Source organism: Polyodon spathula, chromosome 4, assembly GCF_017654505.1.
Source record: "Polyodon spathula isolate WHYD16114869_AA chromosome 4, ASM1765450v1, whole genome shotgun sequence".
NCBI lineage: Eukaryota > Metazoa > Chordata > Actinopteri > Acipenseriformes > Polyodontidae > Polyodon > Polyodon spathula.
In genome coordinates, this window is record NC_054537.1 from 1,608,111 (window position 1) to 1,680,199 (window position 72,089).

The following is a 72,089-nucleotide window of genomic DNA, read 5'->3' on the forward strand; positions in this document are numbered from 1 at the left end:
CAAAACGCTTTACAAGACACAAGACTAGGGTGCGTGAACTGTGCATCAGCTGCAGAGTCACTTACAACAACGTCTCACCCGAAGACTGAGCACAAGGAGGTTCAGTGACTTGCTTGGGGTCACACACAGTGAGTCCGCGGACCTCCTGGTTACAAACCCATTTCTTAACCACTGGACCACACAGAACAAGAGTTACAAGTCTGAAATCTTTAAGAAACCTAACATCATAATTATATTGTTTTAAATTTAAATGTTTTGAACTTAAGAAAGTTATGTATTGAAATGTACTTACGCACGAAAACAAATACTAAAGCTGAAATGTATCAGAAAATGTTCCCATTGTCTTAAATCAAATTCACATTTATAATCTAATTTCCCTAACAGAAATTCGATCATACCACCTAAATGAGTGAAGCTGCGTTGAGGATAAACAAAACTTACTAGTCCTCATTATTTAATTCTCACACATGACAAATGCATGAGTTTACAGGACCAAAGGTGTATCTGACTGGAAAAGGTGTACATCGAATCAGAAATGCTAATTACATAGTTTAAGAATAGCCTATAAATGCTTAATTTCTCAGTACATCTATATAAAGGCAATCATGGGCAGTAACGTGTAAAAAATTATACAATGGAGCAACATCTTTACGTCATAGAGTGTATAAAAGCTTGTATTGAAACTGTGGAGGATGCCCGAAAGGATTTCATAAGAATTCTGCAGCGCACACTGCATGGAATACAGGTGTAAGCAGAGTGAATACTGCCTTCCCTCTGGGCTGGACTCGTACAGCAGCACATTAAAAAATAAAGAAATACACAACCTGTGGAAGAGGCTAACAGCAGAGGCACCTGAATTATTTATTATTATAAATACAGGCCAACATTTAGCTGAATAAATTGAATAAAGATTAAACTGATTATGTTGCAATGTTTTTGATACCCCCCCCCCCCCCCCCCCCCCCCCCCGATTTCAAATAATTTGACCATTTTTAGATATGATAGTTCAGTTTCATATTTTTCTAGTCTTTACAGACATTGCTGGACTAATTTAGTAATCTGCTTTAGTACCCTCTAGAGGGCAACAGCAGTTACTTTAATATTTTAATTAAGTAAGCAGCTGGGGACTATCTGAAGCTGCTTAGTTGCAATTGACCCCTGGAGTTCATTCACGGACCACAAGTGGTGTGTGGACCACAGGCTGGGAACCACTGAATTAGACTCTCACTAAATTTGCCTGTTCTGACCATTTCCAAATATTTTCATTTACAGAGGATTGATTTAACATGCACAACAAATCAAAACAGAAGCAATGGGGTATTTCAATACATTTGCACACTAATCTTACAACATTGCTTTTTGAAACAGGTAAAAAGGCGGTGACTTGCGGGCTAGCAGCAGAGCAGGGTGTCCAGAGGCACCTGGCTCTGTCTCGACACCTAGGGATAATGGGTGTGCAATGCTTCGGTAGAACATTTCATTGCATTAACAGAGACTCTTTTGAATACATTATCAGTATTTTATTGTTTATTTTCAGATACAAAAAAGATCATGTTGAAATAATCCGTTCTAGTATTTTTTGTCTCCTAACCATGGGGTGTAGTTGCCTCACACAGAGTAAATACTACATTCAGACATTTATTTGATTTCTTCCGGCACTCAGTGCACAGGGTTGAAACAGCAACACCCCAAAAACAGACAACTCCAGCTCAAACTGATACTCTGGTCTAAAATTACCACAGTAAAAATGAACAATAATCCACTGCAAATTCATGAACTATGTTACAATGATTGCTCCAAAAAAAAAAATCCTCATTTCATAATGGTGATACAATATAAGTGTTTCCAGGGCATTTAATATATATATATATATATATATATATATATATATATATATATATATATATATATATATATATATATATATATACACACTCCAGTCCAAAAGGGGTTACCGTGACAAGATTCACAGTCTAGGGTTTTTTGTCTTTTTTTGTTTTTTTTTCAGGATTTGTTTAAGAAAATCTATGTTGATTCGGTAGCACAAGCTATCTCTAGTCTATATTTTTAGCTACAACAGTGAAATCTTAAAAACATTTCAAATTTCCCACGTCCTGGTGTAGAAACTGCACTTGATTATGATCTAGCCCTCCCCACTCCTGGCCACCACAAACCTCGCTTTTTTGACCCCCCCCCCAAACAAAAAAAAAGTAGGTTTTATTGGAACTAAAATCACATGTGAGTTTTCCCCTATTACTGTGGAAGCTCATATTAAAATTTTAAAATGCATCTACTTATTAATAAGAATCTGAATTTGGGTTGCTTGCTAGAAATTCAATGTGAAACCAGCACTGAAATAACATTGTGCAACAATATGGCATGTACTTGGTCAAAGCTGAGGCCATGGAGTAATAAGAGTGAAGTAACCACTTCTACCCCACACTATGGGACGGGGGAGCCGTCAGCTCTCAAACCATTGGCATTCATATTCAGTCTCCCCCTTGTGAGGGGCAGGGTTAATACTTTCTGAAGGGTCTTTGCAGCCACATCAATACAATTTGACACTCTAAACACTGACACTTTGAGAAAACACAAAAGGCAGCTGTTAATGTCCTTTGTCCAATGTTACTCATCACCCCATTGCAGGAAAGAATACAGTCTTTCACGTAGGAAATGCAATTGTGGTAAGAACGTTGCTGTAACCCACCCGAAGTCCAGTCTTTTCCGCACTATGAAAGGAACACTTACTAGGGGTGTGAGAGAATGAGGTAACCCTGCTGAGGCAGACGATTGGTAGGGTATTAGAAGGACAAGCCTTAGCTTACTGTGGGTTCAACCCCACAAGGCTGTCGACTGGAGCATGCTGATGCTTTGGTTGCGGTGATGTCGTGTTGTTGGTTCTTGTCGTGATGGTTTTTAGTTTACATTTCCACGCATGTGGAAGATTTATGCTGGAACACAAACTGTTTCAAAAACACAAATCACACCCAGGCTCTGGAACTTGATGGCTGTCGATGTTCTGTAGCGAACACCCTGCCCATTGACCTACTCCATAAAAGCATTCTTAAAAATGCATCAAAACTCGTTCCAATTCTTGACAGCTGGATTACAACAAGTTATTCAACTCTTTTGTCCATGGACATTTTAAATGATTCGCTAACTTGTTATAATAAGGTATTCATCCCCTTTACAGAATTGGTAATACTTGAGAAAAAAAACAAACAAAAAGGAAGCACTCTTGATTACTGTAGCACAATGCCATTTCTGAGCTTTTAATAACCAGGAATGGCTGCAGCCTTACATAAAAACGAAAGGTTTCCAAGCTGTCGGGGGGGTGGTTGTTTTACATGTTGCATTGGTACAGAGAGGTTCCTGTTTGTGTGTTCGTAGTGTACACGTGGGTTTTGAGGTAATTGGTTCCTGAAATACCTATATGCAGAAACAGCTGGACAAGGTTTTTTTTTTTTTTTTTTTTTTCCCCAATCTTAAAGTTCTTTTCTCCTCTTTTCTCAGGTACTATAAAACACAGAGAGACCCACAGCAGCTGCTATTACAGAAACAAAAGCAACAAAAAGGCACAATATCAGGACAACTTTGGGACTTGCGTTTGTCATCATACATCAGAAATGTGTCAAGGTTGGTCTTTTTATTGAAATCTACTGGATACCTACATTAAAGCTAATTACATTTGGGGGGAAAAAAAAAAACAAAACAAACAAACAAAGCCACCTTTAAAATGAGATGAGCAACAGTAAAACACTGACATACTAAAATATACACATTTCTGACTTCTATTCACTTCTTATTGGCCTATATTCTTCCCAGTGGTAGCCAATAAAAATACAGAGATTTTGTCTCCTTAAGAAATAAAACTGGAAATAAAACTGCTTGGATGACATCATAATGTTAGTCCCATCAATGCGAACTCCTCTTAGAATGGGTATGCACACGCTGTTGCTGTTTACTCCAAACTCTCTACAATAATAATAATACTGATCACAAGACATCAACTGTGAATAATAAAACAGCAGATTGTGACTGGGTCAGTGTCTGACTTCACCAATAAAACCCAAAGGCTGTAACAGAGCACATGGCAAAAACTCTCAACAGATCAATGTTAATGCTGTACCAAGCAATCAGGCTTTTTCATTTTCTTGTGGTTTACTGGTACATTGTGTTTTAAAAATAAATTAAAAAAATAAATACTGTTATATATGGCTTTAAAAAGAATATCATCTTTAGGAAATGTGTGTCATGCAGACATAGAAACTAGAAGATCAGAAAAAAATGAACAAGCAAATATGAAATTCATTTTATACAGGTAAGAGCCATTTCCCCTAGAACACGTCTGGATAAGTCTCTCAACTAATGGATGCTGAGGGCTGCTAGAACTCAATTAGCCCTCATAAATTGGTTGGTAAGTAGATTGTCTAATGGATTTACTATTCATCAAAAAAAAAAGATACATTCAGGGAGAGGCTTTACTGCCATTTAAAAGACACTATAATCTATAATACTAAAACTGGCAAAATATGTGTTTAAATAGTTACAAAATATGATTTTTTATTTTTATTTATATAATAGATATATATATATATATATATATATATATATATATATATATATATATATATATATATAAAAATCATAAAAACAAGGTAGCTCACTCTACCCTACTTTGGCTTGCCTCTCTTCATAAAGCGTGCTTAAACCAAGATGCCTCACTTCAGTTCTTCAGGACTGAACTCTCAAAGGTCATTCGTTCTCAAACGGCCATGAATCTTGCTGTTGGATCAACCGATTTACAACTTGTCACTGGCCATATTTACTTCTAAACTCCTCTTATTCAGCAAGGGAAAACACTTCACCAGCAACCTTTTCTCTGGCTCCCCTTATACTGTACACCTACAGGAATCACTTATGCACTGCTTCAAACAAATCACCACCTGGGTGCGGAACATGAATGCAACCTGTACAACACAGCATTGCGTTTCTTAGAAACAGAGCTGTTTGTAAAGTGCCCCCAATCACTCCTCACACTGGACCTCAAAACTACCAAACTAAATCAATCACTCCTCACACTGGACCTCAAAACTACCGGACTAAATCAATCACTCCTCACACTGGACCTCAAAACTACCAAACTAAATCAATCACTCCTCACACTGGACCTCAAAACTACCAAACTAAATCAATCACTCCTCACACTGGACCTCAAAACTACCAAACTAAATCAATCACTCCTCACACTGGACCTCAAAACTACCAAACTAAATCAATCACTCCTCACACTGGACCTCAAAACTACCTCACTAAACTACCAAACTAAATCAATCACTCCTCACACTGGACCTCAAAACTACCAAACTAAATCAATCACTCCTCACACTGGACCTCAAAACTACCAAACTAAATCAATCACTCCTCACACTGGACCTCAAAACTACCAAACTAAATCAATCACTCCTCACACTGGACCTCAAAACTACCAAACTAAATCAATCACTCCTCACACTGGACCTCAAAACTACCAAACTAAATCAATCACTCCTCACACTGGACCTCAAAACTACCAAACTAAATCAATCACTCCTCACACTGGACCTCAAAACTACCAAACTAAATCAATCACTCCTCACACTGGACCTCAAAACTACCAAACTAAATCAATCACTCCTCACACTGGACCTCAAAACTACCAAACTAAATCAATCACTCCTCACACTGGACCTCAAAACTACCAAACTAAATCAATCACTCCTCACACTGGACCTCAAAACTACCAAACTAAATCAATCACTCCTCACACTGGACCTCAAAACTACCAAACTAAATCAATCACTCCTCACACTGGACCTCAAAACTACCAAACTAAATCAATCACTCCTCACACTGGACCTCAAAACTACCGGACTAAATCAATCACTCCTCACACTGGACCTCAAAACTACCAAACTAAATCAATCACTCCTCACACTGGACCTCAAAACTACCAAACTAAATCAATCACTCCTCACACTGGACCTCAAAACTACCAAACTAAATCAATCACTCCTCACACTGGACCTCAAAACTACTGGACTAAATCAATTTTAACAGCTTTTGGCCAACATTTTGCAGTTTCTCACAATGGGGAACAGACCAATTACATTGCTCTTTCCCCACACAATGTCCCTGACAAATATTGCAGCAAAAATAAGCCACAGTAACTGAAGTTCATCCTAAAACTCATCTGAGCTGTGGGTAATTTTAGTTTACAATATCAACCCTCACCCCGATTCCAAATAGTCTATTACATTGGAAATCTGGGACCTCAAAATATAGTATACCAGCTGTACCTTTTCCTTTCAATCTCCACTTTTAACAGAAGTACCTTTGCAGTGTCGAACTGAGCTGTACAGATATTGCTATCCCCAGACAACTCAGGCCCCGAAAAGCTTCCTGTTGAATAGACACACTTATGATAACAAAACAGTCCGAAACCAGGCCCTGTACAAGGAGTCATTATCGGCATTTCATCTCAGTTCCATGTGGTTTAAATTACACAGAAGCAAAGAGGAAAGCGAACCCTCCAACCTGCAAGATAACACATGGCACCTTGGAAACAAGCTTACAGCTCTCGGGTAGAGAAAAAAGTAGTTTGAAAAGGCAACTGCTGTGGAGTCTCATTTAGTCATTGTGACACAAAAACGGTTACACAGCACAAACTAAACTGGGACAGTAAACGTTTTTCCTCAAACACTCAAAACAACCTGCTGATCCATTCCACAGACATAATTGAATACTGTATCCATTTTGTTGTTTGTTGCAGTACAAGACTGTTTGGATCTGGTTGACCAGGACTCAACTAACACTTGACCTGACCCGGGCTGTGGCATTATTAATAAAAACACAAATTCAATACAAAGGGAACTTTCAGGAGTGCTCCGAATGGAGCAGATTTCTTTTGCACCCCTTTCTTTCCGTTTTAAACTGCATTACTTCATTATTAATGAAGTAATGCCAAAGTTCATAGGCACAGAAATTTGATTGACTTCTAAAAGTGTTGACATGCAAAAAGGTTTACTGTCCCTATAGGCAACAGACTTCATAATAGCCAGTACAGTTATTGAGTAATGCCCAGGTACCGTATGCAGGCAGTATTCTACAACTGTGTACAGTTATTTCCAATGGATGTTTTTATACAATGTGAAATGGGATCACTTCCTAAAAGATGCTGGAACTCTGCTTTCTTCTTAAACTCCCTTGTCATAAAAGCCAACTTACATTAAAATATACTGATTACAAAGACAACACAACTAACAAAATATATAATAAAACTCATACATGTAGAAAAATCTGAGGTATTTCTGGTTTGAGGTGGTCTGTGGTCATGAACTGTCCGTGTGTCTGGGTGCACATGTGTGTTTTCCCATGTGTATGGTTTGTATTTTGAAAGCATGTTCCAGGTTTGTTCTTCAGTCTTATAGAGATTGAACACATCAATAATTGGAAACTGCCCATCTTTTACAAACACATAGAGTTCAACACACGCACACACACATTCTTTCACCATGCTCTTCCATAAACTCCAATTTTTGTTTGGGCACCTATGACACACCCACAAAACTGTGCTCCTGCCCCCTCCCTTTCCATGAGTGTCTGTTCTGTCTCTCCTCACCTAATAGGTTGTGGTTGACACCCTGCCTTATAAAACCACAGAGAGGAGACTCCCACCCTGCCTTATAAAACCACACAGAAGAGATGGACACCCTGCCTTATAAACCACACAGGAGGAGACTCCCACCCTGCCTTATAAAACCACACAGAAGAGATGGACACCCTGTCTTATAAACCACACAAGAGGAGACTCCCACCCTGCCTTATAAAACCACACAGAAAAGATGGACACCCTGTCTTATAAACCACACAAGAGGAGACTCCCACCCTGCCTTATAAAACCACACAGAGGAGATGGACACCCTCTGTCCACACAGAGGAGATTATAAACCACACAGAGGAGATGGACACCCTGTCTTATAAACCCCCACCAAGGAGACCGGTTACCTGAGAAGCAGTTTCGTACCTAACAAAATATTACTGTCCAAATGCTGCAATCCAATTTCAACTGCCCCCAACCCCCTGCATATATCTCTCTCTCTCAAATAAAAATGCTTAACCAACCTCTACAAGACACAGAATTGGCTGGTGGGGGGGGCAAAAAGTGTTAAAAGTGTTTGTCTTTTTTCTGTTACCATGACACCCGTTAGTTCCATAAAAGACACGTTTACCGTTCTTGTGTTGAGCACTCTCTTTCATAAAAAAAAAATTAAAAAAAAAAAAAAAACACACACACACACACACCCACTCCCACACACACAGGTGTAAAAGAAATGAGTAGTCCCTTGAAGGTGTAAAATTGTGTAACAGTCTCTTCAGTTTCCTCCAAGGTTTTGCAGCATTGTAATTGTCTGAGATGGTAGATGGTTTCATTTTTCGTTTGTCAGACGGTCCCCTATCTAGAAGACCAAATAAAACTTCCAAAAACAAAAAAATACAAAATTAAAATAAAAGAAATCAAAAGTGACAAATGAAATATTTGAGGTACCTGCACCTTTTTCAGCATTCATTAGTCGCACCTGAATGTGTTTGAGATGACCGCTTGTTTTTTTTTTTTTTTTTTTTTTAAATACAGTAGAGAAGTGTGCTGGTAATATTGATCGGATCCAAAATAATAATAATAATAATAATAATAATAATAATAATAATAATAACAACAACAACAACAATTAATAATAAAAAAAAATAGCAGCTGCAATCATGTTTGTTTTTTCCCCGGTTTTCTGAAATTCGTCTGGAAAAATGAGGGTTTGACCGGGGTTCAGATACTGGACTCTTTGGGTGGCAAGTCCACATTGGTGACAGAAGTCACCATGGAAACCAGGCAATCCGAGGTAGTGCCATGCGTCAATCTCCGGACCTGGGAGATGCGTTCCTCCACGCACCCTGCCGATAGACGGGCTTCTGCGTCGTGGTCCCAGCATTCCTCTATCGTCTCGCACAGCTGTGCCAAACCCTAGGGGTGAGGAACAAAACATGCATCAGCCAGGCTGCCAATATAAATCCAGAACCCGTACTGGCTTGAGTGAAGTAATGCAAGGCCTTTCTCTCCATACTTCACCACACAGTTCCATTTGCAAAGCTTTCCCATGAACTATGAAAACTCCAGTCAGCACTTATTTTGTTTAAATATTTAAACAGGCTACATTACTGTGCTTGATCTATCTTGTATAATACTGTGTTATTGGGTTGCACACAAGGGCTTCTCATTTTACAAGGAAGACAACTAGATTCCAAACATTACGTTAATCACTTACTCCAGATAACAGACATGCATTTTAAATCCAAGTGTTACTGTAAGCAATGAGAAGGATAATTCTCACAGAATGTTTCAGCCAGCAGTCCTTGAAAGCAGGCCTCATCTTTTTGTGGACAACTACTTCCTGCAAGTCCTCCAGGGACGGGTGCTGCCCAATCTCCTCTTCAAACGGTAACATGTACTCATCTACAGGGCCTGCAAAACAGAGGAACAGCGTTCCAGCAACGTCCTCCAATAACATCAGCCTGGTCCCATACCCAACACAATCTCAACTACAGGGCGGGGAAAACAGGAACAGCATTCCAAAAACCTCCTCCAATAACATCAGCCTGGTCCCATACCCAACACAATCTCATCTACAGGGCCTGTAAAACAGAGGAAGCCCCATGTCAGCTCACCGTCAGAGGCAGTGCACCGTGCCACCAGCTCCCAGAGCACCAGCCCCATGGCGTACATGTCTATTCTGAGGAAGGCATCCCTCTGGAAGTTGATTGCCCCCTCCAGCACCTCTGGAGCCATGTATCTCCTCGTCCCCACCTAGGTGAGAGAGGGGAGCTGTTAAAATCCCACAGCAGGGAGGGCACACAGATAAGCAACATGCTAACACAAATATATCCCGGTCGGCCCCAAGTTTAATTTTTAGAAATGTTAACTACATGGGGTTCAATAAGTTTTCCTGCCACAAATTTGAAAAAATAAAATTAAACATTCTAAAAGAGATGCATTAAATAGGACACTTCCCATGGTACAATGATACACACAGTGAGTGCCATGGATAGATATCAATTTCTCCTACCTGTAGTAAAGGCATTCAATAGTTACCTGCCCATGTGTATCTCCTGGTGGCTTCCCAGGTTCAAACCGAACAGCCAGCCCAAAGTCTGCTATGACAGCGGTCAGGTCTGCTTTCAGCAACACATTCTTACTCTTAAAATCCCTGAGAAAACATTTTGAAAAATACATACTGTTAGTGCTGTCTGCTTAATCTATGGGCCTATGTGTATTTTACTAGCTCTTACAGTGTAGTCTAAAAAGACTACACTACCTCTGTTACAGCTTATGAGAGCCCCACTTTCTACTAGGGATACTGAAAGGGTTGTGGGTGCAGCATAACAGTCCCTTCAGATCTGTAGACTTGCGTAACCTTTTTTAGTACTGGAAACATCGAGAAACAACAACAACAAATAATAAATATCATTGCTCATTTCTTGGAAAGACACCAATATATCTGAATTTTGTTCATCGTGGTTTTCTTTTGAAACTTCTCCACCCATGCAAATAATTTTAAAAACTGCCTGGAAACGAGCAGCCATCGCAGTGATAAGTCACTGGAATGGACGGGGTATAGGATTTGTAGTTCTTAATGTGTCATTAGCAGTGGACACCAATAAACTACATTCCCAGAGTCCATTATGATTGAGCTACGAGTTCAGATCTGTTTTTGTTTTTGTCATGGTTTTATACTGTCAGCTAAAACAACCTTTAGTGTTTTGTAGTGGCACATGTGCACCTAAATTAAATTGACGCTCACACAAGCACATTTTTAGACTCATGTGTGACCAAATTAGTCTCACTGTAGAGTCCTGTTGTGTTGTTTAGTTCCTGAGAATAGTCGCCAGGGTTATTATTATTGAGGTGTGCTTGCCGCTCTCCATGTTACTGTTTTCTGTAAAACACTGATATCCTGTCTGTTAAGATTTCATGAAAAAGCTTGTTTTAACATCCTTATTGTGCCGGCCAGAGACCCCGCACTTACAACTGTATTATCATGTCTAGACTTTCTTTAAATTCAAATTAATAAATCAAAACCCAGGTAGCGTCAGGTGATTTAAAACACAGGTTTTTATATACACACACACACACACACACACACAGCAACAGGGCAGGGAAGGGGTTAAAATCCTCCCTGCAAAGCACACGTGAAAAGGCATGATTTAAAAATGTATTAACTGTTCTGGCAGCTGGCTATAATTGTAAATCAGGAGCCGCTGCCTGTATTTTGGTAATTCTGCGAGAGTATATATAAAAACCCCACAGATCTCTTCCTCAGGGCTGCTGCATTTTTGTGCATTAATACTGCTTGCAAATGTATTCACGTTTTATTTCTTAGCCATATGGGCCTCTGTTAATATGAGGCATATCGCATTATTTGAAAATAAAACAGTGCATGGTGGGATACTATGGTATTAATTTCCCAATGCTAGCAACTGAACTATTCTACTAGCATTAGTGTGTGTGCGCATTACACATGACTCAACATGAAACTGTACTTCAGTGTGAGTAAAGCTTGAGCTGGATTAATTCAAACATTTTTGTGTACAGGTCTTGAGATCAGTTATGTGATGTGGACAGAGCCTAAAAGTACTTGTCCTTAACACTGCTGGCAAAGCCAAATATGAGGCTTACTGTTGACACCTAAAGGACTGGAGTGCACCTTAAATCAATGCTGTTATATTGCAGAAGTATTTATTTATTTTTTTTAAACAAGCAAGTATTTTACGGTCGTTGCTGCAGTGTAATAGATTACAAGAGCATGCATGTCTGCGCCCCTTTCTATTCTTTGTCCTGGGAACACAAGACAAAATATTTTTCCATCCAATGGATTTATTTTGCATCTAGGATGCAAAATTTTGCATTAACGCAACCTCCGGTTGTATTAGTTAGTTTGTAGGAGACGACACTGGATACAGGCACTCACAGGACTAGGAGAAAAGTCACTGTTCTTGAAATCAGCAGAGTTACTTTAGGAGTTGGTCATAGTTGACTCTTGCCAATATTGCACTGCCTCACTAAAATTAAGCTGGCTTAAATCTAGATTAGCACTAAATTTGCATGTTGTGAATGACCTCCTTTATACAGCATGCATGACACAGACCCATGCAATACATTCCAAATCCTCACTAGATGGCGGTATTGACTGATATCTCGCAGTTAAATCTGTGGGTCTGCTGGCGTTACCTGTGAGCAATGGCAGGTTTGGGGCCCTCTCCCTTGTGTCGGGGAACATCCTCATGCAGATAGGCCAGCCCGCAGGCCATCGTCTCCGAAATATGACACAACTCATTCCAGCTGACTGCGCTCCCCTTCAGGTAGTCGGTCAAGGAGCCCTGTGTGCACAAACCCCAAGATTACCTGGAATGTGGTTTCTTTGTAGGATGATGAACTCTACACCCCTGTATGGAGACCAGGAGTTCACTTGTGTCTGGAGTTTTCCAGGTTGTATTTAGAAATCACGCTCAAATTTCCTGTAAGCTTACTGTGGTCCTGTTTTAAACATTACCCAAGTGCACACACAGAAGGGACGACTCTGCCTAAGGACTACATTCTGAACCCTTCAAGCAACCGGGAGCTGTGAACATCCTGCCCCCGCGTCTAGTGCACAGACTCATGATGGTACGCAAAAGTTACAGAAGACTGGGTTTGAATGTTTGAAACGGACGATTCTTTACAGAGTGGGCAAACTGGAGGCATTGGGAACTGAAGAATCAAGTTATTTCAGTGTGGAGCGATTGTGTTAAGATCCTTGCTTCTACTTTCTTTATCCTGTCTGATCAGATCTTTTCTTGTTTCTCTTAAATTACTGCTGGGAAGAACCATTTTTACATGTTGAGTATTTATTTAATTTGATGGAATACTCGTGACACGGCCTGCACCTGCTCACCCTCTCGTGACACTGCCTGGCAATGCTCACCCTCCCGTGACACTGCCTGCACCTGCTCACCCTCCCGTGACACTGCCTGCACCTGCTCACCCTCTCGTGACACTGCCTGGCAATGCTCACCCTCCCGTGACACTGCCTGCACCTGCTCACCCTCCCGTGACACTGCCTGCACCTGCTCACCCTCCCGTGACACTGCCTGCACCTGCTCACCCTCCCGTGACACTGCCTGCACCTGCTCACCCTCCCGTGACACTGCCTGCACCTGCTCACCCTCCTGTGACAGTGCCTGGCCCTGCTCACCCTCCCGTGACACTGCCTGCACCTGCTCACCCTCTCGTGACACTGCTTGCACCTGCTCACCCTCCCGTGACACGGCCTGGCCCTGCTCACCCTCCCGTGACACGGCCTGGCCCTGCTCACCCTCTCGTGACACTGCTTGCACTTGCTCACCCTCTCGTGACACTGCCTAGCCCTGCTCACCCTCTCGTGACACGGCCTAGCCCTGCTCACCCTCCCGTGACACTGCCTGCACCTGCTCACCCTGGTGAAACTCTGATGAGCCACTGCTCCCTCCAGGTTCACTCCCTTCTTGCACTGCTTACCCGCTCGTGAAACTCTGTGATGAGCCACAGCTCCATCTCCAGGTTCACTCCCCTCTTTTCTGCTCCAATGTAGTAGAGCAGATTCTCATGCTTCATTCCAGGAGTCAGGAAAATATCCCTCTCGTTCTGCCATGACTGCTTATCCTGGGAAAAACAGAACTGCCCTGGTTAGGATACGTCACAGAACACAGTGTCATACTGCACACATAGACACTTGCACACAAATACACTGCAGCAAAACTGTGGAATAATATGTACAATATTAAAAGCTCAAAAAAAACACATTAGGAGAAAACAGTTCCTGTTTTTAGACAACCTGCAAGGAGCTTGGTTTCCTAATTTGTAATTTAATAGTAATATTAATGGGGGCGGTGGGGCTTTAATGTCAAATACAGTAGAAATTGATACCAACAGCCCCTGAACTGAGATACAGGGGTCCAGATTTACCATTACCTGAATGGGGAAGATCTTCACTGCTACATACTCATGCATTAGCTGAGCCTTCCACACACAGCCAAAGCGCCCCCTAGCTTTAATTTCCAGTAACTGCAGGGGCTTAAGGCCTACCAGAGGCGAAGGAGGGGCTAGTCCAGGATCCTGGGAAACAAGAAACACACATCAGAGAAACAAACGAAAACACAAGACAGAGGAACAAAAACGAAAACACGACAGGCCCCTCAGACATGACATACCAGCTTATCCAGGCTCCTAACTTAGAGACAGCAATAAATAAATAATAGAAACACAGGGGGTCTGTCATTGCAGCAGTATATAGGTCATACTAACAGTGTGCATAAGTGAAAGAGCAGAACAGGAATGAATGAACTTAAAATAAAACTAAAAAAACTAAAAAAAGCAGCACTGTGCGAGTGGCAAATGTATTTTCACAAATTATTAACATACAAATATCAGGGGGAAATTAGTGCTGCAGAATAACAGCAGTATGCAAGTACAGCAGCACATGCTCCAGTTTAATGATTTAAACTCACAACGACATTAGGAACAGCACCACCACTGCGCACGCTACTGTGCTCTGTCGTGTCGTGTCACTGTGGGACACGCTTGTATGCTGTATGCACAGTCCCTGTACAATAGAAGGCGGCTTCTACATTGCCTTTCCGTTTTGTTATTGAGCCTCACCAGCAGTCTGGATGGAGGAGACCACTTTAACCTCATGCTGAAGAGGAAATCCAGGGCAATGGAAGTGGAAGAGAGACGCACAAAACAAACCCCAAACTGGGCTCCAGCATAGCAATGTGCTTTATAAGCAGAGGAATGAATGAGCACTCCCTGTAGACCTGAACCTAGAGAATCAGGTACAACTGAGAACAGTGGGCACTTCCTTTTAATGCAGATCTTAAAGGAAGAGCCCAGACAAGAAACAGCAAGGTTTCAATAGGAGGTGGAGAATATTCAATGCAAATAAATAAATAAAATCTAAAAAATACTACCTATCTATCTATCTATAGATCTATCTATTTTTATGTAGTAGCAAAGTGGAAAATTCTCAGTTTATATATATCTATATCTATCTATATATATATATGATATCTATATATATATATATAGATATATATCTATATATATATATATATCTATATATAGATAGATATATATCTATATAGATATCTATAGATAGTATATATATATATATATATAGATATATATATAAATATATATATATATATATATATATATATATATATATATATATATATATATATATATATATATAAACTGAGAATTTTCCACTTTGCTACTACATAAAAAACCCAAATACTGGCAACCAATATTCAGGTCACAAGTGGCAGCCAGTCCTCATGATAAAGGCTGCATTGTGCATTACTTAGGGTTACTTGTTCACAGTGTTGAGCCTGTCACACTCTAGATGGTGAACACTGTTGTCAGCAATCCTCCATTATAAACTCCTAGCCTTGAAACCCATTGCATGCCATTTTGGGATACTGTAATACACTAAACTGTGGATTATATATTACCCTAGAAATGAAGTAGCCCATCATCATGGAGAACTCTGTGTCGGTGTGCACGTTTCTATCCTTGAGAAAATCTGTGCCCAAAATTAAGAGTTAATGCAAACCCACTTAAAAATAGAACCAAATCTCAAAATAATGAACCCCGAACATGCCCACGATTGCACTTTCCCATATGCACAATGTGGTATTTCACAAGACTTGCTGATCTGTTTTGTTGGTGGTTCTGATGCGGTGCTCTCTCACCTCGTTCACATCGACGTGCCCATACGGGGGCTTGCGATGCCGGTACATCCAGAAAGCCAGCAGCACGGCCATGGAGAGGCCGGTGATGGGAAGCAGGGAGTAGACCAGGATATTCAACAGAGAGGGCGTGGGGGGAGGGGGCTCAAAGGAAACTGAAATTCAACACAAACAAAAAGGGCACTGTAAACACATTGGAGTCCTGTCCCACCTGAAACTTCAGGGTTTCTCTTTGTTCTTTAATGGTCACTCAGTTTGGTTCTCTTCTCCACTGCTATTATCTCACTGTTATCATACTCCCTGTCAGAAGCACTCACTGCTTCTTCCCTTTCTCTATTACACCTGCTTTCTCGCATAGTCTCCCATTTCCTTCCATTCCCTGCAAGACAGGCAGTTGCTGACTAATTGTCAGTACTTTATTCACACACATTCTTACTCTATGTTTTGTATCTTAGTGCCTCGGCTACCTCAGCTCTGTCATTCCAGGCTATAGAAGCAAGAGGTCCGCTGTGTTAATGCAGAGTCTTGTGAACTACCTCAGCTCTGTCATTCCAGGCTATAGAAGCAAGAGGCCCGCTGTGTTAATGCAGAGTCTTGTAAGCCCAAAAGGAAAAGAAAGGAGGTACTCACCTTGTGGTTCAAGAACTTCAGGCAAGTGAGTAAATTTCTCATTGCAGTAGTTGCCCTCACAGCAGCAAAAAAATACCTGGGGGTTTTCCTCTGTGGCCACGCACTCCTGCCTGTAAGCAGACAAAAGAACATGTGAAAACAAGTGCAGTTTAAAAGAGGAGAGCTGTGTACATGATCTCCTGGTACAGCCAGTCAAGCATGGAACTCAATGGCACAGGGTGTTCTTTCAGATAGAGGGCTTTAAAATATAATGAACAACACTGTGAAATTCTGCAGCTCTCCAGCTCTAGAAAGCAGGAGGGGCTATTCTACACAGTCTCAGAAAGAGGCAGGGGCTATTCTAATTATACAGTCCCAGAAAGGAGGAGGGGCTATTCCAATTACAGTCCCAGATAGAGGGAGGGGCTATTCTAATTATACAGTCCCAGAAAGGAGGAGGGGCTATTCTAATTATACAGTCCCAGATAGAGGGAGGGGCTATTCCAATTACAGTCCCAGATAGAGGGAGGGGCTATTCTAATTATACAGTCCCAGAAAGGAGGAGGGGCTATTCCAATTACAGTCCCAGATAGAGGGAGGGGCTATTCTAATTGTACACAGTCTCAGAAAGAGGGAGGGGCTATTCTAATTGTACATAGTCCCAGAAAGAGGGAGGGGCTATTCTAATTATACAGTCCCAGAAAGGAGGAGGGACTATTAATTATATACAGTCCCAGAAAGAGGGAGGGACTATTCCCAGATTGCTGACCTGAACAAGGAATTCCCTTTCATTTGGGTCCTTGAGGTTCAGCTGATCAAAGGTTCTCGCTAAGCAGCAACAAGCCCATGGCCCCCTCTACAATATTACTGATATAACTCCCCCGCCACAGTGGTGGTCACCTGTCATAGCAGTTGAAGTCATCCAGCCAGCAGCCTTTCTTCACCAGCTCAATGGTGCCAGAGTTATTGCGCCAGGAAGCATAGCAGTGGAGGCGCTTGTCCTTCTCCCCCTCGCAGCGTTCCACTCCACTCCGATTGGTCTTCTCCAGATCCCAGTTGGCATTGTAATAAATACACTCTCTGGTCTCCGCCTCTCCGCGACCAGGCCCTGAAGGGAAAAAGCAAAGGCATTCAGAAAGCTTGGACACGCAGGCATTGTAGAGATACTGTATATGCTGCCCTGTCAATGATGCGACATCACCTACATCTTCAGTTAAACATTTCAGTTCATATTAAACTGACTGAGCTTGACTAACATGAACAGCATCTTCATCCACATCCATTTATTTTCATACTCTGTATGTTTCAAGGTGCATGAAATAGGATTTCAAATTTACTGACAGGCTGGATCTGTTCATCCACATTGACAGCTTCCTACTTGTGATTCTTAAAATACATTTGATAGTGACTTAAGTAAGAAACATTTGAACAAGCGCTCACTTTCTTGTGTACCTTAAGAGGTTAAAGTATGCAGAAGTTTAAAAGTCATTGTTTTCCCAGTTTCTCTCATAGCTGCCCCCCCATCACCCAGCTTTGAACTCTGGTTTTAGAATCCATAGCCTGCAGGGAGATGCAGGACAGCAAAGCCCAGAATAATCCCAGGGAGGGAGGACGAGCCTCCCCCTGCAGTTTATTTCAGTGACTGGTTGGTTTTTGGAGAAGGAGAGTAGCTGAGAATATACAGGGATCAAAAGGAGGCTGCTGTCGTAAGCCAGTTCCACACACACAGTCAATAAAGACATCAAGCTAAGAGTAAAAATAGGGGCTCTCAGATGTGCTAAAATGGTGCTTAAATCCTACTGAACTTCTGCCAATGTGAGTGCACGAGATCTATCTATAGAGACACACACGCGCACTCACACACCGAGGCAGGCACACACGATTTGGTATGTTTAACATACCTTTGTCAAGGGAAAGTGTGTTTGAAAACACACAAGAGTGTAGGTACTTCTACTGTTGGTTTTTGATGCCATGGTAGACACTCATTTCTATTTAAATCTATTTGTGATGTCATTTACTACATAGTTAATGTAACTATCTACTCTTTTCTATTTAACCCTTCAGGCATCCTGGTATTGAGTCTATTTATCCATTTATTTGCCTTTATTCTTCTGTACTGTACATTCTCCAATTGTATTTCTTCTAAAACGTACATAACAGAATATATACCAAATACAAAACAGAAAAGCAAAATGCTGTGAAATGTCATCTTAAACTGTCTATCTTCTGTTCTAGGACCACAACAATGTGCCACGTGCAGTATGACAGGGATGGAAATAACAGGCATTACAATTCCATCACTCCTGGTTTTACTATGAGCCTGATGAACCAGCGCAGAGGCAGGTAACAAGCTCAGGTGTGTTTTATTAACCGGATAGTAAAACCAGGGAAAGAGCAAACTCTTGTGAAATAGGAGTCTTCCCACCCCAGTATGGTGCTGCTCAGAATAAGCTGCATTCCTAATAAACAGAAATCCTGGTGATTTTAGACAACCTCTGAGGACAAACAAGAACACAGAAAAAATGGGTTAACACTTCTGAAAAGGGCACCAGTGTGTTAAACTGAACCATTCATCAGACTGGGAATAGGGGGGTGATAGCTGGGAACCTTACCGAGTCCCTCCACAGCCAGATCCTCAGATTCACTCTGTACTCCTATACAAGTGTTTGTCTCGCCAGCCAGCACATGCTTAGTATTACCAAATAAATACATTTACAATACCCAATCAAGAGTAACTAGCTGATGTGTGTAATATTTTGATTAGCACTCTTAATTACTAATTACTTCCAATCTCACTCTGGGAAGTGAAACAGTCGAACAATACTACCACAACACAGTTATAAAGTCTATACATTATCAAAGTGCGTTCAGTAATACGGTACAGAAGTCAATTAATGTCAAAATAATCACTACATTAACTTTAGCAATTGACAATATTCAATTATTTCAACGTAAATATGACATGTCAAGTATAAGTAAATATTCATCAACATTTATTTCATATTCTGTTAAATCAATGCTCAAATAGCATGAATAAAATGTGTGAAAAGGACGAGTGCGAGTCAGGAATTATTAAAATACAAACTCTGTAAATTCTAATTAAAGACAGGATATTACAAAATCGCAATCAAATGTTAGCAATCTGTAATATTATATTGAGACACATAGAGCTAGATAGATAGACAGACAGATAGATAAAGTTTAATTAGAATTCACTGAACCTAAACTTAACACCAAGTAGATCTGTTCTTTATTCTAGCACCAATTTCGAAGTAGATCACTTCAATTATTTTCACCCTGACTATGAAATTATTTCAATCTGATTTACACTGGCCTGATTTCTACAGTACCAGTACAGATACTCATGGCCACATCCTGTTATACTTTAGAACTCTCTGCTTATACCTGTATTGCATTCCCACATATAGATTCTGTTAAGTCTCTTTCAGTTGAACTGGGAATACTCAGGTTTTGTCTTGCAGTAGATGCTGGGTATGATTCAGTGCCTGTGGTTCCACTTGCCGTAGAGTTCGTCTGTATTCCTGGTCAGACGACCCTGTCTCACTCAGCATAGGAAATCTTGCTGTAAATCTGACCGGTGCCAACAGGCTAAATCAGTTCATTAAATGTAGTTGCGATACAGTTGGTATTACTTAAGTTTCTCACAATTTTGACCATATTCTGGGGTGTTCCTTTTGAATATTGCAAAGAGCTAAAATCAGTTAGGCTGTTGTCCGCTGCTCTTATCTGCCATCCTTTTAAAAACTCTCGAACAAAGAACATCTCAGTTAATTCAAATTATTCACTTGTCAACATCCAACCTTGTGAACCAGACACGCCCATGCTTGCTCTCTCTTACTGATTCAGAGGCCTATTCCAGACCCACCCATGCTAGCTCTCTCTTACTGATTCAGAGGCCTATTCCAGACACGCCCATGCTAGCTCTCTCTTACCGATTCAGAGGCCTATTCCAGACCCACCCATGCTTGCTATCTCTTACCGATTCAGAGGTCTACTCCAGACCCACCCATGCTTGCTCTCTCTTACTGATTCAGAGGCCTATTCCAGACCCACCCATGCTAGCTCTCTTACTGATTCAGAGGCCTATTCCAGACCCACCCATGCTAGCTCTCTCTTACTGATTCAGAGGCCTATTCCAGACACGCCCATGCTAGCTCTCTCTTACTGATTCAGAGGCCTATTCCAGACCCACCAATGCTTGCTATCTCTTATTGATTCAGAGGCCTATTCCAGACTCAGCTATATTTCCACCAGTCTCCAATCTGCATACTTTATATTCACACCCTGATTCAGGTCATTTAAAATACTCCTGTTAATCTTTAACAGACACACTGACTCCTGGAGCCACACAATGCATGCTTCGAAATAAAAGATTTGCACATTAGTAAGTGAAGAGGAGCCCTTCCTAACCCGTGGCTGAATTCAGATCCAGTGACAGCTACTGCAGTCGTCTCTTCAATCTCTGTGGATTGTTCGGAGCCTCATTTAGCACAATATAGAAATAAGGATGACCAGAAAGACCTTGAGCTCTCGCCACTGAACCGCACGTTCCACATCTCCCCAGATTCAACTGGCACAAAATCACTGAGATATGCAAACTGTGAAAAGATCATGCGAAGGGTCCTGCAAGCAGAGCAGACCTTGACAGTGAGGGACTGAAGGAGCAGACCTCCAATACCAACACTCCTTCATTTCTCTCTGCCAAACAAGCAAACACAAAACCGCAAGCAAACATTTGCAGTATTGAGCAGCCTATGCACAGAGCAATGCTCTTACCAATTTGGCATGGCTGGCTACAACAGATGTTCCCATAAAATCTGTGCACTGCGGTTGCTGAGCAACAAGAAATGTAGGGTACCTTGATTCACTCTTTCTCCCGAGTACCAATCCAAAGCATTGTGCAAATAAAATAACCTGCTTGAATCGGCTTGTAAAAGGGGGAAAAAAAAGAAAACTAGGTTTTGTGTGTGTGTGTGTGTGTGTGTAAGGTAACCTACAAAACACACTAAAGCAGTCTCAGCCAGAGGCTTTAAGGCACACCACTAAAAGACATCTCCGAGCCCCGCCAACAGGCATTAAGGTTAATGGAAATCACAGATTGTATCGAGTAGCACAAGGAAGGAATGCCCTCAGCAGGTTATAGCTGGGAGATACACAAAGCAAGCAAGTAACAAACAAGACTTCTATGGAAGACTGTAACACATTGCAGATTAATAAGAACAAATTTAAAAATGACAAACGTGACTAAGTAGTAACATTGTACTACATTGCCTACGCAAAAAACAAAAACAAAACACACACACATGGTCATTCAGATTAAAAGATTCTTCTCATCTGACGTCATAGCAACCACCCTTTGCGTGAAGACATTTTCCCCTCCCAAGAAAACAGAGGCGGAAGTGTTCTTTTGTTTTTCTACTTCAAGGAGCTTGTTCTGTGCTAATTAATATTTCAATTCTGGCATCAGAAATGGAGCGGAGCATTGAAACAACAAACTTCACATTTTTTTCTTACCTGTTCAACAAAAGCAAAACTAAATTAGTTTAAAAAGAAACATCTGCGACAATTGTGCACGGTGCCCCCCGGAACATTTACAAAATACCAGAGTTGGGCAAACCACGGTTCGCAGTGACACGCTGGGCTAAAAGCACGCCTCAGCAGTCAGCAGGTGCTCTGCTGGTGTTCAGTAAAGCAGCTAATGGAACGACTCAAGCCAGTTTTGTATGGCACGGATAGGACTTTGTTTCTGGTTTTTATTTTTGGTCACGTGACGTCCCTTTAAAAAGTATTGAGCAGACTCTGTTTCCTTATTAAATTCCTGGAAAAGCGTGGATTGTGTTACAAGATCACATTTGGTTTTTGTCTCCAGTAACTTCAATGAGACTATGACTCAGTTTCAGCGAGAATGTAAAAAATAAACAAACTGGCTTCAGCTCCTTATTTGTAATTCATAGCGAACACAAAGAGAGTTCAGTCAAACTGCTTTCCCCGGATCCAAAATCTTAATGATTTGTTGCAAAAATGTTATAACCTGTAAAATGTTATAACCTGTAAAATGTTATAACCTGTTCTGCAAATAGTTTCCTCTTAATTACCATTTAATTAAATCAATTTAACTTCATTCAGTTTGCGTTCAGTTTGAATTAAATAAGGAATTGCCTTTTTTTCCCCACAGTCAGGTTCAAGCAACACTTTCCAAGAGTTTAAATGAATGGAGTCGGCTCAAAAAATAAAAACAAAAAGCACGAGGCATGGAACATCACTCGTGCCAAACGCCCTTATTCAAATGAATGAAGAAGAGTTGCAGACAGACTAGAGAATGCATGGGCAACAGTTAATTATACAGAGATGGAAATAAGACTCTTCTTGCATAGCATACTAACCCATTCCAGGTTTTACTATGAGCTTGATTAGCCAGAGTGTGTGTAGGCAACAAGCTCAGTTATTAGTAAACACGTAGTAAAACCAGGGATGGATCAAACTTATTTATTGCACTTATGTAGCGCTTTACACAAGTATCGCAAAGCACTGTACAGTACATAGCAGAAAAAAAAACAGCAAACCACAATACATTTGTATAGCACACGTACAGCTGCCACAGTTCGACCATTTACACAACATATTTAAATAAACAGTGTACACAATACAAAAGCAGCAATTTTAAAGTTATATTAAAACCCGCTAAGATAAGAAATCCATTTTATAAAAGTGTGTTTTTAGTCTTGTGCGTTTTTAGTAACTGTAATGGTCCCAGCTTCCCTGACAAATGAAGGCAGAGCATCCCATAATTTAGGAGCTCTACAAGAAAAAGCCTTCCCTCCTCCCGTGTTGCTCTTGTTGACTCTCGGAATAACCAGCAGCCCCGCATCCTGTGATCTCAGAGTGCGGTTTGGAAGAGATGGGGTCTGTAACCCCTGCAAATAACCAGGTTGTAATCAATTCAGGGCTTTGTAAGTTAACAGCAAAATCAATTCTATACTGCACAGGGAGCCAGTGTAAACAGGCCAAAACAGGGGTAATATGCTCCCTTTTCTTGGTTTTAAGTCAGAATTCTAGCTGCAGTATTCTGAACAAGTTGCAAGCAGGATACCACACGTTTTGGGACACCAGAAAAAAGTGCATTACAATAATCAAATGTTGATGACAAAGGCATAAATTAGTCTCTCTGCATCAGACATGGAAATAATTGGTCTAAGTTTGGCTATATTTCTCAAATGGTAAAAAGATACCATAGATAGTAACTTCCCTAATGAGTCTCAAATGAGAGATCAGGATCAAAGATGACCCCCAAACTCCCTCAAAGAAAGTCTCATTTCCATTCATTACAAACAATCTGCAGCTTCTTTTCCCCCACCATTACGAAGCTGCACACACATTCTCAGACCGTTCAGAGTATCAAACATCAACACACATTACTTAAGGATTAATACATTTACTTCTGGCCAATCACGTCAGGTTCTGCAAAGCAAAATGGCAAAGCAGTGTATGCATGTATCTGTGCAGTATACATTATCATTGCTGCCTGTGCAGTGTATGCATGTATCTGTGCAGTATGCATTATCATTGCTGCCTGTGCAGTGTATGCATGTATCTGTGCAGTATGCATTATCATTGCTGCCCGTGCAGTGTATGCATGTATCTGTGCAGTATGCATTATCATTGCTGCCCATGCAGTGTATGCATGTATCTGTGCAGTATGCATTATCATTGCTGCCCATGCAGTGTATGCATGTATCTGTGCAGTATACATTATCATTGCTGCCCATGCAGTGTATGCATGTATCTGTGCAGTATGCATTATCATTGCTGCCCATGCAGTGTTTGCATGTATCTGTGCAGTATGCATTATCATTGCTGCCCGTGCAGTGTATGCATGTATCTGTGCAGTATGCATTATCATTGCTGCCCATGCAGTGTATGCATGTATCTGTGCAGTATACATTATCATTGCTGCCCATGCAGTGTATGCATGTATCTGTGCAGTATACATTATCATTGCTGCCCGTGCAGTGTATGCATGTATCTGTGCAGTATACATTATCATTGCTGCCCGTGCAGTGTATGCATGTATCTGTGCAGTACACATTATCATTGCTGCCCGTGCAGTGTATGCATGTATCTGTGCAGTATACATTATCATTGCTGCCCGTGCAGTGTATGCATGTATCTGTGCAGTATACATTATCATTGCTGCCCGTGCAGTGTATGCATGTATCTGTGCAGTATGCATTATCATTGCTGCCCGTGCAGTGTATGCATGTATCTGTGCAGTATACATTGCTGCCCATGCAGTGTATGCATGTATCTGTGCAGTATGCATTATCATTGCTGCCCATGTAGTGTATGCATGTATCTGTGCAGTATGCATTATCATTGCTGCCCATGCAGTGTATGCATGTATCTGTGCAGTATGCATTATCATTGCTGCCCATGCAGTGTTTGCATGTATCTGTGCAGTATGCATTATCATTGCTGCCCATGCAGTGTTTGCATGTATCTGTGCAGTATGCATTATCATTGCTGCCCGTGCAGTGTATGCATGTATCTGTGCAGTATGCATTATCATTGCTGCCCATGCAGTGTATGCATGTATCTGTGCAGTATACATTATCATTGCTGCCCATGCAGTGTATGCATGTATCTGTGCAGTATACATTATCATTGCTGCCCATGTAGTGTATGCATGTATCTGTGCAGTATACATTATCATTGCTGCCCGTGCAGTGTATGCATGTATCTGTGCAGTATACATTATCATTGCTGCCCGTGCAGTGTATGCATGTATCTGTGCAGTATACATTATCATTGCTGCCCGTGCAGTGTATGCATGTATCTGTGCAGTATACATTATCATTGCTGCCCGTGCAGTGTATGCATGTATCTGTGCAGTATGCATTATCATTGCTGCCCATGCAGTGTATGCTTGTATCTGTGCAGTATACATTGCTGCCCATGCAGTGTATGCATGTATCTGTGCAGTATGCATTATCATTGCTGCCCATGTAGTGTATGCATGTATCTGTGCAGTATGCATTATCATTGCTGCCCATGCAGTGTTTACATGTATCTGTGCAGTATGCATTATCATTGCTGCCCATGCAGTGTTTACATGTATCTGTGCAGTATGCATTATCATTGCTGCCCATGCAGTGTATGCATGTATCTGTGCAGTATGCATTATCATTGCTGCCCATGCAGTGTATGCATGTGTCTGTGCAGTATACATTGCTGCCCATGCAGTGTATGCATGTATCTGTGCAGTATGCATTATCATTGCTGCCCATGCAGTGTATGCATGTATCTGTGCAGTATACATTATCATTGCTGCCCATGCAGTGTTTGCATGTATCTGTGCAGTATACATTATCATTGCTGCCCATGCAGTGTTTGCATGTATCTGTGCATGCTGCTCCTCTGATTGTGCACCATTGTAATATTAAAACATGTGTTTTTCCTCTTACAGGGTGCACCTAACCCTGAATAAAATGTGCAGTCTGGAGCCGTGTTTATAAAATAAAATAAAATCACACACAACATAATTCACACAGTTATTGGAAACAAAGTTTTCCAAAAGCTCTGAAACAAAAAACAGATCTCTAAAGAGAGAGAGACACAAAGAGAGACAGACAGAGACACACACCACAAATTGGATGAGATATTCTCACATTTCACTTCACATACTCCTCCAACAACACTCTCTTAACAGGACCTGACAGCTCTACCATCTTCAGAGGCAACAAGCAGACTCATTCAGGTCAGTGTAGTGATTGAGGCTAACTCCAGAGAAGTCTCCCTGGTTCATTAGAAGAACTCTGCTCCCTGGTGCCATTTCAAATGAAAGAAAGAACAGGAATTGCAAAAGTGAAAAAGGTGTCGGGGGAGAACCAACCAGAAATGGATGCAATTTGTTATGAAACAAAACAGACCTTTTGAACAATGTAGAAGATTTGGGTACGCTACACTGAACTCAGACTCAAAAAGAACATTCAACCTTTTGCTCGTTAAGCTTGAATAGGTAATTTTTAGACAGGAAAATACAGACGTTATGAATTTATTTATGAAATATAGGTGAAAACATTACTGCGGGTTACCTTTCAGTTCAGGTCGGCGAGTGTCGGATGCAGGAGCCACTAAAGGCCGCTAGAGGGTGCAAAACAAGTCACACAAAATTCTACCAAAAAGATAAAATGTGGAAAATATAATTCTTAAAAGTTAATTACAAAAATATAGTAACACACATATAAAAGCATCATCAGTCCAAACCATATCCTATGCAACTACACCCAACCCCTAAAATGAATCCCTTCATCTAATCCCTAAACTTGCCCCTGCCCTTAACCCTAACCCTAACTGTCACTATCAAACTAACTCTGTTGCTATTACTTCAACACAACCTCTTATTTCAACACGGTCTCTTCTGCACCCTCTAGCGGCCTCTCATGGCTACTACACCGATTCTCACGGCCCTAAACTGAAAGGCAATGAGCAGTAACGTTTTAACCCTTAGTGGTCCTTTTATTCAGCGCTTGTCAGGCGCGTCAGGTCCAATTTATTTTCACACGCATGGTTTATTTTAGACGCGTTGTTTAAAATAATTTCAGAGTAAAACAGGTTTAAAAGGTGAATCGCAAAAGGACACAGAGTACTGCATCTCCAGCCAAGCACCACCTCTTTTTCGCTGTACTTTTCACATACCTCTTTAGACAGGCATACTGATCACTCGTTTTATCACCCAACTCCTCAATAATGCGATCCAAGTCATTATTTTATTACTATAACATCTCAAAAAGCTCTGCAAATGTCTGTGATATTCTTTGAGCACTGGATGCAGAAGCAGCTATCTATCTCCTTTGTTTATGTCTGTTATCTCTGTGGTGCATGGGGCTATCAGATATTCCCCTTTATCAGCTTCATTCACCTCCTATCGGTCTCACTCTGCCATTGAAAGGGTTTCTCGGCTTTTTCCGGAGGAAAAGAGGACTAGAGACCAGTGCTTGACGTCTTTTTGATGATGTGAGACAGGGTCCGACATCGGACTGGAAAGGGAACATTGTAATGTTGGACCTGGCCCGACATAGGACCGCAAAGGGTTAACCTACATTTCAAAAATAAATTCAGAATTTCTGTATTTTCCAGTCTGAAAATGATCTGTTCAAGCTGAACGAGCGAAACAAGGCAGATTTTCTATTTGAGCGTGTCAGTTAAGTGTACCTTAACCGAAGATTTTATTTATGAGGTTCAAACCAGTCAGAGTTTCAGAAGGAGGAGACCAAAATAATGTTATGCTCTCACAAAATCAGAAGCCAAACTCACAATTTTGAAAAACGTGCTTTCAACATACACTACTGACAAACACCTGAGTATCATGCATGCTTTTAAAATGTCTGTCTGAGGCACAGTGCCATGAATTCATTTCTTTCTTGGCACACAGAGTAACCAATACACAGCATCTAACTGCACAACAGTTTAAAAAAGTGATGGAGCAAATAGATTTCACAATTTACTAGAATTACACAACATGAGCCAGGCATGTGTGGAGCTGGGAACCAAGAACTGCTTAATGAAAGCTGCACTTCACATTGTGCATTAGGTCTTCTAACCGATCAATCTGACAATAAAGAGATGACTAAATCTGTTTGCATGTGCAAGCAAGTCATTTGCATATTAAAAGACGGTCAATATATTTGGGACACTAGCTTACGTGTCTCTATTATGTATTGCTAGGACCCCTTGGTAAACAAGACTGATGGAGATGATGGAGATGGAGACAGAGGAAAACCAAGACTGACAAGGAAATCAACTTAGCCAGGAAAAGATTAAACACACATCCATCACCTGAGACTGCCTACTGTACAATATCATGGAATACAGTCAACCCTCTATACTGCCAGGTAAGGGCCATGGACAAAAACACACACTTCTATATTTGCAATAAACTCAAAACATTTATTTTAGTTATACAATTACAGTATGTCGAGGCCATTTTAATAAAATTGGATTTTTTTTTAAACTACAGTACTAGTTCTTAACACAACAGTAGGTCTGTTAGTGACGTTATCATCTTTTCCCAATCTATAAAAACACACTGATACTTTTGAGGAAGTTTACACTTAAATAAAAATAAACAATACACTAATTTAGTGTCAAATCACCCAAACAACAATTACATAAAAATTAAAAGCAGCAGTTTTTTTTTTTTTAAACTCTACTGGTCGTGGCACGACTGTAAGCCTGTTGAATACTATCCCCCCATTGAACGAAGCCATCTATTTATTTTGCTGTTTACAAAACTGTTACTTTAGTTTAAGCCAGCCTTCATTTGTGCAAAACTCACACTAAAACAAACAAACCTCTTATTGTATTTAAAAAAAAAAAAAAAAAAAAAAAAAAAAAAAAAAACATTTACTGTGGTTTATAAAAGTCACTTAAGAGCGCATCAAGCCTTTTTCAGGTTAAACAAAATCGACCCGTTCCATCAAAGCAAGCCATTTGTTTTTATCCATTAGAAAGTCTCCAACTGTCGTTTGATTAACAGTATACCCTTCACTTAGGTAGAAAACATTTGCAATGTCTTGCTTTCTCATTTTCACATGCATACATGCAGATTTGTTTTTTTTTCTTTTGCTCTGGTGTTCAATGTGGGGTCAACTTCGCCATGTTGTACTTTGTGTTTTGCTTTGGGAGCGGCAGTGTTGATGACATTGGTATGAACATTCAAAGGTTACTGCATAACTTTGTTGTGGTTTGTTAGCTGGCAGTATGAGGGGGTGGTGATATAAAGAAGGGAGATATTACATGGGCCAACTGTACTACCCGTACCAATCATTGTGTCTCTTTACAATGTGCAAGTGGTTGTGTATTTTGTTACACAACCTTGTTTTAACCTTCCAGTGCAATTACAGCAAGAGCCCTCCTACTGCTTGGTTTAAACATGCTATTTGCCATCTCCAAAGTTAACCAGTGCTAATATAATACCACTGATATCCTTGGAAAAGGGGAGCAATTCCAAATGGTTTTATTTGGGGAGAAGTTCATTTGCTCACATTGTTCTCTTGCTAGTCCAAGCCATGCTTGCACAACTCAAGGTGTTAAACAGGTCAAAAATGGTCTTTAAGATACAGATTAACAAAGCATCCTTGTTATTTTAGCTTAAAATGAATAAATCTAGGTGCATTACAGAGCCTTTGTGGAGCCGCTTGCATGGGTTTTTATAACGAGATTTACATTTCTGAGCACCAAATTTAACAATAAAAATGGAAACTGGAGGCTTCTGATTACATAGGGCGTGTTCAAAGCAGCAGTCGCCCATCATGCCCTTGCTTCACACTGTGTGGACAGTAAAGCGCTGAACCCATGCAATGAAGCCACACACACACACACACCACGCTGGGAGAGGAGCTGTATCGATTATCTGCAGGCAGGACTGTACTTGTGATCCTGCAGGACTTGTATTCTGGACAGTATTCTGCCTGCTGTACCAAGAACCTGTCCACAGGACTGAAAAACAGATCAATGAGAATAAATAAATAAATAACTGCCACACGGTGTGTCTTCTCTGTCCATGTAATCCCTTAACCCTTCACAGCAACAGCAGCATTCAGCACCCACGTGCATGACTGCCAGCCAACCAGCTCAGCCCAACAGGGCAGAGGCAGACTGAGGGGTAGACCAGCAAACCAGCGGTAACCCTGAACACTGCTTTGAATCTCCTGCTTCCAAGCTACACACCAGCCAGCTTGGCTGGTTTATACAGCTCAGTTCAAAGAATTCACTGTGATAAAAACAGCTCTTTGTTTAAAAGGAGGCAAAACAACCCCTAACCCCAAACTACCCTCCCTTTTTAGTGCCTGTGGAAAAGCAAGTCAAATCTGAGCACACACAAAAGCAGTGGCTTGCTTAAACCAACACTGACAGCACTTGCTAGGAGGACATACTATTCAGCACTGGTTTAGAAACCACATGTACTTCTGAGTGACCACAATGTTATTCTGTAACCAGATCAAACAGTCCTAACTTAGCAATTGCACAGGTTTTGACAAAGAGACAGTAGAAGCTTCTACTTCAAATTGGCAATCATTTAATAAACCTTTAGTTGATTTATCTTTGGTTTGTTTCATTCATACATACAAAATATCATAAGAACTGCATTTACAGCTCACCATGACGCAATCAGCTAAATTCAAACCATACATATTCTTGTGTTTGCAAATGTTAACAGTGCAGTGACTGGACATGTGCAAGTAAATAAAACACACTTAGAGGCAAAAAAAACAAAACACAACACAGTAGAATCTCAGAGTTCCAAACCCGTTGGGAATGGAAGCTGTTCGCAAGTCTGAAATCTAACTCTTGAAAATCAGTTTAATAGTTTTACTAAAAATGTGTACACATAATATCTACACTCTCAATCTGGTGAATAATGCCAGGACACAGCCCGGTAATGCAATACTCGCTGTGAACAATGCCAGGACACAGCCCGGTAACGCAATACTCGCTATGAATAATGCAAGGATGCAGCACAGTAGTGCAATACTTGCTATGGTTCTAAAGTCTTTAAAAACAGTACTATAAAAATGTGAAATGGCTACATTTAAGTTACCACTGAAATCATAGCTGTAGAAGAAACAGATTTAAATGGACAGAAAACCTGGTAGGGCTTGTTTTTATTTTACTTTAAACAAAATGGACTCATGCAGCCTCCTGTGGCTTAAATAAACACCTCGCCTGTACTTGCTTTGAGATCTGCCTCACTTTCGGGGTACTATAGGAGTGCGGGTTGCATAGCGATTACATACTCCCTGTTAACAGCGGGGTGTTCCTAACCCGAGGTCCTACTGTATAAATATTTGTTGTGAAAGAGGGTATAGAAGAATAAAATGAAAGGAATGTGTGACATCACAGCACATTTGAAACCCATGTGTGAAGGTCCTCAGCTGTGAGGCAAGATTGCAAGGACAGTCTCTCAGGGCACTCACAAGGCCCTGTTAGCTCAATTTGGAATGCTGTTACTTTACAGGCTCAAGTACACAACAGTGCCACTGGAAAGTGGAAGCAGAGTTATCTGGAAGAAACACACCTTTAGGATTGCCAGAGCAGGAGAGCAATGCACGTAAAACCCCTTTGTTAACTTACTAATCAAAGCCTAATGCTTCAGACGAGGGGTGGCCAACAGGCGTCTCCCGAGCCGCATGTGGCTCTTTTGTCGTCAAAATGCGCCTCTTCGAACTGCCCATATATTTAATTACACAATGAATACGTTATTTATTTTATTCTTTTTTTTATATGTGCATTATTTTTACAATATGTCTCCAAGTTTGTTTGTTTTTTTTCAATCACAAGCCGATCCATTTCTGACCATAGCCAATCAGCAGTGTGGCAGTAACACTTTTTTGTTACATAGCAACTAACTAGCAAATCATATCCACTCTTACTTTACTGTGCACTCGGGACTCGAGTCACAGAAGCCTGGAAACCATTCACTTTACTTTGAACAGGACCGGCTTCTGTTTTGTTCATAATGGCAGAAAAAAACAGCGAAAAAGAAGATGAATATCGAACCTTCTTACCGGAGTGGGAGAGCAATGTATTTTTATGTTGAGGGCAATGGAAAACTCCTGTGTCTTATTTGCCAGTGCCCGGTTGCATAAAACATCTTATTAAGTATTTCACTTTAGTGTATTTTTCACGTATCTATGGGAAAAACTTAAGGGTGTTGTAGAAAACATCTTAACCCCTCTCCTTAGCGCAGGGAAAACACCTAAGTATGCATGGACTATTTAAGATTTCAACCAATAGGCGAGTAGCTTACTGTACTCTGGAAATCCTGTCTCCATGGCAACATTTGGGCAGTTAAGGAAAACTACAGTATGGCTGGGAAAAAAAAAAAATCCAAAACTGAACTGAGGAAGACAAACATAATACTAATGGAGCAATATAATAAAAGAAAGCAAATAACAGGTAAACTGTCTGAATTTGACAACTGCCATGAAGCAGAAGAAATTGGCAGAAATAACTGAATGTGTGAATCCAAGAAATTTAACGGTAAAATCGCAGCATTCACAAGATTTCCAAAAACGCTGCCATAGCGTTTTTTCAATTTAAGGGGCCTCGAGGACATTTACGTTTTTTCACTGTTATTCCCTAAAGTCGTTTTGTGCAACGGTTAACTAACTTAAGGGAAATACTTAAATACAAATATTACTTAAGTAGAACGTTTGGGAAAACTAAGGGGGGGGGGGGGGGGGGTAAAAAGCAGAAAGGATAAACAGACGCAAATGTTGACCAAATCTGCCAAACAATCTGAGACCGCGACTCTAGCTTACTCATAACAAGTGGCCTGGAACACTGCCCGTGCAAAAGAAAAGAAAAAAAAAAAAAACGGGCAAAACTTGTGAAAACTTGCCTTAGGAATGTTATTGCTATCCTATGTCCAAACAACAATCAACTGCAAACGCAAATTTCAGAGCTGCAGCTCTCACATCACACGGTAGAACGTATCCATCTCAGATCTAATATAGTGACACTGAACTACAGCTGCATTCAGAACAATGTGCCTAGTAAAGAATGCCAAAAGCCAGTCACACTGAGTAGAGATCCTGCCTGTATGTGGCCACTTGCCCAAATAAGAGACAAAAACAAAACTGCTTTTATATATATATATAATGAAAATGTATATTTTTGGTTATAAATATTACATATGTACTAGAAAAAATAAAGGTCAGCGTCATTTAATAGTGTGTGTGTGATAGTAATTGTAGTAAAACAGATCAGTGAAATGCTAAATGAAGCACTTTTTAAAGTTTGTGGCTCTTTGTCACTGTACATGTTATTTTGTTAGCTCTTGGTCTGTGCAAGTTTGGCCACCCCTGCTTCAGACAGTCAGTCAGTTCATAGAACCCCTTTGTTAGCTTACTAATCAAAGCTTAACCCTTTGCGGTCCTATATGGGACCAGGTCCGACATTACAATTTTCCTTTTCCAGTCCAATGTCGGACCCTGTCCAACATCAAAAAGACGTCAAGCTCAGGGCTCGAGTCGTTTTTTCTCCAGAAAAAGCAGAGAAAACCTTTCAAATGGCAGAGTGAGACCAAAAGGAGCTGAAAGAAGCTGAAAAAAAGGGGCGGATCCGAGCAATACACAGAGGCCCTGCACTACAGCCCTAACACGGACATAAAAAACAATTTAGCTGCTTCCACATCCAGCGCTCAAAGAATACCAGACATTTGCAGAGCTTTGTGAGACGATACAGTAATAAAATAATGACTTGGATCGAATTATTGAGGAGTTTGGTGATAAAACGAGTATCAGTATGCATGTCTATGAAGAGGTATGTGATAAATGCAGCAAACGGGGGGGGGACTTGGCTGGAGATGCAGTGCCTTTTAAACCTCTTACTATGGCAGAGAGTCAGTTTTTGCTGTATGTTTGCTGGCAAGGACTCATGTGCGGGTCTGTCATGCTTCATTGGCACAATGCAATTTAAAAAGTATTCAAAACATTATTCACAGCATATTAGATGAGATTTGAATCATCCGCAGTTTGTAATGAGACACAGCTTAATGTACAGTAGAACTTGGTTTGGGATTTTTTTGTTGTTTAAATCCTCTCTTCCTTATATAGTTCCCTTCTGCAATAAAACTGCCTCAGAGGTTTACAGATACAAATAACAAAATGTATACAGAAAATAACATTGAGAAATAGTAAAAGATAGAGGATAAAATGACATTAAAATAAAACTGCGTTAAAGGGTTTTTAATCTTAAACAGGATCCTGAGCCACACAGAACGCAAATGTAAGGATGCTTGTAGGAATACTGCTTCAAATAAAACTATTAAAAGATTTTTAATAAAAAAAAAAAAAACCCTATCAACATCTGAATTACAAAGGCAGAACATGTGCCGCTTTCTAATATAATTTAGCCCTAAGCAAAGTAGGAAATGCTCAGAGATAATTTAATATCTGTTTGTACAAATTAGAGGACGGTAACTGTTTCGATGTTCTAATGTGTTTGTTTCGATTGAATGTGAAATGACTCCATGCGTGAAGTGAATCCCACAATCGTCATCACTATCATGGATACTGCCCAGTACAATAGGAACTGCCTCACTGTGGCACTGGATCCTCACAGCTTGATAGTGTGGGTCGGATTTTGAAATTCACACGTCCCGAGTAGGCTGACTGTGACTCTGCTTTGTGGAGATAACCCGCCAACATCGTATGTATTTTAAAACAAACGTCATGCTCCTTATGAAATTTCACTAGAATCTGAAACATAGCACTGCCAATAAATAAATACAGTTATTGCCTCGATAAACTAAACCTGCTCCACAAAATAAACACCAATTAATTCTGAATATAACACTGCACTCCTGTCTGTAGCGACAATTGTGTAGTTGACAGTTTAAAAGCCAAAGCTACCTTAATTTGCTCTAACATAGCAACAACAACAACATAATTAGTGTTCCACGTTTTCTTTTTTTCTCTTTAAAAAAAAAAAATTCTGGGAATTTCTATTTTACATGTATTAAAACAGGGATATTAAAAAAAAAAAAAAAAAATGTTTTTAATTGAAACATGGGGGGGGGGGGGGGGGGGGGGGGGGGGGGGGGGGGGGGGGGGGATCTCAGTATACACACTTTACATGTGGAATATGACGCATAGCAGTTCTGGTTTCTGATTAAGTTTCATGTCCCTGGCATGTATGATGAAGCAATCTATGCAAGTCGAAGCCACATTTTCCCCCAAGTTAGCTGGTACTTTGCAAACGTTTGTGGATCGCTGTGACAATGGAAATAATAAATCTACAGATGGTATGAACGTGACATCAGCACAAAACAAGCCAGGTTTATTCGCCTTTAAATCATTAGGCTGGCCAGGATGTCCTCAGCTCACTGCACAGCACTGACCCCTGTGGACTGGCCGGGCGCCTGCGGGCTTGCCTGTAAGCTGCGTTGTCCTCCGACACTGTAGCTCTGAGGTGGCTGCACGGCAGGCCTGCAGAGTGAAAAGAAGCAGTCGGCTGACGGCACACGCTACGGAGGACAGCGGGTGCTCGTCTTTGCCGCTCCAGAGTCAGCGCAGGGGCGGTAGCGGCGAGCTGAGCCTAAATACAACTGGGCATTTAAAATTGGGAAAGAAACGGTAAACATTTAAAATGAAATTATAAATATGTATTTCAATTTAGTTTCTAATCAAGCTAGAGGTTACTACACCGAGCAATTGCCACAATAATCAGACTCTGATTGGCCAACATAATCAGGTGATAATGTGTTTGTGAAGTGAGAACCACAGTTAAATGTTATTTGATCCTCTGATGTCTAAACATCCGCTGTATCCTAGGATACAGTGTAGGGCTGCTTATTACAATGTTGGAGTCTCAATAAAACATCATTTTAATCAAACTGTATTTCCTAGAAAATAGTACCGGGATAATATTGAATAAATAGACAAAAATCGGGTATAAAATCAGTAAAAACTGATGTCCAGATAAAAATCTGGTAATTTTTCGGTAAAACTCAGAATAAAACTACAAATGCATAACTCTAAATAGTGCTCCTACTTTCACCGTCGCATATTGGAGAGTATGGTATTGAGCTCACTATTAAAAAAAAAATTATAACAATAATAACAATAACCCTTTGCAGTCCTGTGTCAGACCAGGTCTGACATTACGATTTTCCCTTTCCAGTCCGATGTCGAACCCTATCCGACATCATCAAAAAGACGTCAAGCACAGGTCTCTAGTCGTTTTTTCTCCAGAAAAAGTAGAGGAAAAAAAAAAAAGAAGGGGGCGTGTGAGCAAGAGAGCTAGCACCTGCACCCGAGATAATGATGGACACAAAGGAGATATCTGCTTCCGCATCCAGCGCTCAAAGAATATCAGACATTTGCAGAGCCTTTTGAGATGTTATAGTAATAAAATAATGGCTTGGACCACATTATTCAGGAGTTGGGTGATAAAAAGAGTGATCAGAAGAGAATTTATCAGTATGCACGGCTATAAAAAAAGAGGTATGGGAAAAATACAGCGAACAAGGGGGGGGGCTTGGATGGAGATGCAGTAAACTCAAATCTCACTCTCTATGCAGCATCAAGAGAATGGCACTGGAATCACAAGTTCCCAGAGGCCCATAAACGAATGAAAAAAATACACACACGGGTATTTGCTTACTTTTTTATGTGTGTGCAATATTGTATATATATTATATATATATATATCTATATATATAATATATATATATAATATATATATATAGATATATACACAACCACAGTTGTATGTTGACACACACTTTTTTTCGTTCGGTCCGGTTTACTTTTCCCAGCTACACTACAGATTGAGGTATGTATAAGTTAGCAGCCCCATGTGTCCTGCTGAAGTGGCTTCAGGAGAAAGTACAAGTCTCACACTTATTATGCATTATTCAAATGCTAGGCAATGCTTTGAAAAGAAGGTAGGCTCACACAGTGTTCACAACTGCGCTAAACCAGATGTGGTCTGCACTTGTCCTTCATTGTCACCCCGTCGCAAATAGCAGGCAGCGAGAATAGTTTCTATCAAAAACAACATGCTTTATCTTTTGTTGTGTCTTACCACACATTCTCTTGTCTCGTCGTGTCCCGTGTGAATAGACCTGAACTCAAAGATTAACAAAGAAAAGGAGTGGAAAAGAAACACACACAAGCAAATCAAATATAAAACTAGAAATGGGAGTTTGTGAGCAGAAACAAAGCATCCCTGGCAGCTTCACCTTGCTTAGTGAAGATTAGTACACAGTGGGCTGCAAAGGTATCCGTTTTAATAGAACACGACAAAGCTACTGCATACACAGCCGTGGCAGGGATGCATGATACTGACATACGTATTGTGGGCCCATGATCTCCCATTGCTGAGATTTTTATTAGCTTTGGTCTCAGACTTTTAAAAAGAGAGTAAAGAAGATTTTTGGAATCCTGGAGGGGCATCATCAAAACTGACAATAAAATAAACAAACAAATAAGGAGCAATGCAGCTCCTTGCTGAACAGAATCTCTATTAATCTCATATGACTTTATCGCTGTCATACACCACCGATGTGTGATTTCCAGACTGCACACAGACACACAGCTCACAGCTTGGCATGCATCCGTACTCACGCGTGATGCAACAGGGCAGCATGCTAGATCACTGGGCAGTAACACAGCTCTGTAGGGGACGAGGAAAGTGCTGCAGAAAACGACAGATGACGACAAAGCAAATGATGGGCTAGCAACACTTACAACCCAGTAAAGCTTTCGAAGCCCACTCAGAGGCCTATAACAAGTTTGTGTGGAGAAACTGAAAGTTTACAGCGAGGGACGGAGGTGTTAGAGTTTAGAGGAAGAAATAAGCAGCACTAAGAAATGTGTTTTAGGGCATGACATTGACAGTCCAAAGGGATGCTGTGCACTGAAGTACTGTACAAGCCTCCAGTGTGTCTACCCACAGAGTCACACACCCAGGTACTCTAATCCATTTTCACAAGGAATTTAGGAACACCAGACAACTTGCACTATGTAAACCGGTCACTAGTTCTGGTGCTCAAAGTATAAGAGAGCCGACGTAACAGGACATCAGAAGGGTGAATAAGTATAATAGATTTATTTTCATCTGAGCTCAATTACTCTGAAACAGTGTTCTGGCAGTGGCAAACAAAAACAGCAACCTTTTCACCTCCTTTTCAGCGTAATTATTGCGCTTAGTGCTTCATTTAAATTGTTTTCTTTATGTTAAGTTTTCAGGGCATTTTGTTCATACACATCTTTTTCGCTATTCTACACTTTTTGAATGCAACTGTTCATTAACCCACAGTACTCACACACGTTTGGTCACCGTTGCATGAAACCGCAGTATAATAATCCAGCACCTCTGCACTTCAGCATTTGTATGTCAGCGGACATCCCATCACGCCTTTCTTCTTAAAGCCGCACAGCCTCTATAAATGAACCCCATATCTCACAAGCACCTGGGTACATTCAGTGCATGGGTATAGCTATGATGTACTATATATCACTGTACAGTACAATAGTAAAATAGAAGAAATGGACTGAATGATAATACCCAAAAATCATTTAAATATTTTTTTTTTAATAAAGTTAATATAGTATTAGGCGGTGGAATGCAGCGATCAGAGGCTTATTTTGACTACTTCCATTCATTGTCACTTTTTGCTTAAATCGGTTGTTTTTTTAGCAGTCATTTTAATCTTTTAGCCTCTCTACGTGCTTAACACAGAAAACCCGCCCCTTCAACTGTCATGTGGGTCCAAGACTATTTTTTTCACCCAGCTACACGCAACTGATCTAGTCTGCTAGCAGCGCAATCAATCCTTATTGTTAAAGGCACAGCAGCATCTGCAAGACGGACGTTGCTATGACTACTTCACAGCCCCCAATTCAAATTCTCCCAGGTAAGAGTGACCAGTTCCAAATTAAACATGCAAGTCCTTGATTTCCAAGATCTTAGAAGCTTGATTTTACAACTCGAGTCTTTTGATGTAAAAAAAAAAAAAAAAAATCTATTAAAATCTTTAAAGCAACCGATGAAGGAGCTTTTTAGGCAGCCTGCTGACTGTGTCATGTGGCCTCTGACTCGCAGATAATGTTCTTGCAGAGGTTTACCGTCTGCCATTCAGCAGGCAGAGAGCCCATTAACAGATTCTCTGGGTTTCAATCTTAACACTTACTGGCAAATTAGACTTGCACTTTGATTCAAATGAAATCAGGAAGGGTTCTGGTCCACACACCACGCAGAGTCACAAGCCTCTCCTTTGTGTGAAGTCGGCTTTGTTGACCTTCGCCGCGTGCATTCCACTGCTAATGGATTTCCCAACTCATTTAGATCTCTGGCTTATCTTTGCCGTTTCCCACACTGTACTAACTCGCTGCTTGCGTTGGCATGCAATCACTGGGGACAAACAAAAGGCAGTAAAGATTTACAATCCCGTTATGTACAACTAAGCTCTAGTACCCTGTACAGCCCAGATATACATGAGCTCTCAGAACATCCACTGTACAGGTAAACTCCAGTACCCTGTACAGCCCAGATATACATGAGCTCTCAGAACATCCACTGTACAGGTAAACTCCAGTACCCTGTACAGCCCAGATATACATGAGCTCTCAGAACATCCACTGTACAGGCAAACTCCAGTACCCTGTACAGCCCAGATATACATGAGCTCTCAGAACATCCACTGTACAGGCAAACTCCAGTACCCTGTACAGCCCAGATATACATGAGCTCTCAGAACATCCACTGTACAGGCAAACTCCAGTACCCTATACAGCCCAGATATACATGAGCTCTCAGAACATCCACTGTACAGGCAAACTCCAGTACCCTGTACAGCCCAGATATACATGAGCTCTCAGAACATCCACTGTACAGGCAAACTCCAGTACCCTGTACAGCCCAGATATACATGAGCTCTCAGAACATCCACTGTACAGGCTCCAGTACCCTGTACTATACATGAGCTCTCAGAACATCCACTGTACAGGCAAACTCCAGTACCCTGTACAGCCCAGATATACATGAGCTCTCAGAACATCCACTGTACAGGCAAACTCCAGTACCCTATACAGCCCAGATATACATGAGCTCTCAGAACATCCACTGTACAGGTAAACTCCAGTACCCTGTACAGCCCAGATATACATGAGCTCTCAGAACATCCACTGTACAGGCAAACTCCAGTACCCTGTACAGCCCAGATATACATGAGCTCTCAGAACATCCACTCTACAGGCAAACTCCAGTACCCTGTACTGCCCAGATATACATGAGCTCTCAGAACATCCACTGTACAGGTAAACTCCAGTACCCTGTACAGCCCAGATATACACATGCTATCAGAACATCCATCTGCAAGTCACTGTGCAGCTTTCAAACAAAGTCTAACTGGCTATTTCTACCATCTATCTGAAGGCAGCAGTCCAATTACTGTAGCTAATGATTAACCTTGGAATGCCCAAGCATTTTTTTAAATGAGAAAACACTATGTAATCAGATTCCTTTTCTTGTGCAAAACACTTTCCTTGCTTGACAACACAACATACTGCATGTGAAAAATAGTGGCTTGTGAGGCTGAAATAACAAGAGAAGCTGCAAAGCTTTCGAATAAATGTGATTCAGAAATGGGCCTTGCAGGGTTAAAAGAGGGCGTTTTCAGCTGAGAATTCCCTTTCTTCATGAATTATTTCTAGTGATTGATGAGTATCCTGATGGATCCTGGTTCTCCGGGGATATACAACAGGTGCTATCTGAGTTCTTTGTACTACAAGAATATTACTATACAGTACAGGTTCTTACTAGAAAAGCACTTAACTCACCTGGCTTACAGATCTGATAATTACTTTGCAAATCAAACAAATGTGCATATGAAACCACTTATTTGCTACTTGTGGTGGAACAAACAAATCACAAATCTGAAAGGACAGCAACTCAAAATGGATTAAAACCAAAAACCACCCTGACACTGCACTATGGTTAGTGAATACGATCTGTGAAATCGCTGGTACTGTTGTAGCAGATTAACCAAACTGTCTTGCACACTCATGCTATACAATATTTACACAGCAACAATCACACACACTCAAAACTCAGCGGCATAAAAGAAACATTCATGATTAACACAGTTTTTTTAGGCAAGACAAATCTGAACACAAAAAATGAAATTATTTGTCATCATTCATATTATTAAAATGTGTCTCGTGACTCAACTCATTCACAAACTCCTCAGCACTGAAAACAGATCCTCAGCGAGCACTCTTTACTACACTACCTCAAACACTCATCTGCTGAGCCAACCCAGGGTTTGGCAGGCAGCCAGCTGGACGCCAAAAGAGGCCTTTCCTTTCCTGTCGCTCCCCCTCATTCAGATGCTAACTCTTACACAACTCTATTTATAGCTTCTGGCAAGAAACCAGACAACTAAAACCACACAACCACAGTGCAAAAAATAAAATAAAAAAAAACACACCGCTGCTCACTCCCAACCACTCTGCTTTTTTACACTGCTGCCGCAGGCCATAGAAAGCAAATCAGAGGTCAAGCGTCTCATTACTTTAGAATAGGGAATGTGGACAGTATTTGCCGTGTTATTTTTTTACCTGCTTCAAATAAAAATGTACAGGAGAAGACTGACCAACTGCCTCAATATTCATTTCACTGAGGTGTCAGCACGGCTACTGCCAACCGGGCCATACTACATAACATTGAGATAACACCACATGACCCATTAGCTTAAACCTGAAACCATGGCAACAAAGGGGAAGAGAGGGGGCTCAGATTTGGGTTTGTTTTTATTTGTAGTTACAGAGGATTAATTTCATCTTTCATATTTTGGATATATAAATAGAAAGCTAGTTTTTTTTTTTTTTTTTTTTTTTGTTAGGTCGACATTTGACTTCAGCATAAATGTGTTTTTTTTTTTTTTTTTTAATAAAAAAACTCTGCAATTACGATATAAAAAGACAGCAGCAAACTATGTTCAAGGGGTGTCTGGTACAACGTTTCAGGAATAAATCTGTTTACTCGTTTAAAGGTTTAATATCTAACCACGATCTTGAAGGAATGTCTGCTGCAACACGAAATCAAGTAAGGATGTGTTGTGATTTACTGAAGCTACATTTCAAACTATAGTAACAGATACAAGCCTGGTCTAAAAGGCGAGGAGGGGAAGTTGTGCAGAAATGATGGCAGTTTAATCTTTAGTGGCGATCAAAGGCTCCCTCAGCGTTTAGGTATGGAAGTGAAGTACTGAAACAGCTGGTTATGTAGATCTAGGGTCGGGATCACTAAAATCCAATCACGTGGCTGAATAGTTCTGTTTGTAACATGTGCTAAATCCATCACTGAAATGGGTCTGGCCTTGTGTATAGAGAAGAAAGGGGACCCCAAACAATGTTTACTGAGACAGAGGCCAACAGGAAAGCATGTCTGGAATCCCCTCTGTCTTTAAGAGCAATCAGCACCCAGGGGAAAGAGATTAACCACACGGACTCTTCCTTTGAACCACAGGGCTGTGAGCTCCATTTACAAGGTTGAGACCGAAAGAGAAAGATGTGCTGTTTTGTTTGTGAAGTTGCACCCCCTGGACTGGCTTTTAAATTAAACTACCCCGATTGACTCCTGTTGACGTTACGAGGGACGTGATCTTCTCTTTACGTTTGTGCTTTTAAAAGATCATTTCAACCCTGCAATGCCCATTACGGATCACACCGGATACAAAGCTTAGCCACCCCTCTTACTTTTAAATAGTTTTTTTGCTGGAGCACTTCCGCAAACTGTTAATTGCATATCAAATACTTCTTTGGACACTCAAAATAAAGCATTCAAAGCTGCTGCCAATTCCTACAATCCAGGGTTCACAATATTTGCAGTGAAAGTAACAGAAACCTTTCATTTACAACACGTACTGTCCTAAGAATACACCACATGTGTCACCCCTTTCAGTAGCACAACACTGCTATCAAGCAACTACTCCAATCGCAGTTCTGGAACACAGCTGGTGATGAGAGAATGACTTGATACCATAAAAACAGAAAATGCAAAGGTTTCATGCAAATGTAAGCAACAAGGTTTCAAACACACACAGGATAGAGATTTAGTCCCCTTCATGGCAGCACTTATTCATTCTCTTTCTGAAATGGTGGGCTATCCTGTACATGTGCAGCTGTGCAACACATATTCCACACCTGTTAACCCAATTTACACACAACAGTGCAACAGTCGTGAGCCAAAGCTTCTGTGAGGACTTGCCAAAGGAGAAGACCCATGCACAGAGGGGGCTGAAAATACACTTCAAAAGAGACTTGATGTGTGCCGGGTGTCAAAGAGCACATGGGCCTCCACATACCTTCAGCAAGAGACACCACCCGCATGTGCAATAAAACAGCATTGCTTAAATAAAACAGCATTGCTTGGCTATCCAGTTTGTTTACGTTGCTGAATTTAGTACAGTCTACAGCTGGGCTCTTTAACTGGCGACCCACGGGTCACATCCAGTCCACAAAGGACCACCAAGTGGCCCGCAGACAGTCAGCAAAAAAACAAAAAATTAACTGAAAAAACCAAAACGAACCCCACCACAATAACCCAAACAGTACCATCATAAAATGACTTTGTGATTAAGATCTCTTATTTATTTAAGGTGATATAAAAATATGGTTCTCTCTATAGCTAGTAAAAATAGAAAACTATGGTTAAAACCATAGATTCAACAATGACTGGACAAATAAATACTTCTATTTATTTGACCAACTGTACCGAACGCAAAGCCAACATGTTTCCAGTGCAATGGATGTGTGCCAGAAAATGGAGCTTTTGGAACCCGTACCCAGGGGGCTCACCAGTTAGAAGCTCAAAAGACGAGGCGCTGATCTCTTCTTACCGACGTGCTTGTGCAGCACTTGTGTGATCTTGCACTCATCCATTGTTGTTTGAGATGCATTAAAAAGTACACCATACGAAGGAGATTAAAAGTCATTACTTGGGAAATTAACCAAAACGTAGAAACAGGATTACATTGATTCCCCACATGCTACTGTTATCCCTTTCCATGGGATGAAAGTGTTTGTTTTGAACTTTTCAAGTTTTCATTTTTTTGTCAGAAATGGAATAGAAACAAAGGACACCATTGTATTTGTTTAGTGGCACCGTGTGATAAAAGTTTGTGTGCACATCACCTTACTTACAAGCACACTGTCACACAGTTCCCTCTCTCACTCTATATTATACCTCGCAGTTACACTATTAACATGTCACATACATTTTAAAACGTGTGTAACAATACTCGTTAAATGTTCACACTGTTCCATTATTAAAGTACTATTCCTCTGGTAAATTTGTAAAACACTCTGTTAACTCATATATATTATATTGCTTATAAATATGCAGTGTGAAATACTCGTGGCCTGTCTGCCCCTAACGCTTTCCAGTCTGGCCCTGCTCTACAGGCTCTCAAACCCACCCCTTGAATCTTTCTGGCTGCTTTGAACAAAACAGTTAGCCTCTTGCTACAACATATGACTTCACTCAGAGTGTGGGGTGAGAATGCCAGAAGTTTTACTTTAATTTAAAAGTAAGCAAACAACAAAAATAAAACACCCATAAGCTGATGTTTTCAACTCGCCTCTACATACATGGAGAATTTCAGAGGAAAGAAAACACATACGAAGATCAGCCTGTGCATAATTAAAAGGCCAGGAGTTGCTGCATTAGGAAGAGCACACCCCTCCATGTATTAACTGCATTAGTAATCTGTGTGCTCAGCAGTAACGCAGGTCTTTAGAAATGTGCAATACCACTGCATGTTTGAAAATGCATAGACTGTTCAGTTTTAGCAAATTACATACATTGCACAAAAGCTACAATCTGCTCCAGCCTGTTTCCCAAAGGAAATTAAACTGAAATGTAGGGCTGCATCGGAGGGTACATTTTGACCTTCGAAGGTTTGGAACACCGAAGGAAGGTTCAAACCTTCAATGGCATTAATTTGCATACTTTAATGGTGACGTCACCATAGCTACTTGTTTACATTTGATGGAAAATTATATTTTACAGATAAGCCATCTAAATTGAATAAAAAACACTCATATATTAGAACAGTAATCCTGTTTTATAATTTAAATAAAAATGCATGTTTATTTACACGTAATTGCATTACATCAGCAATAACTGCAGCGGACTTAAGCAAAATAAAGCTTGATTTAAAAGTGAACGTTCCAAGCAGGTTATCAGTCAGGTCACATTTTACCACTACCACCAATATAAACTTACGATTGTAAAGTGACCACAGAGATCGGCGTGCCTCTATGATACATCAGTCTCTTGCACAGTTTGCATTCAACTTTTTTTTGTCATCTGGGCATTTAACAAGAGTCCTGAACTACAGAGTAGCATTGCAGCACGTATCTGTTGCAGACAGTTCTTGTGTGCCTACAAGCAGAGGGTTTTCTGGACAATTCTTTCAATACAGCTTACACTATAAAAGTGCTTTGCTGTCGAGATAGCGAATGAAGACATTTGCTCCCGTTTAAAACAAGCTGGATTGGGGAGGGATGGACGGTGCTCAGTTTTTTGTTTTGTTTTTTACTAATTATTAGTGTTAGAGCATATTCTACCATCACACTTCTCTTACACTGTCTTTTACACAAGGTGTTCAGTACATCATTTAACTGAAGCACTACAACCGCTATAGGTGCTTTGGTTACTATACCCTGCTTCATACATGACAGCGGCACAACAGAGAGTTGCTACGAATAACAATTTGGTAGTAGATTTGAATACAACAACTTTTGTTTAAGTATCATGCATTATACAGATCAAAAGATCAAAGGTTGCATGCGAGTGACATTTAATGTGTGATTTACAGTATTCACACCTGGCCAAGCGATTTCTGTTAACAGAAAAAAGCCACCACACAGAGAGTGAATGGCGTCCGACGAACCTTCGAAGGGTTAAAACAATCTTGGAATTCCTGGCTAGCGAACAAACCTTCAAATCTTCTTTCTTCTCCAAAGAAAGAAAAAGAAAGAGTTTTAAAACTGTTGAAATGCCAGCATTTAATTGGCTAACTTACACATTTATTATGTGCGTGGGCTTCTCTGTTATTACTTACCTATTCAATTAAGAACATATTAATAGATGACATTCAGCACCAGGGTTTGTAGAAACACAGGCCTGGCATTCTCATATATAGAGATATATATATTATATAGAAATAGCAGAACCCCTCGGCCACATTTCCACAAACAAACCCCGGTGACCCGACATACCTCAGCACACATGAAGGGGCACAAAAGCAAAGGGGCCCACAGGGGCAGCGCTGCCTCTAGACAAGGCTTCTTTTCTTTCACACTCGCATACAAACAGCCAACAAAGAAAGATCCCAGTGGGGGGGTAAAGGCGTCTTTAACGTCTCGAGCATGACGCCTCCAGAAGCCATCAATCCCACATAGAGACACGTCTGTCTCTTCAGGCTGAAGTAAGCCGTTTCACAAGCAAGTAACAAAAAGTCAGCTAAAGCCAGGGCTGGGGCTGAACACCAGTAACCAGACAACCCCCTTCCCCCACCAATCGCCATTCTCTGCCTTTGCATTGAAAAACCATTTCAAATGGCTGGCACTCACGTGCTGGTATACATTAATGAAGACACAAAACAATCTCAGACACGCACTTGATGTTATGGGATACTCCTGACCTATAGAGTTCACATAGCATTGCAGAATGTATCTGTTGCAGTTCTTGTGTACCTACAATAGAAAAGGACATTCTGAACACACCTGTCATTTATGCTTTACTGATATTTAGGGCACAACGTGAATCACACTCATCATGAATAAACAGGACTGCGAGGCAATTTCATTTAAATAATCTCATTACACTCTGCTTTGTTGGAAGAACAAATGCATCTACACATCATAAATCCATGTAAAAACAGTCCAACACGATTAAAGCAACATTAAAAATGACCCTATTTGGGGTACTGTAACAAATCAAGTATTCAGCTGATGCATGCTAGAATATCATCACTTCAGACAGCTTTACTTGTGTTAAATACAAGCCTCTTAAAAGGTCTGCTTCCTTTTGATAACACCCATTCTCCCCCCATGGTGTCCCAATGCAAAACAACCAGCTAACTGATAACTGCACAGCCAGCTTCATAACCCTCAGTGGAAGAGGGGGTGACAATAGAATGTTACTAAGCACAGGGCTATGCACACTCAAGCACTAAAATCAAGGGTGCTGAAGTTAACAGAGCTTCTCAGATTCCTATGAAAAGTTTGACTCAAACATACAGTACGAATCGATGTTGTGGCAATTGCAGAAGTCTTGAAAAAGGAACAGTAAGTTATGGCACAGTAATGACTCAAAGCTGGTTTTGTTGTGAAAGTATTCCAGGATATAAAAACTAAACCCAATAATTGCATTCCTTGGAGCTGGCATGCCAACAAAGGCTCACAATCACATGGGCAGCGAGATCGTTGGCAGTGCGAACAGAAACACATGCTAGCTTCAGGCTCAGTCCTCAGCAGGGTCTTGAACTGCCCACCAGTGGTCTGCTGTAGTTGTCATGAAATTAGCAACACCAGTATAAGCCAATATTTCAAATTAGCCACTTAGATACAGTACCAGTCAAAAGTTTGAGTACACTTGCTGGAAACTAGGTTTTTTTCATATACGATTCTGTAAATACTTGAAAATGAAAACACATGTTACGATATACGAGACAAAACATAAGGAGTATCAATGCAATGTTCAAGAAAATTGAAAATGGTCTCAATCTTGGATTCCTCAAAATAGCCAAGTTTTGCCTTAATAACAGCCTCACAAACACGAGGAATTCGGTTAACAAGTTTCAGCAGGAAATCACCCGACATGTCTTCCCAGCTCTTCTGCAGCAATTCCCAGAGATGTAGGGCACTTGTGGGTAGCTTTGCTTTGACTCTTCTGTCCAGTTCGTCCCATACAAGTTCTATGAGATGGAGGTCTGGAGACTGGGCAGGCCAGGTCATTAGATTGAGTTGTCCTTCACTTTCCTTCTTCGCCAGATAGTTCTTGCACAACTTTGAGGTGTGTTTCGGGTCATTATCTTGCTGAAGAATGAAGGACTGCCCAACTAGCCATAATCCTGAGGGAATGGCATGCCTCTGAAGTATGCTATGATAGCCATGCTGGTTGCGCTTGCCATGGACTTGGTAAAGATCACCAACTCTGTCACCAGCAAAGCAACCCCAGACCATGACACTGCCTCCTCCATGTTTGACAGTGGGAACCACACATGCAGAACTCATGCACTCACCCTCTGCGTCTTACAAATATTCTGCGGTTGGACCCAAATATTTCAAATTTTGACTCATCGGTCCATAAGACCAAATTCCTTTCCTCAAATGTCCAGTTTCTATGTTTCTTGGCCCAGGCAGGTCTCTTCCTCTTATTCTGCACTCTTAACAATGGTTTCTTAGCAGCAGGTATACCTTAATTCCCAGCTGCTTTGGTATAAATTAACAAGAAGAATATGAAATGTTGTCTAACAAAGCTTTTTTTAAAAAAAAAAAAAAAACCCTACAGCATTGATCGCTATTTAAAACAACTAAAAACAAAAAGCTGCAAACTGAAAGCAATGAATTTGTCTTCACATTCGTATTGTGCTTCATAAATGTCCAAATGTGATGTATTTTCAACAGCAGACCATTGGTTACTGTCTACAGCAGCTGGTTAATAAATGTGTCTGATATCTCTAATCTGTTGATTTACTTTTCAGCATTCATCACTTGTTACTCAGACCCCACTGGTAAAATGTAACAATGACTTCCCTCTGAGTTATTCCTGTGATACAATAACCATCTGCAGAAACAAAAATTCATAAAAAATAATAATAATTTTGCTTGCATCTTCCAAAATAAATTCATTTGCAGCACATTTCATGTTAATGATAAAATCAGTGGATACTATACTCTGGTAACTTTAAATGTACACTCTCAGCATCATGCTGATTATAGGAAACATATTGCTTAACAGTTACCAAGTGTCTGGATGCACCCACTCATTACTCACAGCTATTACAGTAAGATACATCCGTCTAACCAAGCACTCAAAACACTGGAGCAACACTCTGGGGATTCCAGACCGAGAACGAATGCAATAGGCATCTAATAAGAGGAAGAGGCACAATAGAATGAGATCTACATGTTTAAAACTTTGTGTGGAACCTGATGCTGTCAGGTTCCTCATTGAGAGCTTTCACCCGGAGGGAGCAGAAGAGGCAACTACAGATCTGCAGTCCCAGCTACAGTGACGTGTGCTTCACACGCTATAGAAAACTAACAGGGAAGCTGTGCAGATCTGCAGTCCCAGCTACAGTGACGTGTGCTTCACACGCTATAGAAAACTAACAGGGAAGCTGTGCAGATCTGCAGTCCCAGCTACAGTGACGTGTGCTTCACACGCTATAGAAAACTAACAGGGATGCTGTGCAGATCTGCAGTCCCAGCTACAGTGACGTGTGCTTCACACGCTATAGAAAACTAACAGGGATGCTGTGCAGATCTGCAGTCCCAGCTACAGTGACGTGTGCTTCACACACTATAGAAAACTAACAGGGAAGCTGTGCAAATCTGCAGTCCCAGCTGCAGTGACGTGTGCTTCACACGCTATAGAAAACTAACAGGGAAGCTGTACAGATCTGCAGTCCCAGCTACAGTGACGTGTGCTTCACACGCTATAGAAAACTAACAGGGAAGCTGTACAGATCTGCAGTCCCAGCTACAGTGACGTGTGCTTCACACGCTATAGAAAACTAACAGGGATGCTGTGCAGATCTGCAGTCCCAGCTACAGTGACGTGTGCTTCACACGCTATAGAAAACTAACAGGGAAGCTGTACAGATCTGCAGTCCCAGCTACAGTGACGTGTGCTTCACACACTATAGAAAACTAACAGGGAAGCTGTGCAAATCTGCAGTCCCAGCTGCAGTGACGTGTGCTTCACACGCTATAGAAAACTAACAGGGAAGCTGTACAGATCTGCAGTCCCAGCTACAGTGACGTGTGCTTCACACGCTATAGAAAACTAACAGGGATGCTGTGCAGATCTGCAGTCCCAGCTACAGTGACGTGTGCTTCACACGCTATAGAAAACTAACAGGGAAGCTGTGCAGATCTGCAGTCCCAGCTACAGTGACGTGTGCTTCACACGCTATAGAAAACTAACAGGGAAGCTGTACAGATCTGCAGTCCCAGCTACAGTGACGTGTGCTTCACACGCTATAGAAAACTAACAGGGAAGCTGTACAGATCTGCAGTCCCAGCTACAGTGACGTGTGCTTCACACACTATAGAAAACTAACAGGGATGCTGTGCAGATCTGCAGTCCCAGCTACAGTGACGTGTGCTTCACACACTATAGAAAACTAACAGGGATGCTGTGCAGTACTTGAAGGAACAGGAGGAAGTTGAAAATGCTTCATTTCCAATGGAAGCTTTTTTTTTTTGGTTCTGTGTCCAGAGCAAAGACCTTTTGCCTTTGGTCACTGAACATCTGAAATGCATTTTCAAAAACAAATCCCCACTTCTAGAGTCAGACATGAATTCCCCTTTAAAAATGTCTTCATTTTAAAAGTGATCTCATTCTAAACGAGATCAGGAAAAACATAAAAAAAAAAGAAACTCCCACTTGGAAATAAAACAAAACTGTTTCATGGAACTGCCCCCGTGAGAATATCTGTCATTTCACTTCTTTATCAAAACTATTCCTTGACGGACAGCACACGTTTCTTAAAAGCTAGTAATAGCAACCCACAGCAGCCAATGTATACATTATTTTTGCAATAGCTATGTACAACTTTCATTCACCTCTTTTTTTTGTGTGATCTAGTCATTGGATATTTAAAGTTATCCCTTTGCATTAAGCAAACAAAGCTTTATAAAGAAATAACTGGGGATTATTGTTTGAAGGGCACCTCCTGGAGGAGAGTCACAAAGCACCATGTACAGCAGTGATCTGCTCCTCATTCTTCTAATAAGCATGGATCAAGCAGTCAGGACATGTTTGCTAATTGTGTTAATTACTCTGATAGACTAAAGGAATAATCTCATGTAGACGCAACACATAACTTACTAGCGTAATGTGGGTACAGACGTCAGCATCCCACTAAAAAGCACTGCTATGGAATATAAGAATACAAAATGAAACTGACATGCATATGAATATTCTTTATACAAAGATTTCTATTCAACAGTGGTTACTGCGTCTCTCACGGTCCTTCAAGTTCAATTTCACAAACCAAGTGAAGGAGTAGATTTCAATTCTCCGACCCCTTTTATGCCGTCACGCATGACCCCTTGGTAAACGAGTGCAGCTGTCTCTACAATCTGCAGTTGCTACATCGTTTCCCTTCCGGGTCAATACGTTCTTGCAACGGAGTCTCGCCTTCTTCCAGACTGACCGACTTCCCAACCCTGGGAAAGAACTGTCAGGCCAGCCCATCCAAAGGACTCTACTTTCACTGCTTAGCGCCCGGATAGGTCGGGAAGGAGATTTTCAACCAAGATTTTTTTTTGTTATCTGGGGTGTTTTATCGGTTAAAAACAAAAATCAGAAGCCCTAAATAGAGGGACTGATTGATTGGACCAGCAAAACAAGAGCCGGATATTTCTATTGATGAAGTTAATCCCCGTTTCACACACACACACACGATTATAAGCATGCTTCCCTTTGCCACGAGATGAAACCTGATACTCCACCTTGCGCTTCTATTTTTGCTACATATGTATTTTTACTGGCCTAATGTTTTCACCCTATCCCTGTGCTCAAACCATGCTCTAAATAGAAGCGGTCTAAATATTACCATGTAATTGAGATTAATAAGTACAGTACTGAGGGAACGCAGCAGGGAAGACTGATCTCTTCAGTATATCCATGTCTTTCAAATACAAAACAAATAAGGAATGAGGATCTTTCACACTTCAGAAAATTAAACAAAATGAAAATAAATTCAGGACATAACCAGAAACACATACACTAACAGAGGTTAAAGATTGTAAATACTGTTCAGTTAAAAGACAGACAACTTTGGAATTTGGACATAGAAATATAGAACAACACTAGCAAGATTGTGAATAACACAATCTGGAGATTTTATATACAGGGTGATTAGAAAGTAAGTCTGCCATATCAGCAAACCATATCATTGATGTGGTAAACACCCTATCTAATCACCATGTAAAAAAAACAATAAATACATACACACACATATATATATATATATATATATATATATATATATATATATATATATATATATATATATATATATATATATATACACATACACACACACACACACTGCATTGTTCTACTCTGATGCATTATGAGCATCGACAATTTACTCAAAGCCTCCACTAGTATTTTCTGCTATTATAACAACCTTGACTTGCATAAAGGAAACACATTGAGTGAAACAGCTCGCATCACTCGATTTTCAAGGTGTGGTATCCGAAGCATAATCAACAAGTACAGAGAAACATCACCTGCTGAAGTAACTTTAAAAAATAGAAGGTGAGTAGATTCAAGAAAATGCACAGAGTCCTTTTCTTCAATCAGTTGTTAGGTTTATTGAAATATGCAGGGAGTCTGGTCCCAGGTACAAGACAAACAGAATACTCTTCATTACAATGTTTGCATGACATTAAATACCCTTCTGTATAGATGGTCCACCTCCTCTTTCTCTGACATTAACCAATTGCAAAGGTAATTTAATTTATTGTGTGTGTGTGTGTGTGTCTGTGTGTGTAGTCTAGTGTGACAACCTCTGAACTCAGTGCATTCTTCACACTCCTGGAGACAAAAGGTCCATAAATCTGTCTTTTGTTATCTTGTTAGCTTGCAGTCAATGTTGGGCAAGAAGCTGGTAGACGCAACGTCTCTATCAATTGTTAGCAGTACATGCAATTTGAACCACATGCGTAGCAAACTGCTAATCAATTCTTGATCCATGTTTTCCAATACCTGCAATAGACAAACCCAGGACTGGAAGACCCAAAAAGCTGTGTAACAAGGATGAGCAATACTTGGAAGATAATATCCTTAAGGAATAGAAAGACGAGCGTTGAACTGACAAGAGAACTGGTAGAAAGCACAGGTGTCGTTGTCCATCCATCAACAGTCCAAAGCACCTTTGACCACTGTTCCATAGTCCAATTTCTGTGTTCTTGGGCTTTAGCCTTTTAGTCTTGTTCCCCTTTCTAAACAGAGGTATTCTTACTGCAACACATCCTTCAAGCCCCGATTTCAAGAGTGACCCTCGTACTGTTGATTTGATGGACAGTGACACCTGCGCCTTCTGCCAGTTCTGTTGTCAACTCAATGCTTGTCTTCTTTCTAACCCTTAAGGATATTATCTTCAAGTACTGCTCATCCTTGCCAGACGGTTTTTTGGGTCTTCCAGCCCTGGGTTTGTCTATTGCAGGTGATGTTTCTCTGTACTTGTTGATTATGCTTCGGATACCACACTTTGAAAATCGAGCGATGCGAGCTGTTTCACTCAACGTGTTTCCTTCTTTATGCAAGTCAAGGTTGTTATAATAGCAGAAAATACTAGTGGAGGCTTTGAGTAAATTGTTGATGTTCATAATGCATAAGAGTAGAAAAAGGCAACATGTCTAAATCTTTTGCACAGCAGTGAGTGTGTATATAGGGATAGAGATATATAATCACTCTGGGAACTGTGGCTACAACCAGAACATCAAAAGCCCACAACAGTGCTACTGTAGCAATCACTCAAGAGGTTTGCACATGAATCGTTAAAGCTGCTGCTGTGTCCAGGCTGTTTAAAGCAAGCCAGAAGAATGTTGCAGTATTAGTTATGTTGTTGTGTTTAAATGTTCTTGTTACTCAGAATGGAAGTTTAAATGAAAGTAGGGTTTATTATTTTGGAGTTTTTTGTCTTGTGGTAAACTGCAAATCTGTGGTTCCTGCAACACATCCTTCAGTATTTTAAGCTGTGGTTGGGGGAGGTTACGAAACATGTAAACCTAGACAAATAGAGAAGTGCACACTGGTTACATTTTCATCTCTGTGGTTTTTAATATGCATCAGCCAATAAACACCTGGAACCAGAGAGGCACACTTCTGCATTCTAGAGAAAGACAGAAAAAAAGTCTTGCAGAATCACACGAGGCTTAGCTCTCCACAATCTGGGAGCATTGTAACTAAAGGCTCTTTCTGCTTTTCTTTTTGTCTCAATCTTTGGGAAGGACAGAAGACCAGAATCAGCCAACCTTAAAGCATGTCTCAGTACATATAGGGACAAAGGCTCTTTTAGAAAATTAGGTGTCACACCATGTAGTGTTTTGCAAGTCAAAAGTAGGATGTTATGATCAACTCAAAATCGTACTGGAAGCCAGTGTAGAGAAGCCAGTATGGGAGTTCTGTGGTCACTTTATTTTTTATTTTTTTTAAAAGCACCGTGCCGCTGCATTTTGAACAAGCTATAAATATCAAAGCCATGGTCTGATAACCCAGCAAAAAGAGCATTGCGGTAATCGAGTCTAGATGAGACAAAAGCATGACTTAGCTTCTCAGAGTCAGGCAGTGAAAGACAAGACCTAATCTTAGCGATATTTCATAGATGATAAAAAGACACACTGGTGACATTATGGATATGAGCCTCAAAACACAAATCAGAATCAAATATGAATTCCAAATTTCTGGCCTCTGATTTGGGGTTTGAATTTAAACTACTCAACTCTGTTTTTAGTGAATTGTCAAATTCCAGTTCTTGCAGAGAACCCAAAATCAAAACTTCTCTGATCTGAGTTTAACTACAAAAAATTGAGACCGATTTGTGCATCACTGACACTCAATTAACCACAAAATGGTATCTCCAGGTTTCACAGAAATAAAGCTGTGTGTCATCAGCTTAGCTGTGAAAATATGTAAAATATATCCCCAGCGGTAGCATGTTTAAATAAAATATGGAACCCAGAGGAACGCCACACGTAACTGTAGATAATCCTGATATGATTTAAAACAGTTTAGTACAGTTCCAGACAACCCTACCCAGTTTTTAAGGCTATCCATTAAAATGGTATGATTAACCTTACCCAATGCTGCACTTGAGTCTAATAAAACCAGAATTGAAATAGACCCGGACTCTGCATTTCCCAATAAGTCAAATTAGAACTATTGTTCTCAAGAAACATACGAAGTTGATTGGCTACTACCTCCTCCTTGATCTTAGCTATAAAAAGGTATATTGGAGACAGGTCTAAAATTGCTCAAAACTGTAGGATCAAAATGAGATCTTTTGAGTAATGGCTTAACTACAGCAGTTTTAAAAGCAGTTTAAAAACTGCTGAAAAACTGTTCCCCCACCCCCCATGATGCATACACTAGCCCTAAACAAATGAATTTGCTTTGGCTACACTGATATAGAATAAATAAGAAAATGCTGATGCCAACAGTTCCACACGAGTAATAAAAAAATGTAATAAAAAACGACACAACTTCTGACATTTGGCGAAATTGTTACTATACAATTATTCACGCAGGGGATGACCCCTAAGGTGCACAAGGAAATGAGCGGTTCAGCAGTGTAACACATTTGCGTGCACCTCGTTGCAAAAATAAGAAAGTTAGCATCATTTTTATTTGTGGGACAAGCATATTCCTTGCAGCTTCAGGTCTTGAATTTCAGCACCGGATCGCGGGAATCGTGCACTTTTCAAGTTGCTCTCCTATACCTGCAACTTTCAATGCGCGGAGGGGGGAGGGGGGAGGGGAATCCTGCAGAGATATTTTAAGACACCAAGCTACTGTATTTTTGCACCCCGATTAGAATGCATGTCTGAAAAGCTACAACAATCTCTAAGGAAGTGGGTGTCAGTGACGAAAGCACTATGAGCAGCATTCTGAGCAGTTCTGGTTAAAATAAATAAATAAATAAATGTATTGCTGGATATTTTAAACGCCGCGAGGCTTTATTCTCTCGTACGTGATCCTCGACCGCTATCTAAGCATTATAGAAACACTACACTGCAGTAAGTTTTTTTTTTTTTTTTTTTTTTAAATATGATATTAAGTCTACCTACTTGTTGTTTTGCAAGCGGTGACTTTCGCTTTAACTCTTAAAACGTCATTTTGTGGCGCCAGCCCACTGAAGGTTATGCACATATTACTCAGGCGACCTAAAAGCCTTCCATTGCATATTCTACTCCAAACTGATCATGAGAACAGAGACAAAAATGTGTGTTTTGCAGATACTAGCTACTGATAAGCGTTAACCAATCTGGAGTGCCACTGAAGTAAAAACAATTAAGTGCTTAAATAAACACAAATTATGTGCTTCTTATAAAGCTTAAATTGTTTTGTATTGGAAGAAATTCTGAGTACAAACGCTGCTCTCTATTACAGCCTTGTCATCTGCAAAAAACAAACACTGTCTTTTTAAATCTGAGCTCGTCATGCTCTGTACCCATCCCCCACGGTGTTTTTATAACCACCCCTCACCCCCTTCTCTGGCATGACAAACAAAACCAAAACGCAACGGAGCAAACGTTACTGCAACCCCCGCGTTTTGTTCTTCCATGGACAACAATACATTCAGTTATATAAAGGTAGCAGGCTTTGGTAACAAAATAATTAAACACGTCTAAAAGCACTTCACCCATCTCTCTCCTTTCAGCAATGTGGTCAAGCGCAAGCGTGCTGCAACTGCGCGGAGAACACGGCCCAGGTGCACTGATGCAAAGATCATGTGATAAACGGGCTGTATTAACTGCAACGCGATCTCTTACCACAGTCAGGGTTTACAAATGAAGCAAATATGCAGCTTTCCACATAAATAAACAAAAAGCATTACGTTTCTCCCAATAACATTTAAGTGAATGTGAAACAAACGCAACTCTGACAATGATACAATATAATGCGCCAGCCGACTGCTGCTGTGATACTCATTGGCACGATGGTAAACACGCCGAGGGCGGGGGAGGGGTGTTAATGAATGTTACACCTATTGCTGGGCGCCTGATACGATTCGCGACATTGTGCACTGTGCTCTACTGATGCGTTTTATCAGTTCATTTCACTGAGTCACTGCCAGGGAAGATACGCCCAAAGTATAACGCCAGCTTTTAACACAAACACGTTTATTGTATCAATATTAATGAACTATGCACTGTGCATTTTGACCCATCTGGCGTACAAAAAGCGAACACTAGTTACTAAAAGTGCACCAAGTAAACACGCCCTTTGTTTTTGACTAATGCATTTGTGAAATATTGCAAAGTTGTTTGTTTTACACAATTGTATATTTAAAACACGCCAATGCATAACAAGTGAACGTATTTCAAACTCATCGCGTGCAGCAGCGTCATTATTTCTAAAACAATTGGGAAAGGTAAACATCTACAAGGCAACGTATAAAATCACCTAATACAGGATAAAAAAAATAATAATCAATTCAAAATAAACTCGGTATTTATTTAGGTTGCAAATATACATACGACACGGTAACACAGCACTGCGCACAATCCTTGCATTATTAATGAAGGACACAGAGAAAAACAAAGAGCATGTGCCCAGACAACTTCACGTGGCTCCTGTACATCATATCCGAGCACAACATGGGTTTGAGCGGCTAGAGAACTAAGAGATGTGTGTCCCTGTTTAAAATGTAACCCTCTACCGCTCTGCACACACAGACCCTGCCCACCTCTACTCCCGGAGGAACAACAAACTAATGACACGATCTCCGTCTGTGTCAACAACGCAATTTTGGCATTTCTGTTCAACAAGTTTAGAACCTGTTCTGAAGCCCACCGGGTCCTTTACCGGGAGACACTCAAACGCTAAACCGCGGAGTTGCTTATTATAACCGATCGCTAGTGTTCGCGCTGTTGCGAACTATTTTAATTGCCGTTGTAACAAATCAACAAACACAACCTATCACATTGCCGTGTATCAACGCGTCGGGGCAGGGGCAACTTCCATAACACTGTTACATCTTGTAATTATGTTGATATTGTTATGGAAATCTGCACAAATCGTTTGAAATGCCAATGGTACCCCTCCCCCAAACTCGTCAAAACAAGGAGGGGATTGATCGAGCAACAAAGCAACCATACAGCCCATTAAACCAAAAGATGCGGCACGTCTCAACGACTGCTCAGCAAAAACACTGGTTTAGTTTACTGTAAAAGGCAAGGGGGGAATCAGCATGCAATGTATAATAAATTCATGCATACATGTATACATTAAAGTAGGAATGGGGGTAACTCATCGGGAAGCACTGTGCAAGTTAACCCCCTCCGCTTTCGCAAATCTCCAACCGAGACAGTATCGTAGCAATCAGCATCTTAAATCACAAATAACTGAAATAGGAAACCCCACGTTTAGAATCCACCCCCTTCGCTGGCACGTCTCACCATGCTTACATTGGATTTATTTTTAAAATATATGTAACAGGACTTTATTAAAACTTAATTTAGCTTTGTTACACGTGGTGCTGCAAAGGGAGGAACGAAAGCTCAAAGGAATGTGAAACCAATGTGGTTTGTATTTTTACAACCTCTATTAGATCACCCTTTGAAATCAGCCCACATGACTCATCCCATAAAAATAGCAAACACTCCACATCACACCCTTTCATTAATAAAAACAAACCCGCTTCCTAAAAGCACCGCGAGGTGAATTTAAATGGGATCTTAGACAACAGCGACTGACCACAAAACACACACATTAAAACCAGTACAAATGCAACATTTACACTGCTTTAGATTTAAAGCGATCTCCCAATATTGATACCTCGCATTTCAAGCGTTATAAAAACAGCTAATTTAATTATGAAAATTAAAAAAAAACAGCAAAATAATTAATTGCAAAACCGCCAACAATTAGTTCACGAGTTCGACCCGGTTCATAGACCCATTGCAATAAGCCTACATTGCGTAAAAAAATGTTACGAGTTACACAATGAAACGTATTTCATACGTTACATCAGCAAAGTTTCAATACAAAAATCAGAGTATCCAAAAACCAAATAAAGAAGCCTTTTTTTTTTTTTTTTTTTTTTTTTTTGCCAAGACGTCAGCCAGGACCTAAAGTTAAGTTTTTTTTTTTTTTTTTTTTTTTTTTTTTTTTTTTACATTTGTTTTTTTAAGAATAAAAAATCCTTACCTGCACAAAAAGTTCCCCAAAGAAGTGTAAAAGTGAACCAGGACGCAAACATATTCCTTAAATTTAAGAGAACCCTACGGCACCAGATGGTCTCCTTTTAAAAAGCGTATTGGTATCCTTTTCGAACATTTAAAAAGATGATTTGCCCAATGACCCAACTCCCACCCAATCAATATCCACCCTACCGAGGAAGAGTTTGCCTTGCTTTTGTGTGTATAGCCCGCATGCAACAATATTGCACTGGAAAAAAACAAAACTTTAAAATGCAAAAAAATCCACCGAGGAAGCAAACATTTCCAAACACTAACGCTGGTTGGATAAACGCGTCTGTGCCTGCAGAAATGTCATTGTTTTGCACGCTTGGTTAACGTGTTCTCTTTTGCCCCTGAAACAGTGAATGGACAGAGAGACACTAGGTCTGAAATTGACATGCAAGAAACTGAACTGAGTCCAAAATGGCTTCTGTGTGAGGAGAGGAGAGTAAAGCACAGCCAGTAGGGAAACCCGGATGTGTAAATACAAAGAGAGGAATGCAACCAAAGGAGCCAGAGGAGGGGGGGCTCAGAGGTGTTGTTATTGGGCTTGTGCCGGGGGGAGAGAGAGGGAGGGATTGAGGGAGAGAGAGACAGAGAGAGTACATACACTGGGCTTGGAAACACGGTTTAATGAATAACATTGACATAATATTGAGCATCCAACATATTGTGTAAATTGATGATGTCGCAATAAACGCGTGATGAACAAGGCTGTAATGATAAAACGATGACGTGTTGATCTAAGCAAATAGTAGGCTAATGTATTAATGTGTTTGTACTAAAATATGTACTTGATTAAAGTGCTCAGAATGATTTACAGACAGCACACTACAGTAGAACAGTAGAATATATATGCTTTGATGATACGGAACAGTGCATTTTTAGATAGCATACCGCAATTGTGTGCAATGGGATTGTTAAACTGTGGTTGCGGTCAGGAAAAAGCTTGAAAAGCAATAATGCAATTAGAACCCAGAACCAATATTAGGAAATCAAGTAGGGTAAGGAAAGTGCAGTAAACTCTCTAATCCAAACCAGTGACACCAGATTCACACCTTGTTGAGATTAATGATTTGTTCAGAGCAGAACCTGGAATAACTATCCCAGAACCTATATTAGGAGCTCAAGTAGGGTAGGGAAAGTACAAGAGTGATTGCAATCTGTGAATTTTTAAAATTAAGTGCTTTGTCTAGTCTTTGGTTTATGTTTTTGATATTGCTAGTTGCATTTAATCAGAAATCTGTAATGACCCTTTGCATTAAATATTGTAACATCGACAGTGTGCAAGGTCAACTTCACCAGACTCCCTGCTGCAGGGTATGGTTAATGGAGAGTCAACCTATCAGGAAAAAGGAACACTGAACTAAAGCCCCTTTCACACTGGCATGATCTACCCGGGTCACAACCTACCTGGGCAGGACCAGGTGTCACACGGGTCGGGTACGCAATTTCACACTGCTTTTGATAAAGCAGGGTTGACCTGGGTGACAGATGCAAGTAAACAAAAACAGCACTCTGTAATGCAGTGTTCTAAATAAAACAGCACTCTGCAAGTTACCTTCGTTAGTCTGAAACTTGAAAGCTTACGCTATACCAAAACAGCACTCTGTAATGCAGTGTTCTAAATAAAACAGCACTCTGCAAGTTACCTTCGTTAGTCTGAAACTTGAAAGCTTACGCTATACCAAAACAGCACTCTGTAATGCAGTGTTCTGAATAAAACAGCACTCTGTAATGCAGTGTTCTGAATAAAACAGCACTCTGTAATGCAGTGTTCTGAATAAAACAGCACTCTGTAATGCAGTGTTCTGAATAAAACAGCACTCTGTAATGCAGTGTTCTAAATAGAACAGCACTCTAATGCAGTGTTCTAAATAAAACAGCACTCTGTAATGCAGTGTTCTAAATAGAACAGCACTCTAATGCAGTGTTCTAAATAAAACAGCACTCTGTAATGCAGTGTTCTAAATAGAACAGCACTCTAATGCAGTGTTCTAAATAAAACAGCACTCTGTAATGCAGTGTTCCGAGTTGTAGTGCAACTGGCAATTTACTTGTACCTTTTTTTTTACTGGTAATTTTCTTTCGATACAATTTCACATCACAGCAAACAGGTGTGACTAATCAATCACGTAGATTGAATGATTAATTGATCAATAGAAAATGCAAGATTAAAATGGCATGGTTTTGCAGTCTGATAAGGTGAGTGCAGCTTTTTGAAGTGTTTCTGAAGACAATGCTTTCATTAGCCCAAACAAACAGAGGGCAGAAATCATGCTGGTCACCAGGACTTTAAGAGCTTGTGCTAAAGAATTCGCATAGACAGTTTCATTGGTTCTGCTACAACCAGGAGACTGGAAGTACAGTTAGAACATGCAATCCACTAATCCTGTTCAAGCTGTATAAGAGCTATTTTCAGCCTCCATGGGAAAGCAGAAAGACCTCTGTGACTTCACAAGGGACATGATGAGGGGATATCTGGGGCTCAAGCATCACAGTGGCTGCATTGAGCAACATGTCCATCAAAACAGTGGGATTGCAGAGAACCACCGTGGGAAAGTACAGCTTGTGTCTTGAGTCTTGTGTCTTGAGTCCTGCAGATGTGTGCTTTGCATTGTGACACACAGACACCTTCAACACTGTACGCCCCTGATCTCACTCAATGCAACTGGAACTAAACAGTCTGTGCTAGTAACCCTTTCAGCCATGACGGGACCTCTAGGTCCTGCTTTATCTTAGCGCTGTTTAGAGTTCGTAAAGCACTGATTTATCAAAATGTATGTACAAAATACATTTTGTCCTGTTCTCATGTATACTGAATAAGGGACTTCCTTTTTTATTATATAACTTCTTCTTCATTTCCACTGCGGGCCAAAAAGATCAAGTTTCAGAGTTTTCCAACCACGGCCAGCCTTGGATGTTCTTGTCCTGCTTGAAAAGTGCACTGGGGGATTGTGGGACAGTAGTGTGCTGTGTTTTACAGAAACCCGTAGCAGGATGACGCTCAGAACAAATAAACTTCCCGAGCAATGGATGCTGCAATTGAAAGAAAGCGCGTTGCTATTTTAATTTTCACTCGACACACGATTTCGCACATCGCCCATTAATTGTTTTTGGATTTCAGACTTAAAATAATTTTTGTTTCTTCCTTCTCCCCTGTGCTGCCATAACTGATCCCATTGTATATTTTGTTGTCCCGACAGTGAACTTGCACACCTACTGTACAGATGCTCCTGAATTCCCTTGGGGGATAATATATGAGGAATTGTCTAAGGATAAAACTTGAATCATACCGAGCCTGTTTAAATAATCATTATAAAAATGATGGTGACACAGCTCTCACAATTTCCTCCTGTCTCTCAGCTAATATGTCTTTTTAAAACATCTTGATTTCCACAACTTTCTTACAATGCTGTTGCGAGATCTTACAGTAGCTGGGTCTGTGTGCATAAGCTTAAATAAATAGATCCATGTGTACAATCAGACCGACCTGAAAACTCTGACTCCTCCCAGTATCAAAACCAGGGCTTCAAGCTGTTCCAGCTGCATTCTACCATTCGGTCCCTTTGGATTGTTTGTTGTATATGTAGCAGGCAGTGCTGTGTAATGCCATTAAAGATTGTCCTATCCCCTGTCGTTGAGATGCTGTGTGGTTAAAAGCGCTAACACCATGAATACAGAGGAGCCCGGCTCTTTTGTATTGCAGTTAAGACACTCGCTTGCAGTGTGCAGGGTCGCCGGTTCGTGCTCAGCCTCCACCCTGTTACACATACACTCACTCACAGGGTGTGAAGTCTGTCTGTATTAATAGTGTGCACTTTCTGGGTAACTTCTTCCTTCGAAACATTTAGATAGCCTGCAACCCTATCAAGGGCTTGTAGCTCTACCTTTTCTATTTAGTTCCATTTCTAATAGAAAAGAACAGGTCTCATTTCAAATCACTTTCAAACCAAAATATGTCGGTTTGCTTCAAGTGGATCCTTAGGTTCAGAACAGATTGTGCAAAGCGCATGCATTCTAAATATTCATAAATATAGCAAAAGCAAAAAAATAAAACTAGCTAGCAAGCAATGCTCTCAAAACACTCTTCAATCATTAAACAGGATTGAAAAGCCCCATCTTTAAAACATGCTTGAAGTGCAGAGGATTTCCTTCTAAAAGAGATGCTTGATTTAAGCGGAAAGGTTCTTGAGTCGTCTTTATGCTTCACGTGTCTCTGTGCTCTTTGTGTTAATGTCAATGCAGAAATAGTAATACTGTGAAATCCAATGCAAAAACAATTGTCTTCTATCGACACTGGCCTGACCTCACTGATGTAGCTGTCAGAATCGATTATTGTGTCGCTGGTGCCAAGGGTAGGAGCTATTGTGTTTTGCTGGCTTAGCTTTATATTCATTTCATGTGCATATATGTATTGTTGGGGTTGTTCTTCTTTTGCATGATCAGCAATGTTTTCTCTGGTTGTACCATTCTTGTACATTTTTAAATGAGGGACTGGTTTACGTGTTTCTCCTAACAGTATGTATTACCAAACCACAAATCAACCATGATCCTACTGGGGCTTCACATGGTACAAACTGCAATCAGATTCTCTAGTGGCACAATTTAAAACCCTGCCACTAGAGCAGTGGTGTAGTCCTAGATCTGAAGGTACACGAGAGCCATTAAAATCTTGATTTTCTTCAACAAGAATTATTATACAAATTGTATTTGTATACTGAACTTCTAGAAACACATGTACTAGCTAATGCATTTATCTCATTTCTACAAGTATTTCCACAGTGTCTTTCTTCATCTTGTTGGAATGATTCACTTGATGTGTTTGAGTGTCAGTGACTTAGTTTGTGTTTTGTGTCCACAATAGTAGTTGATGCACTGTTGCTGTCATCTTCGTCAGCGTTTGTAGCCATCATAAAGAAGTAGCTCGTAACAGAAGAAGTTCCTTATGCTTTTTTGATTTCATCACAAGGATTGCTGACTGAAGCAGACAATTGTGCGGGACATGTGAGTCATGTGACTTTGCTTGCCTGTTATAATTTATTATTATTATCATAATTTTTTTTTATAAAGAAATACATGTAAACATGACAAGAACATGAACAAAGAACCACAAGGCTCAATGCAAAGCTGACCATTGCTTTGCTTGTGTATTATTCGAGCTCTGGCTCGACTCCCCCTGTGGAGACAGCAGGCAGCAGTGTTTGTGCCGCTGTCTGTCAGTTTCTGCTCCTCTCAGATGTTCCTACTCTGTGTACTGCACATGCCCAGACTAGTTTCTATTGCACTGTGCAGGACCAGACTGAGGACGCCCATCAAAAAACAATACCCAAGTCTTCGGATATGATATACCGTGCCTATAGTAAGTATTCACCCCTTGGACATTTTCACAGTTTGCTGTGTTACAACCTGAAATCTTGATCTATTTAAATGGGATTTTTTTTGTCCTTTGATTTACACAACCTACTCAACACTTTCAATGTGTGAATAAATGGGGGGGAAGAGAACAAATCAATTAAAAATAAAAAACGGAAAAGTCTTCATTAGATAAGTATTCACCCCAGCAAATTTGTTTTTGCATGTGATTTTTCATTTTATGCATGTTATTTAATAATTAGTTATTTTATTATAAAGCTGAATCTGTACCTTCATTTATATTTTTTCAATAGAACAATTATAAATTATAGAAATCACTTTCTTTGTGTTTTTTCAAAAAATAATTAACTGTCCAAATACTTTTGTTTGTGACTGTATATGCATTGTGGCAGAGAAGGATGGAGGAGAGAGGAAAAAATGTAGTCCTGGGGTGTGATAGAGGACTACATCACCCAGAATGCCTTGTGGTTTGTAATTAGACCCAGGGTGGCTCTATTAGAATAAGTGACACATGCCTGTAGTTAAGCAGGTAAGTATAAAAGCAGGTCAGAAATGTGTGTTAGCTGTCTGTGTGGAGCCTGGGACCTAGGACCTGGAACCTGGGACCTGGGACCTGGGACCTGGGACCTGGGACCTGGGACCTGTGTGAAGCCAGCCTGTGTGGAGCCAGGGACCTGTGTGGAGCCTGCCTGTGCAGAGCCAGCCTGTGTGGAGCCACTCTGTGTGGAGTCAGTCTGTATGGAGCCAGTCTGTGCAGAGCCAGTCTGTGTGGATCCACCCTGTGTGGAGCCAGCCTGTGCGGAGCCAGTCTGTGTGGAGCCAGTCTGTGTGGAGCCAGCCTGTGTGGAGCCAGGGACCTGTGTGGAGCCAGCCTGTGTGGAGCCAGTCTGTGTGGAGCCAGCCTGTGTGGAGCCAGGGACCTGTGTGGAGCCAGCCTGTGTGGAGCCAGTCTGTGTGGAGCCAGCCTGTGTGGAGCCAGTCTGTGTGGAGCCAGTCTGTGTGGAGCCTGTGTGGAGCCAGCCTGTGTGGAGCCAGTCTGTGTGGAGCCAGCCTGTGTGGAGCCAGTCTGTGTGGAGCCAGTCTGTGTGGAGCCAGCCTGTGTGGAGCCAGTCTGTGCAGAGCCAGTCTGTGTGGAGCCAGTCTGTGTGGAGCCAGTCTGTGTGGAGCCAGTCTGTGTGGAGCCAGTCTGTGTGGAGCCAGTCTGTGTGGAGCCAGTCTGTGTGGAGCCAGCCTGTGTGGAGCCAGCCTGTGTGGAGCCAGTCTGTGTGGCCAGCCAGAGCCAGCCTGTGTGGAGCCAGCCTGTGTGGAGCCAGTCTGTGCGGAGCCAGTCTGTGTGGAGCCAGTCTGTGCGGAGCCAGCCTGTGTGGAGCCAGCCTGTGTGGAGCCAGTCTGTGTGGAGCCAGTCTGTGTGGAGCCAGCCTGTGTGGAGCCAGTCTGTGTGGAGCCAGTCTGTGTGGAGCCAGCCTGTGTGGAGCCAGTCTGTGTGGAGCCAGCCTGTGTGGAGCCAGTCTGTGTGGAGCCAGTCTGTGTGGAGCCAGCCTGTGTGGAGCCAGTCTGTGTGGAGCCAGCCTGTGTGGAGCCAGTCTGTGTGGAGCCAGCCTGTGTGGAGCCAGTCTGTGTGGAGCCTGTGTGGAGCCACCCTGTGTGGAGCCAGTCTGTGTGGAGCCAGCCTGTATGGAGATAGTCTGTGTGGAGCCAGTCTGTGTGGAGATAGTCTGTGTGCATTATAAATATCATATGGGAGATACTAAACTTGGAGAAGGAATCTATGAAAAAGACTTAAGAGTTCTTGTTGACTCAGAAATGTCTTCATCTAGACAATGTGGGGAAGCTATAAAAAAGGCCAACAAGATGCTCAGATATTTTGTGAAAAGTGTTGAATTTAAAACAAGAGAAGTAATGTTAAAACTGTACAATGCACTAGTAAGACCTCATCTTGAATATTGTGTTCAGTTCTGGTCACCTTGCTACAAAAAGGATATTGCTGCTCTAGAAAGAGTGCAAAGAAGAGTGAAAGCACTCCTACCATTGAACACCCACTGATAAAGTAAGGTATGTGAGGAATCTGAAGCTAAACATTTACAAAAGGCATAAGCATTTGTCTGTCTGCCAGCACTAAAGTATTTTGTCCTCCAGCTAGTGGATATTCTTCACAATGATGGCTGCAACAAAGAGCTGGCAGCTTTGTACTGACAGAGCCATGGTGTCTATCAAATGAGAGGTGAGTATGTGTGTGCACAGCACAGGCATCTACTGTACAAGCCCTGCCAAAGCAGCACTTGGCGAAACAGAAAAGAAGCAAACCTTAAGACCTGACTATTATTAAAAATTAGTCAGAGTGCAAAGGCAGCCAATAAATAATGCTTTACTGATCTACTGCCAATTTTTCTTATTTACCTAACAGTGAAGGATAGACTCAATCACAGCTTCCTATACACGGTAAATTGAATTTTCACTCTGGTAGTTCAAATGTACTTTTGCTTTTGTTTTATTCCTTCCATCACCGTATTCTAGGTTTTCATTTTTTTGTAAACATCTTGAAAAGCTCATAGAGAAGACAGTGGCTTTTGTAAATTGATTTTAACTGATTACAGCTGGGTGAACAATAGTAAGGTTTTGGATGGCTACACTTACATACATGGCAATGTTGAATGAATTATCAAAAGTTAAGGGGGCTTGTTGAATATATTCTTATACCCATTAAGAATCAGAATCAACACAAAGGACTGTACTGTTCTTAAGAACATAAGAACATAAGAAAGTTTACAAATGAGAGGAGGGCATTCAGCCCATCTTGCTCGTTTGGTTGTTTGTAGCTTTTTGATCCCAGAATCTCATCAAGCAGCTTCTTGAAGGATCCCAGGGTGTCAGCTTCAACAGCATTACTGGAGAGTTGGTTCCAGACCCTCACAATTCTCTGTGTAAAAAAGTGCTTCCTATTTTCTGTTCTGAATGCCCCTTTGTCTAATCTCCATTTGTGACCCCTGGTCCTTGTTTCTTTTTTCAGGTCGAAAAAGTCCCTTGGGTCGACATTGTCAATACCTTTTAGAATTTTGAATGCTTGAATTAGGTCATCGCATAGTCTTCTTTGTTCAAGACTGAATAGATTACATTTTTTTAGCCTGTCTGCATATGACATGCCTTTTAAACTCAGAATAATTCTGGTCACTCTTCTTTGCACTCTTTCTAGAGCAGCGATATCCTTTTTGTAGCGAGGTGACCAGAACTGCACACAATATTCAAGATGAGGTCTTACTAATGCATTGTAAAGTTTTAACATTACATCCCTTGATTTAAATTCAACACTTTTCACAATATATCCAAGCATCTTGTTGGCCTTTTTTATAGCTTCCCCACATTGTCTAGATTAAGACATTTCTGAGTCAACATAAACTCCCAGGTATTTTCCATAAACTCCTTCTTCAATTTCAGTACCTTCCATATGATATTTATAATGCACATTTCCTGCGTGCAGTACCGTACAGTTTGTTCTATTAAATGTCATTTGCCACGTGTCTACCCAGTTCTGAATCTTGTCTAGATCATTTTGAATGACCTTTGCTGCTGCAACAGCATTTGCCACTCCTCCTATTTTTGTATCATCTGCAAATTTAACAGGTTTGCTTACTATACCAGAATCTAAATCATTAATATAGATTAGGAATAACAGAGGACCTAATATTGATTCCTGTGGTACTCCACTGGTTACCTCATTCCATTCTGAGGTGTCTCCTCTAATCAGTACTTTCTGTTTTCTACATGTTAACCACTCCCTAATCCATGTACATGTGTTTCCTTGAATCCCTACTGCGTTCAGTTTGAGAATTAATCTTTTATGCAGGACTTTGTCAAAAGCTTTCTGGAAATTTAAATAAACCATATCATATGCTTTGCATTTATCCATTATCGATGTTGCATCCTCAAAAAAATCAAGCAGGTCAGTTAGACACGATCTCCCTTTCCTAAAACCATATTGACTGTCTCCCAGGATACTGTTACCTTATAGGTAGTTTTCCATTTTGGATCTTATTATAGTTACCATAAGTTTACATATAATAGAAGTCAGGCTTATTGGTCTGTAGTTACCTGGTTCGGTTTTGTTTCCCTTTTTGTGGATAGGTATTACGTTTGCAATTTTCCAGTCTGTCGGTACAACCCCTGTGTCAAGAGACTGTTGCATGATCTTGGTTAGCGGTTTGTAAATAACTTCTTTCATTTCTTTGAGTATTATTGGGAGGATCTCATCCAGCCCAGGGGATTTGTTTATTTTAAGAGCTCCTAGTCCCTTTAGCACTTCTGCCTTTTTTATGCTAAAGTTATTTAAAACTGGATAGGAACAGGTTGACATGTGGGGCATGTTGCCCGTATCCTTCTCTGTAAAAACTTGTGAAAAGTAATCATTTAATGTATTTACTATTTTTTTTCTCTGTCTATGATTTTACCGTTTGTATCTCTTAGACATTTCACCTCCTCTTTGAATGTTCTCTTGCTGTCGTAATATTGGAAACACATTTTGGAATTGGCTTTAGCGCCCTTAGCAATGTTAATCAAGAGTTCTCATATATGGCCACTGTGTGATTATTTGAGGCCACAGCAGACACTGTCTTAAGCAATATTTTTAACAGCACTGACAGTACGCCTGTCTTTGAAAGGAGCCTCCATTCTGAAAGTGAACAGTTTTAGCAGAGCCAGCGTTAGACTTGTGGGGCCCCAAGGCAGAGGCTAAGCCATGGGCCCCTCCCTCCTCCCTCCTCCCACCCGCACATTGGATGATTTTGCTTAGAAAAGGACTTTCACATTAGAAATAAACAGATCACTTAAAAAATTCACAACGCAAACTGAAAGACCAGTAGGCTTAATTATTGTGTATTTCACAGGGCTGGAGCCAGGGCTGCGAGAGGAAGGGAGTGTTTTTTGAAACTTAGTATTAGAGGGTCAGCCTCTAGACAAGAGAGAGAGAAAAGGACTTTCAGAGAGTCATTACAGGCTCGACCTCACGACCGAGTTCCAGTTAGCGACCGGGTTCGCTCCTCAGAGGACAGAACAGCTCATACGAAACCTTGGTGTAAGGAAGAAAAAACTATCTGAAAGAACACAAATAATTGTTAGTTATGGGACTCGGGGGCACTAAGAGTAAGAGGGCCGCGTCCCAGGAGGGTAAAGAAGGAAGGAAGACAGAACCTTCTTTCTTGAGGCAAGACATAGCACATGAGGTGCGAAGGAAGGCCGGTGGTCCCCTCTGATCACACAAAGAACCTGCAGTTTCTGGAACTCCAGGTTGGGGAAGTGAGAGTCACTATCACCCCAAAAGATGGACCACCAGCTCTACTGACCCTGCACCTGTGAAGACAAACAAAGACTGCATGCCAATGTATAACATAAAAGCAAGAAAAGACAAAGGAAAAAAGCTATGTGTCGGCCATCCGCTCAGCAGAGAGGAAAAAACCCTTCTATTAGGGGAAAATCTCTAGTAGTCTTGGCGGAGAGGGCGCCCCTACTCTGGGCATACTAGCTATAGACTGGTGAGCTGCAGTAATATCAGATGTAAGAATTGACTGCTGAAGAGGACCATGGTCTTGATGGCTGATAACAGGCTCTGGCTGCTGAAGATGCTGTGCCAATCCTGAAGGAGTGCGTGATGCAGAATAGGGGAAAAAGACCTGCTCTGGTGACGAGGGCGGAGAGGTGGGAAGAGAACCAGTGTCTGGTAATTATGCTTTTGGAGCAATTAATGAAGAGGGGGTCTAAGGAACTGAAAGGTCTTTTAATAGATATGAACTTAGTTAGAGAGGAGAAAGAGTGCCCCCAGAGATAAGCTGCTGCAACGATGGGGTAAATTTTGAACAGAGCTGAGGACTTGAGATGGGGAGATAAGTTTCAAATTTTGGGGGGCCATGTGCTGTAGAAACCCTCGTTGATTAGAAACCCCTGAATCCTATGGATGAAGCATCGATAAATAACGATAGATCATGAGGGGCTGAGATGAAACCATTGTGAAATAACGAGAGGCCGTTCCAGTGTTGCAGCAAGGTGGACCACGGTGTTGCACCTCCCGAACGCCACAAAACTTTTGTCCATATATGTAAATTATATTTGAGTACATAGTGTGGTACTGACACTACAGTACTGTGTAGTGCATATCGCTCTATTTTCATTTTTGGAAAATTACAAAGTGTTATGTCAACATAACATTATTAATTCTGTAGGATAGAACTTTTAGCCATAGTTGTTTTTCTGTCATCTATATGCAGGTTTATGAAATTAGTGATCTCAGCTTAGGAACGAAACATACAATACGCTGCTGAGAGCAAGTAGCCTACTACTAAAGTGGTAGAAAATATATCCTTTTACAGCCAGTTATTGAGTAAATGCTCTGGTTTTGAGCTGTGATCTCCACTCTGCTCACATGCTCTTGTTTTGAGCTGTGATCTCCACTCCGCTCACATACTCTGGTTTTGAGCTGTGATCTCCACTCCACTCACATGCTCTGGGTTTGAGCTGTGATCTCCACTCTGCTCACATGCTCTTATTTTGAGCTGTGATGTCCACTCTGCTCACATGCTCTTGTTTTGAGCTGTGATCTCCACTCTGCTCACATGCTCTTGTTTTGAGCTGTGATCTCCACTCCGCTCACAAGGTCTTGTATTGAGCTATGATCTCCACTCCGCTCACATGCTCTTGTTTTGAGCTGTGATCTCCACTCCACTCACATGCTCTGGGTTTGAGCTGTGATCTCCACTCTGCTCACATGCTCTTATTTTGAGCTGTGATGTCCACTCTGCTCACATGCTCTTGTTTTGAGCTGTGATCTCCACTCTGCTCACATGCTCTTGTTTTGAGCTGTGATCTCCACTCCGCTCACAAGGTCTTGTATTGAGCTATGATCTCCACTCCGCTCACATGCTCTTGTTTTGAGCTGTGATCTCCACTCCACTCACATGCTCTGGGTTTGAGCTGTGATCTCCACTCTGCTCACATGCTCTGGGTTTGAGCTGTGATCTCCACTCTGCTCACATGCTCTTGTTTTGAGCTGTGATCTCCACTCCACTCACATGCTCTGGGTTTGAGCTGTGATCTCCACTCTGCTCACATGCTCTTATTTTGAGCTGTGATGTCCACTCTGCTCACATGCTCTTGTTTTGAGCTGTGATCTCCACTCTGCTCACATGCTCTTGTTTTGAGCTGTGATCTCCACTCCGCTCACAAGGTCTTGTATTGAGCTATGATCTCCACTCCGCTCACATGCTCTTGTTTTGAGCTGTGATCTCCACTCCACTCACATGCTCTGGGTTTGAGCTGTGATCTCCACTCTGCTCACATGCTCTGGGTTTGAGCTGTGATCTCCACTCTGCTCACATGCTCTTGTTTTGAGCTGTGATCTCCACTCCACTCACATCTCTCTCTGTGTCACATCAAAGCAGTGCAGTTGTCTCCTTTCTAATTCATACCATGTACCATTGTGTGAAGGAGTCTCAGGGCAGTTTATACATTTTACAG

General features: G+C 40.9%; 1 protein-coding gene across 1 annotated transcript; it reads right to left on the reverse strand.

Annotated features, from left to right (window-relative positions):
* Positions 1-7,988: 7,988 nt before the first annotated feature.
* On the reverse strand, positions 7,989-59,638 carry LOC121314044 (activin receptor type-2B-like). Its single transcript, XM_041246829.1, has 11 exons — positions 59,185-59,638; positions 17,365-17,572; positions 16,486-16,595; positions 15,859-16,010; positions 14,075-14,218; positions 13,622-13,765; positions 12,317-12,465; positions 10,181-10,295; positions 9,757-9,895; positions 9,423-9,553; positions 7,989-9,055 (listed from the first exon to the last, which is right to left on the reverse strand). Exons 1-11 carry the CDS (start codon positions 59,234-59,236, stop codon positions 8,861-8,863), a joined length of 1,539 nt encoding a protein of 512 aa, XP_041102763.1. The 5' UTR covers positions 59,237-59,638; the 3' UTR covers positions 7,989-8,860.
* Positions 59,639-72,089: the final 12,451 nt, after the last annotated feature.

What these genes read in the sequence shown, in the direction of transcription:
- LOC121314044 (XM_041246829.1), bottom strand. Translation starts at nt 59,236, where the DNA reads ATGTTTGCGTCCTGGTTCACTTTTACACTTCTTTGGGGAACTTTTTGT. An exon ending in TGAAGATCTTCCCCATTCAG is followed by an intron (nt 13,766 to 14,074) that starts GTAATGGTAAAT and finishes TGTTTTTCCCAG; the next exon opens with GATAAGCAGTCATGGCAGAA. An exon ending in ACGGTGCACTGCCTCTGACG is followed by an intron (nt 9,554 to 9,756) that starts GTGAGCTGACAT and finishes TCTGTTTTGCAG; the next exon opens with GCCCTGTAGATGAGTACATG.